The sequence below is a fragment of the Oncorhynchus nerka genome, linkage group LG9a (assembly GCF_034236695.1).
Source record: "Oncorhynchus nerka isolate Pitt River linkage group LG9a, Oner_Uvic_2.0, whole genome shotgun sequence".
NCBI lineage: Eukaryota > Metazoa > Chordata > Actinopteri > Salmoniformes > Salmonidae > Oncorhynchus > Oncorhynchus nerka.
Genome location: NC_088404.1, coordinates 49,988,092 through 50,060,180, shown reverse-complemented (window position 1 = coordinate 50,060,180; position 72,089 = coordinate 49,988,092). Strand labels below are relative to the sequence as shown.

Genomic DNA, 72,089 nt, shown 5'->3' with positions numbered 1-72,089 from the left:
TGCACACCCACACACATCGTGTGTTTTTATTTTATTTTCATTTTGTTATTAGTTATACTTTTTTATATTGAATACTGCACTGTTCGTTAAGGCTTGAAAGTTAAGCATTTCACTGTACTTTTGACAAATACAATACAATAGGTGAAAACAACTTCTGCCACAGGTCAATATGAGAAAAACATCAACCTTCATACAGAACTTATTTGGCCTCTTCAGCCTTTGGTCTTGTTACCATGACAATAAGTTACAACATAATGAAATCATTCTTCAGATTATATTAAATTTTTCAGACAATGTCACTCCTTGTGTATGATATCTAGATTTACTCTGATGAACTATCATCAATCAGTCACTGTCTACTTTAAGTTGTTTCAGATTCTGTCCCTCCTTACATAAGCTAAAGCATGGAGGTACAGAATGCAGCCCTCCCTTCTTCTCTTTCTCTGGCCAGTAACCAAATGGCTGATGAAGGCTAACCCAGCACTTACCAGGAATAGAAAACGGCTTTTGAGAGGCAGACATTGCTTATGTTCCTGTGCTTGGCCTACGTGCTGTTTGATTATTAATGAAGTGATCATGCAAGGCCCCTCCTCTCCTCCTTGCTAACGAGCTAGCATTTCCAAAGCCCCAAGCCAAGACTGTCTCATGCATGACAGCTCCTAATTATTCTGTTGTTTAGCAGTAATGCTTAGTGTCAGGTCAGAGAGAAGACGTATTTCTGACCTATTTTTAGCATTTAATCATAGTGCTGCCTAGCAGTCATGTTATTAATTCACTCATACCTTCAGATAGGTAGATAGCATTACGTTACAGAGACACACACACACACACACACACACACACACACACACACACACACACACACACACACACACACACACACACACACACACACACACACACACACACACACACACACACACACACACACACACACACACACACACACACACACACTACCCTGCCTGGAGTCTCCTCCTGTCTTTTCCCAGGGGAAGTCCACAATGGCAGCAGTTGTCCTGTACCTTTCATCTTTGTTAATTAGAAGGTATGCAGCTTGTAGCACAGTAACAGTTGGCTTCCAGCCACATTGGTTTAGCAGCTTCTACCATGTGATGCAACCCCAGGGATCCATGGGACGTCTGTTGTTCTTCATGTCTGTGTGTTTAACCAACTTTAGCTGTACACCTGGCTCCAGTGCCAGCTGCTAATTTAGACCATCCCTCAATGAGTGAATGGAGAATCTTGAGGTTAGTGTGTGCTGGTGTGTGTGTGATGCTTCAGCTATAAAGCATATCCGCTCTTGCAGACCTATGCAATTGATTTCAGAAGGCCCAGTTAAAGTAATGTTACCAAAAGTATGCATGCAATTGTGTCATCTTCATGGGGGATTTCAAGAGGGCTTTATTCAAGTGTAATTTTGTGAAAATATTCATGTAATGAATAGTTCCAAACCAATGTATCCTATGTATCTGTCAAGGATCCCTCCGGAACTTTCATCACACACACCTGTCCCCTATTCCCACTGATTAGTACTTGTATACGTGTGCCCTTTGGTTTCCGTTGTCTGTTGATTATTTTTACAATGTCCGTTGGTGCGTGTGAGTACCTGTGCTGTGTGTTTTGGGCTTTCGTGCCCTTGTGGATTGTGCAGATGATTACGGGTCTCGTCCCGTGTGTTAATCACCATGCGCGTGTGTTATTTATTAAAGGTACTCCTCGCACTTTTGTTTGGGTTTTAACCCTGTGTTTTTGTTACGTGTTTGTTTGGTCTTCGTCCCCGTGCCCTTACACGGCACGCCGTAATTTGAGGTATAATTTTAAAAAATATTACGCATTCCTGCGCCTGTCTCCCGAATCATTGTTACCAACGTGACGGTATCTTGAAGCACATCAAAGCACTGACGTAAAACTTGACAGTGTTTCCAAACACAAATGTCTAAAACAGATTTTCTGAGAACTAAAACCCACAGTCTTTCCATTACCATAGTAGCATCACATTATTTCTCTAAGGATCGATTCAAATCTCACTAGTTCTGATGATGGCAGTAGCCTTAAAGGAAAAAATCCACCCAAAAAGCTATCTTTTGGTATTTTTTTCATTAGTCCATTGTTGAGATAGTCCCCCTAAAAATTGTTTGTCATCAATCAAGTTTCCAAGATTTGTAACTTTCAAAATACAGAAATACTCCCGTATGATACATTATGTATCATATGATGCAAAATGCATCATACAGGGTGATTTCTGTATTTTGAAAGTGACATATCTTGAAAACTTGAATAAAAGGGGGGAAACAGCAATGCCCAATGAGGAAAGAAGTAGCTTCACAGTGCACACGTGTGAGAATTTTCCAGTGTTTACGGAAACGTTCTTGGTCTATCAATTCTCCACAATTCCATACCACAGGTGCAATGCACACAATCTACCAGTCAATCACCAATCAACTTTGTTAATTCAGGAATTAGTAGCTTTAATTTAAAGCAATATGACATCATTGTACATTATGGAATATCAAGTTATAACTGCTATACCCTACCTACTTGCACTATGTGCACTGAGATCTCTGAACGTGAGGCTTTTATATCAGCCATTCTGGACAGCATCATGTTTTTCTACAGTCTAGTATAATCATCCTCCATATGGCCCCTTTATTACATTAGCAGGCTACTGTATCATAGAGGCCTCTGGTAACCTGCAGTGACCTTGTGAAATTACTCATCTCCACATGCAGCTGTGATTAATGGAAAATCACCATGGCACCCAGCGCACTGCCTGTATCCAAACACTTATAGCAATAGTCACGTGTGTAGCTACAGGATATTTGAGAAAACTGTGGGCTTGACTTGAAAACTGTGTGGTGATTTAATTTACCATGCCGTTTATAATTTTGAGTCTTCCTCATGTACAAGGCAATGAACAGGTTGTATGATTGCAGTTTTACTCTTCCCAGGGCAGATTTGCTCTGGGGGCAGAATTATTTTCATTGTCTTTATGAAAGGTTGGGCCTTGAAAAACTATAACCACTGAAACGTTAAGATAAATAGTTAGCTATACTAATGTTGATGCTCAGAGATGGGCAGTATATCTTTGTTCAGGGACACATTATTCCATTTCTGAAATTGCAGATCGCCAAATTCAAATAAAATACTATAAAAATCAAACTTTCAATAAATCACACATGTAAGATACCAAATTAAAGCTACACTCGGTGTGAATCCAGCCAACATGTCAGACTTCTGTATACTTCCGGCCCGTCCTTGGACACTGTGCTATCTAACCTCCAAACGAGCTTCAATGCCATACAACACTCCTTCCGTGGCCTCCAACTGCTCTTAAACGCTAGTAAAACCAAATGCATGCTTTTCAACCGTTCGCTGCCTATTCCCGCACGCCCGACTAGCATCACCACCCTGGATGGTTCCGACCCAGAATATGTGGACATCTATAAGTACCTAGGTGTCTGGCTAGACTGTAAACTCTCCTTCCAGACTCATATCAAACATCTCCAATCTAAAATCAAATCTAGAATCGGCTTTCTATTCCGCAACAAAGCCTCCTTCACTCATGCCGCCAAACTTACCCTAGTAAAACTGACTATCCTACCGATCCTCAACTTTGGCGATGTCATCTACAAAATAGCTTCCAATACTCTACTCAGCAAACTGGATGCAGTTTATCACAGTGCCATCCGTTTTGTTACTAAATCACCTTATACCACCCACCACTGCGACCTGTATGCTCTAGTCGGCTGGCCCTCACTACATATTCGTCGCCAGACCCACTGGCTCCAGGTCATCTACAAGTCCATGCTAGGTAAAGCTCCGCCTTATCTCAGTTCACTGGTCACGATGGCAACACCCACCCGTAGCACGCGCTCCAGCAGGTGTATCTCACTGATCATCCCTAAAGCCAACACCTCATTTGGCCGCCTTTCGTTCCAGTTCTCTGCTGCCTGTGACTGGAACGATTTGCAAAAATCGCTGAAGTTGGAGACTTTTATCTCCCTCACCAACTTCAAACATCTGCTATCTGAGCAGCTAACCGATCGCTGCAGCTGTACATAGTCTATCGGTAAATAGCCCACCCAATTTGACCTACCTCATCCCCATACTGTTTATATTTATTTACTTTTCTGCTCTTTTGCACACCAATATCTCTACCTGTACATGACCATCTGATCATTTATCACTCCAGTGTTAATCTGCAAAATTGTAATTATTCGCCTACCTCCTCATGCCTTTTGCACACAATGTATATAGACTCTCTTTTTTTCTACTGTGTTATTGACTTGTTAATTGTTTACTCCATGTGTAACTCTGTGTTGTCTGTTCACACTGCTATGCTTTATCTTGGCCAGGTCGCAGTTGTAAATGAGAACTTGTTCTCAACTAGCCTACCTGTTTAAATAAAGGTGAAATAAAATAAAATAAAATCTTTTTTTAAAGACTTCAAAAAGGCTTTTCGGCGAAAGCATAAGATACTATTATCTGATGATAGCATAACAGTAAACAATGAGAGAGTAGCATATTTCAACCCTGCAGTCTCGACACAAAACACAGAAATAAAATATAAATCATGCCTTACCTTTGACGAGCTTCTTTTGTTGGCACGCCAATATGTCCCATAAACATCACAAATGGTCCTTTTGTTCGATTAATTCCGTCTATATATCCAAAATGTCCATTTATTTGGCGCGTTTGATCCAGAAAAACACTGGTTCCAACTCTCAAAAGATACCTGTAAACTTTGCCAAAACATTTCAAACTACTTTTGTAATACAACTTTAGGTATTTTGAAATGTAAATAATCTATAAAATTGAAGACGGGATGATCTTCAATACAGGAAGACAACAAACTCAAGCATGCTTTCTGGTCTTGCGCCTCTATCAAACAGTACACATGACGTGACACTTGTTCACGATGGCCGTACTTCTTCATTACACAAAGGAATAACCTCAACCAATTTCTGAAGACTGGTGACATCCAGTGGAAGCGGTAGGAACTGCAAACACGTCCCTTAGAAATCTGGTTTCCCAATGAAATTCCATTGAATAGACAGTGACCTCAAAAAAAATCGGGGTAAAAAAAAAATATGAATGGTTTGTCCTCTGGGTTTTCCCAGGTACATAAGTTCTGTTATACTCACAGACATGATTCAAACAGTTTTAGAAACTTCAGAGTGGTTTCCATCCAAATATACTAATACTATGCATATCTTATATTCTGGGGAAGAGTAGCAGGCAGTTGAATTTGGGCACGCTATTTATCCAAATGTGAAAAAAATGCTGCCCCCTATCCCGAAGAATTTTAAAAGCTGAAATTATTGTTAATTTAAGTGCATTGTCCGATTTACAATAGGGTTTCCAGCAAAAGCATGCCATGCGATTGTTTGAGGACGGCGCCCCACATCAAAATATTTTTCAACCAGCACAGGCTACGTAAAATCAAAAATAGCAATTAAATATTCACTTACTTTTTGAAAATCTTCCTCTGATTTGCAATCCCAAGGGTCCCAGTTACAACATGCATTGTAATTAAAAAGGTAATTAAACTATAATATTTCATACAGAAATATGTATGTTCAATAGAAACACTAAATTTGCAAGTGCACGTCCTGTTCGTCGCGCACGCACAGACTGATTTCCAACTCTGACTCCCTGTACCAAAACTTCTTCCTTGTTTGGGAAGAAACAAGCCTGTAACCTTGAACAAAGACGGTCTAGTTTCTAAAATGATCAGCCGCCATTGTTGCAACCCCTATTACCAGTCTGTTCAACCTCTCTTTCGTATCGTCCGAGATCCCTAAAGATTGGAAAGCTGCTGCGGTCATCCCCCTCTTCAAAGGGGGTGGCACACTAGACTGAAACTGTTATAGACCTACTGTATATCCATCCTGCCCTGCCTTTCTAAAGTCTTTGAAAGCCAAGTTAATTTACAAATCACTGACTATTTTGAATCCCACCGTACCTTCTTCGCTGTGCAATCCGGTTTCCGAGCTGGTCACGGGTGCACCTCGGCAACGGTCAAGGTACTAAACGATATCATAACAGCCATCGATAAAAGACAGTACTGTGCAGCCACCGTCATCAACATGGCCAAGGCTTTCGACTCTGTCAATCACAACATTCTTATGGGCAGACTCAACAGCCTTGGCTTCTCAATTGACTGCCTCGCCTAGTTCACCAACTACTTCGCAGACAGAGTTCAGTGTGTCAAATAGGCGGGCCTGTTGTCCGGACCTCTGGCAGTCTCTATGGGGGTACCACAGGGTTCAATTCTCGGGCCGACTCTTTTCTCTGTATATATAAACGATGTTGCTCTTGCTGCAGGTGATTCCCTGATCCACCTCTACGCAGACGACACCATTCTGTATACATCTGGTCCTTCTTTGGACACTGTGTTAACTAACCTCCAAACGAGCTTCAATGCCATACAATACTCCTTCCGTGGCCTCCAACTGCTCTTAAACGCTAGTAAAACCAAATGCATGTTTTTCAACCGTCCACTGCCCGCACCCGTCCGCCCGACTAGCATCACTACGCTGGACGGTTCTGACCTAGAATATGTGGACAACTACAAATACCTAGGTGTCTGGCTAGACTGTAAACTCTCCTTCCAGACTCATATCAAACATTTCCAATCCATAATTAAATCTTGAATCGGCTTCCTATTTCGCAACAAAGCCTCCTTCACTCACGCCGACAAACATACCTTCGTAAAACTGACTATCCTACCGATCCTCGACTTCGGCGATGTCATTTACAAAATAGCTTCCATACTCTACTCAGCAAACTGGATGCAGTCTATCACAGTGCCATCTGCTTTGTCACCAAAGCCCCTTATACCACCCACCACTGCTACCTGTATGCTCTAGTCGGCTGGCCCTCACTACATATTTGTCGCCAGGGCCACTGGCTCCAGGTCATCTGTAAGTCTTTGCTTGGTAAAGCTCCGCCTTATCTCAGCTCACTGGTCACCATAACAACACCCACCCGTAGCACGCGCTCCAGCAGGTATATCTCACTGGTCATCCCCAAAGCCACCCTTCCTTCCAGTTCTCTGCTGCCAATGACTGGAACGAATTGCAAAAATCGCTGAAGCTGAAGACATACAGTATATTTCCCTCACTAACTTTAAGCATCAGCTGTCAGATCAGTTAACCGATCGCTGCAGCTGTACATAGCCCATCTGTAAATAGCCCACCCAATCTACCTACCTCATCCCCATATTGTTTTAATTTACTTTTCTGTTCTTTTGCACACCAGTATTTCTACTTACACATCATCATCTGCTCATCTTTCACTCCAGTGTTAATTTGCTAAACTGTAATTACTTCGCTACTATGGCCTATTTATTGCCTTACCTCCTCACACCATTTGCACACACTGTATATATACTTTCTTTTTTTTCTATTATGTTATTGACTGTACACTTGTTTATTCCATGTGTAACTCTGTGTTGTTGTTTGTGTAGCACTGCTTTGCTTTCTTGGCCAAGTCGCAGTTGTAAATGAGAACTTGTTCTCAACTAGCTTACCTGGTTAAATAAAGGTGAAATAAAAAAAATATTTAAAAAATCTGCCATGATTTCATGATTGTGAAATTAATTATTTTGGACACTGCCATGTAAACACGTTATTCTTATAGACATGGTTACTCTACAGTACAAACCTCATGCTAAGCATTTGTGCTAGAGGCGAAGGACACCAGAGGGAGTGGTAGGCCACACAAGCTCACAGAACGGACCACCGAGTGCTGAAATTGTCCGTCCTCGGTTGAAACACACCCTACTGGGTTCCAAACTGCCTCTGGAAGCAAACATCAGCACAATAACTGTTCATCGGGAGCTTCATGAAATGGGTTTCCATGGCTAAGCAGCTGCACACAAGCCTAAGATCACCATGCGCAATGCCAAGCGTTGGCTGGAGTGGTGTAAAGCTCGCTGCCATTCGACTCTGGAGTAGTGCTTGCCTACGGAGCTGTGAGGGGAACGGCACCTCAGTACCTCCAGGCTCTGATCAGGCCCTACACCCAAACAAGGGCACTGCGTTCATCCACCTCTGGCCTGCTCGCCTCCCTACCACTGAGGAAGTACAGTTCCCGCTCAGCCCAGTCAAAACTGTTCGCTGCTCTGGCCCCCCAATGGTGGAACAAACTCCCTCACGACGCCAGGACAGCGGAGTCAATCACCACCTTCCGGAGACACCTGAAACCCCACCTCTTTAAGGAATACCTAGGATAGGATAAAGTAATCCCTCTCACCCCCCCCCCCCCCCTTAAAAGATTTAGATGCACTACTGTTCCACTGGATGTCATAAGGTGAATGCACCAATTTGTAAGTCGCTCTGGATAAGAGCGTCTGCTAAATGACTTAAATGTAAATGTAAATGTAAATGTAGTGGAAATGCGTTCTTTGGAGTGATGAATCACGCTTCACTATCCGACGGACAAAACTGTGTTTGGCGAATGCCAGGAGAATGCTACCTGCCCCAATGCATAGTGCCAACTGTAAAGTTTGGTGGAGGAGGAATAATGGTCTGTGGCTGTTTTTCATGACAGTTTGAGGAATGCCCTTTCCTGTTTCAGCATGACAATGCCCCCATGCACAAAGTGACTCCTTTCAGAAATGGTTTGTCGAAATCAGTGTGGAAGAACTTGACTGGCCTCCACAGAGCCCTGACCTCAACCCCATCGAACACCTTTAGGATGAATTTGAACGCTGACTGCGAGCCAGGCCTAATCACCCAAAATCAGTGCCCGGCCTCACTAATGCTCTTGTGGCTGAATGGAAGCAAGTCCCCGCAGAAATGTTCCAATGTCTAGTGGAAAGCCTTCCTAGAAGAGTGGAGGCTGTTATAGCAGCAAAGGGGGTTCCAACTCCATATTGCAAATTATTTTGAAATTAGATGTTTTGACTAGCAGTTGTCCACATACTTTCGGTCATGTAGTGTAGGTAACCAAGTAGTCTAAACCAATGAGGCTAAACCAATGAGGCTAGTGAGTGCTTGTGCTTGTGTTTGCATCAAAGCTAAAAGTGAAGGAATTTGCAGATATTTAATGAGCAGATTCATTCTCTGTCACAGTGACAGAACTATTATTGCATGAAAGTGATTCATGATGCTAAAGTGGGTCAGTAGACAATCAGTTCACTTCAAGTTAAGTCAGTTCGACTTTACAACTCAATTCAGATCAGTTGAAATCAGTTTATTTTAATTTAGTTGAATTAAATTTAGTCACTGAGTTACAGATTTGGGCCATGGGGAGGGATAATGACAAGCAACTTGATTAACACAAATGGCTAACTAATAAGTGGCACCAAGCCTAAGCACATGAAACCCTTATCTTGCACACAACAGTGTATACAAAGGATATGATCAATCAAAACATGATTCTTAATCGGGTCATAAAAAAATCATCATATTAGGATTTATAATGACACGATTAAGGATCAGATTCAGCTATAACTTACTATTGTTATCACTTTGTCATTAAACACACATTACACAATTAGCCTTGTGTAAAAAGGAATTCTGGCATGTGAGCTTTCACTGATCAGGTGGAGATCTATCAATATCCACTTGTGGTTGTGTTTGTTGAAGACACTTTCCAGCTGTGAATTCATTTCCTTTTGTGCGTGTGTGTGTGTATGCTTGCGTAAGTGAGTGCGAGAGCTTTAGAACCACAGAGGCTCCCCAGCAGATGGACAGAGCAGTCAAGTGGGGGGTTAAGGATGTATGTCACTGGGTCCCTTGATCCCCTTCTGCTATAATACCTAGATCCAGAGGATGATAGAAAAAAGTCCCTCCAACTTCCCCCTCCCCTCACCCAAAACTCCCTGATAGACACACACACATAGACACACGTTTCTCTTTATTGGGACCTATACAGACGTATTTTATGGATGCCTTAGGATGTGAACCCTCTGGAGGGATGTAGCCATACAGTCAGCTGAAGTCTATTGCTGGGAAGGGGCCTATGCTTGCTTTGCTTCTCTTACATTACATTCAGGAAGTAGTGAGATGTGAGCAACTTCAATCCCATCCTTGACCTTTTTGAAGTAAAACATGGCAAAACTGGCTTGTGTAAGACTACTTCATTTGTGGTTCCCAGATAAAAAGCTTTCTAGAGGGAAACAATGAGGATTATAGTTGCCAGGATTAACATGATGATGCTCCAATATGTCCATAAGAAGTTTTGTTTTTGAAGGAGATTAGATTAGAATTTATTTACCTTAATTTCAACAGGGAAGTCATATGGATGAGATTTTTAAGCACAATTTTATCAATGCTCTGTCTCTCAGTAGATGGCTAGCTTTAGGAGAGAGAGGTTTACTGCAGTGGATTAAAGACATTGTATGGTTCTTTCTTGTTTCTCTGTGTGTCCCACCCTGGGTTGGAACTTCATGGCCCCAGCTCTCTGTTTTTGAAGCAGTCTTCTCTTGGATCTGACAGTCATAGAGAAATCAAAGATAAGTTTAATGCAATAAGGGAAATGCAGCAGGCGTGTGTGCTACTTTACATTTTGCTACAGAGAACCCCCCCCGCCCCCACACACACACACAAACATACATAAGTTGACAAAAAGAAAAGTATGCATAAATATGCAACCCCAAACCCCAATCACCCCAAATCAGCATGCCTAAATCCTATCGAGCACCGTCTCTAACTCTTCAGATACAAAATAGATAAATCAGTAGAATTATTTAGCATTCTCACACTCATGAAAAATAACAACCATTGGGGCTTACACTGCTGAGTACAGTAGCTTTAAGGTGCGGTTCTGAGACTACATTATTTCAAACTATTGTATTCCCCAGTGCTTTCCTTTCTCTAACTCAGGGGTTCCCAAATGTTTTCACTCATGCCACTCTTCCAGCATTGGGGAACATCCTGCATGCACCATGGCTATTCCTATGGGCACATGCACTGGTCATGACACAAACTGTTCACAACACTCTTGTTGGAGAGACAATTTTGCAGGTTTAAAGCGTATTTCCTTCAATTCTGCACATTTTGCCATGGGGTGCAGAGAACATTTTGGCAGTTTAAAGCAAATTTTCTTGCAATTCTATACGTTTTGCCATGTCTAATGTGTATGCATGTGATATTTGAGAGACTCAAACATGATGTATGGGCTAAAAAACCTAGCATAGCACCCCGTATTATCGGCATATTCAACAGCGTTTATGTCACGCCCTGACCTTAGAGATCCTTTATTCTCTATTTTGGTTAGGTCGGGGTGTGATTAGGGTGGGCATTCTAGTTTCTTTATTTCTAGGATGGCTTGGTATGGTTACCAATCAGAGGCAGCTGTCTATTGTTGTCTCTGATTGGGGATCATATTTAGGCAGCCTTTTCCCACCTGTTTGTTGGGGGATCTTGTTTTTGTGTAGTGCCTGTGAGCACTGCATTGATGGCACATTTTGGTTGTTCTGTATTGTTTTGGTGAGTTTCATTTATTAAACATGTGGAACTCTACCTACGCTGCGCCTTGGCCCATTTATTCCAACGATCGTGACAGTTTAAGAAATATATTACATTCAACAGTGCTATCTTGTGTTCTAGCCATAAATGTTTTGTGATTATTGGTGTCGTTAAAAAAGGTCAGCAATTAGCACATTTGACATTTCAGTGGAAATACTACTACTATCAGCTTTTTGATAAGCGGTTTCGCAAAAAGAAGAACATCCCATATTATCGGCATACAGGCGGCAGGTAGCCTAGCGGTTAGAGCATGTAGTTCTGCCCCTGAACAAGGCAGTTAACCCACTGTTCCTAGGCCGTCATTGTAAATATGGTCCCCAGTTATTGGCCACCTTACTATTTTGTTCAATTACAAGATCTATCCGCTTCATTTTGTTCATACAAATGGACACCAAACGTGTATCCGAAGTGTTTACTAGATAGTTGACTAGTTAGCTAGCCTTCCAATAAATAAAAAAAATGGCTTGCCGGTCAACTTTTCATTGCATAGCCTGGTGTGCCTTCCTGTAGACTCTTAAAAATGATTCTTCACCAACATCTTAATTTTTCAAAATAAAAGCCTGAAACTATGTCTAGTGACTGTAGACACATTAGGGAAGCCATAGAAAAAGGAATCTGGTTGATATCCCTTTCAATGCATTTTCCCTGGCAATTGGCCAGGTGGGACATTTGCGTCCCGCCTATCCCAGAGAGGATAATCCTCTCTGGGATAGGCGGGATGCAAATGTCCCACCTGGCCAATTGCCAAGGAAAATGCAGAGCGCCAAATTTTTTAAAAATGCTATAAAATTCAAACTTTCATTAAATCACACATGTAAGATACCAAATTAAAGCTACACTCGTTGTGAATCCAGTCAACATGACAGATTTCAAAAAGGCGAAAGCATAAGAAGCTATCTGATTATAGCACAACAGTAAACAAAGAGAGAATAGCATATTTCAACCCTGCAGGCACCACACAAAACACAGAAATAAAATATAAATCATGCCTTACCTTTGACGAGCTTCTTTTGTTGGCACTCCAATATGTCCCATAAACATCAAATTGTCCTTTTGTTAATTAATTCTGTCCATATATGTCCAAAATGTCCATTTATTTGGCGCATTTGATCCAGAAAAAAGCAGCTTCCAATTTGCACAACGTCACTACAAAATATCTCAAAAGTTACCTGTAAACTTTGCCAAAACATTTCAAACTACTTTTGTAATACAACTTTAGGTATTTTTAAACGTTAATAATAGATCAAATTGAAGACGGGTCTATCTGTTTTCAATACAGGAGGATCACAATCTAACTCTACTTTTTAAGTCTTGCGCAACTCTCAAACAGTACACATAACGTTACCCTGTTGCAAGATTGCCGTACTCCTTCATTCCACAAAGGAATAACCTCAACCAAATTCCAAAGACTGATGGCATCCAGTGGAAGCGGTAGGAACTGCAACTCTTTTCCCAATGAGAACTCATTGAATAGACAGTGACCTTAAAAAATAATAATTCTGAATGGTTAGTCCTCTGTGTTTTGCCTGCTACATAAATTCTGTTATACTCACAGACATGATTCAAACAGTTTTAGAAACATTATAGTGTTTTCTACCCAAATCCACTAATAATATGCATATCTTATATTCTTGACATGAGTAGCAGGAAGATGAAATTGGGCACGCTATTTATCCAAAAGTGAAAATTCTGCCCCCTGTCCCAAATAGGTCATTTTAAGCCTGTTTACATCAGTTACTCTCAAAAAAAGATACCCCTGAAGGAGTCAGAAAAACACGCATAAATAAGTCTTCTGTGGTGACAAGTTTCCACAAGCGCTTGCTATGCTACACTTAAAGCTATTGCAGAACTTATTTAAAGATTTAGAGATTTAGAGAACTTATTTATCACACTCCCAGATGAAGGTTTGTAGTGAGGGGTTAATGATTTGTGCAGGAAAAGGGGACGTACAGAGTGTGGTGGTTGGCAAGGAATTTGTATGAAAATCCCTGGAACAGGTGAGCTTACATTCATGTTGTAACCTTTTATCCTTTGTTCTACCAATTTGACAACTTTGTTTAGTCTCACTTTCTCTCATGATTTGAAGTGTGTTTGAAGTTGCTAGTGTTGTGTCTTGGCCAGGGTTAGGGAGTAACATATGTAATCAGTTACATGTAATCTGATTACCCCCAAAAAACTGGACCTGTAAACAGTTACGTTACCAGCTAAAATATTGTAATAGGATTACAGATATACTTCAGAAAAAGTAGATGATTACTTCTTGGAATACTTGTAAATTCAGAAAGGATATTAACCAGGAAAAAATGTGGATGGTTGTCACATGCAATGTGGATTTGGTTGTCACTATGAACTCCATTATAAAACGGGGGTGGATCTTTTGTGCTTGTGTTACAAACAGCTCCTTTAGTTGCCTCTTTTTTTTCTGTCACAAACCCACACCTGTGTGCAGACTATGCGCAGACCAGCTGGCTGTAGTGTTTACGGTCATATTCAATCTCTCCCTATCCCAGTCTGCTGCCCCCACATGCTTCAAGATGTCCATCATTGTTCCTGTACCCAAAAAAGCGAATGTAACTATGTAAATGACTGTCGCTCCATAGGACTCACTTTTATCATCATAAAGTGCTTTGAGAAGCTAGTTAAGGATTACCTCCACCTTACTTGACCCACTGCAATTCACATACCACCCCAATAGATCCATGGATGATGCAATTGCTCTATCCAATCTGGACAAGAGGAATACCTCTGTAAGAATGCTGGGTCTAAACCCCTCCCTGTGCAACTCGGTCCTGGACTTCCTGACGGGCCGCCCCCAGGTGGTGATGGTAGGCAACAACACCTCCACTACGCTGATCCTCAACACAGGGGTCTCACAAGAGTGTGTGCTCAGCCCCCTCCTGACTCACTGTTTACCCACGACTTCGTGGCCACACATGTCTCCAACTCAATCATCAAGTATGTGGACGACACACAGTGGTAGGCCTGATTACCAACAATAACGAGACAGCCTACAGGGAGGAGGTGAGGGCCATGGTGGAATGGTGCCAGGAAAATAACCTCTCCCTCAACATCAACAAAACGAAGGAGCTGATCGTGCAGAGGGAGCACGCAGAGCAGAGGGAGCACGCCCCCATCAATATCGAGAAGGTGAAAAGCTTCAAGTTCCTCGGCGTCCACCCACACAGACAGTATGGTGAAGAAGGTGCAACAGCAATATTGCCTCTTCAACCTCAGGAAACTGAACAAATTTGTCTTGGCCCCTAAGATTCTCACAAACTATTACGGAACCACCATTGAGAGCATCTTGTCGGGATGTATCACCGCCTGGTACGGCAACTGCACCGTCTGCAACCACAGGGCTCTCCAGAGGGTGGTGTGGTCAGCCTAATGCATCACCGGGAGCACACTGCCTGCCCTTCGGGACATCTACTGGGCGGCAGGTAGCCTAGTAGTTAGAGCATTGGGCCAGTAACCAAAAGGTTGCTAGATTGAATCCCTGAGCTGACAAGGTAAAAATCTGTCATTCTGCCCCTGAACAAGGCAGTTAACCCACTGTTCCTAGGCCATCATTGTAAATAAGAATTTGTTCTTAACTGACTTGCCTAGTTAAAGAAAAGCGGTCAGACATTACAGCCTTTTCCACCTTATCAATCTACGTATTGTGAGCGGACCAAATAATTTGGTGTTACTCTAAAGCGGAGAGGTGGAATAAACGAGTCAGGAGTAGGTTTTCCTAATTTAACAACTTTCTGTATTGAGGGATTTCTTTCAATTGAAACACTCCAACACAATCAATGTTGATCTCCCAAGGAAAACATAACTCTTCTTCTTCACACAAAAAAGGAACACAAGACGAGTATCTTTAAACTATAACATAAATCACGGAATTGTCACCGTCTTAATGGTTTGTTCGTGGATAGCTCCCCTCTCGTGGTGGTCATCCCCCAGAGGTAGTTTGTGTGTGTGTGTTTGTTTGTCTTCTTCTTCTTCTTCTTCTTCTTCTTCTTCTTCTTCTTCTTCTTCTTCTTCTTCTTCTTCTTCTTTTTCGCCTTCCGAAAGGTACATCTAACCCCCCCCCCCTCACTGCCGGTTCCCTCCTCTCTCTTGTAGGGGAAAGAGAATATGTCATTAGTATCATCAGCTGTGCTTAATTGCCCCTGATCACCTTGACTCACATGCCTGGCTGGGCTACTATCCGTGAGCCCAGCCTGCCCTCTGGTGATCCTTCCACAGTACACACAATACCCCATAATGACAAAGCGAAAAAAGGTTTTTAGAATGTTTTGCTTATTTATTAAAAATAAAAAACAGAAATACCTTATTTACATAATTATTCAGACCTATTGCTAAGAGACTCAAAATTGAGCTCAGGTACATCCTGTTTCCATTGATCATCCTTGAGATGTTTCTACAACCTGTGGTAAATTCCATTGATTGGACATGAAAAAAAAAAATTTGAAAAAAAAAAATATATATATTTTTTGTTGTTTTTGTCAAATGCACCGAAAACAACAGGTGTAAACCTTACAGTGAAATGGTTACTTACAAGCCCTTAACCAACAATGCAGTATTAAGAAAAATAACTGTTAAAGAAAGTATTTACTAAAACAAACTGAAGTTTAAAAAAAAGATTTAAAAAGAAGGAAAATAGCAAATAATTAAAGAGCAACATTAAAATAACAGTAGCAAGGCTATATACAGGTGGTACCGGTACAGAGTCAATGTGCGGGGGCACAGGTTAGTCGAGGTAATTGAGGTAATATGTACATGTAGTTAGAGGTAAAGGGACTATGCATAGATAGGAATTGTCCATAGAGCTCAGAGACAGGATTGTTTCGAGGCTTAGAACTGGCGAAGGGAACTAAAAAATGTCTGCAGCATTGAAGGTCCAAAAGAACACAGTGACCTCCATCATTCTTAAAAGGAAGAAGTTTGGAACCACCAAGACCTGTCCAAGAGCTGGCCGGCCCGGCCAAACTGAACAATCGGGGGAGAAGGGCCTTGATCAGGGAGGTGACCAAGAACCCGATGGTCAGCCTTGCAGAGCTCCAGATTTCCTCTGTGGATATGGGAGAACCTTCCAGAAGGACAACCATCTCTGCAGCACTCCACCCTTCAGGCCTTTATGGTAAAGTAGCCAGACGGAAGCCACTCCTCAGTAAAAGGCACGTGACAGCCCGCTTGGAGTTTTCTAAAAGGCACCTAAAGGACTCTCAGACCATGAGAAACAAGATTCTCTGGTCTGATGAAACCAAGGTTGAACTCTTTGGCCTGAATGCCAAGCCTCACATCTGGAAGACACCTGGCACCATCCCAACGGTGAAGCATGGGCCCGAGTGGGCTCCCGAGTAGCACAGAGGTCTAAGGCACTGCATCTCTAGTGCTAGAGGCATCACTACAGACACACTGGTTCAAATCCATGCTCTATCACAACCGGCTGTGATTGGGAGTCCCATAGAGCAGCGCACAGTTGTCCCGGTTTGGTCGGTGTAGGCCGTCATTGTAAATAAGAATTTGTTCTTAATTAACTGACTTAGCTAGTTAAATAAAGGTTCAAATACAAAAATGGTGGTGGGAGCATCATGCTCTGGGGATGTTTTTCAGTGACTGGGAGACTAGTTGTGATCGAGGGAAAGATGAACGGGGCAAAGTACAGGGATCCTTTATGATAACCTGCTCCAGAACTCTCAAGACCTTCGACTGGGGGCGAAGGTTCACCTTCCAACAGGACAACGTCCACACAGCCAAGACAACGCAGGAGTGGCTTCGGGACAAGTCTCTGAATGTCATTGAGTGGCCCCGCCAGAGCCCGGACTTGAACCCGATCAAACATCTTTGGAAAGACCTGAAAATAGCTGTACAGCGACGCTCTCCATCCAACCTGACAGAGCTTGAGAGGATCTGCAGAGAAGAATGGGAGAAACTCCCCAAATATAGGTGTGCCAAGCTTGTAGTGTCATATCCAAGAACACCCAAGACTGTAATTGCTGCCAAAGCAGCTTCAAGGAAGATCAAAAGGACTGAATACTTATGTAAATGTCATATTTGAGCTTTTTTTTATATGTACTGTGCATTTGCAAAAATGTCTAAAAACCAGTTTTTTCTTTGTCATTGTGTGGTATTGTGTGTAGATGAGGGAAAAAACGATTTAATACATTTTAGAATAAGGCTGTAACGCAACAAAATGTGGAAAAACTCAAGGGGTCTGATTACTTTCTGAATGCACTGTCTACAGGTATTCTGTATTCTAGTGAAGGCCATCCTATTCAACTATTGCTGTACATACAGTATACTATTCTATCACTTATTCTTCAGATATACCACATATTCTATCCACATACTGTCCATAATGTCAATGCATCCCATCACATACACAAATCTGTATATACATACAGTACCAGTCAAAAGTTTGGACACACCTACTCATTCAAGGGTTTTTCTTTATTTTTACTATTTTCTACATTGTAGAATAATAGTTAAAACATCACAACTATGAAATGAACACATATGGAATCAAGTAGTAACCTTAAAAAGTGTAAATTATATTTTAGATTCTTCAAAGTAGCCACCCTTTGCCTTGATGACAGCTTTGTACACTCTTGGATTAAATAGACTTCTTACTTGGGTTCAGAACTGAACTAAAGCATGGCCTTTTCTTTTCTAAAGGCTAGAGACTTTGCTGGCTGTCTTAAACAAAAACATTTCATTTGTGTTTCAGAGCCTTACATTTGAGTTGGTTTGATTTTGTATGCCATCAGTTTTATTATTGACACGTTCTCCTTTCATGGCAGCGTGCTTACCGACCATTCGAACTACCAATGCACAAAAACCTTTTCCCCCACTGCTATTGCTCCTTGCGGAACAGCTTGTTGGGTCGTGGCCATAGACATATAATCCATAGAAGGGTTTTGGAACCTCTAACCCTGGCAATTTGACTGTTAAACTCATGGGTACAATGGCTGCCAGTCTTGACTTGAATGTTGTTGGTTGCGGCTGTCAGTTTGCCTTTCACAAATTTCCAAATACACTTGTGGAGAAATGTACAGTTTGGAAAGCAAATGCTGTCCTTACTAGATGTATAATAGGTATTTTAACATCACTTTTTTTTACACACAAAAAAAAAACATTTGATGAATAAAATATTTTATTAGTCGACTTTCTCCAATAAAGGGATGACGACACAATCTTTGTGAGAGGGAGGGTATCTGAATTCATTGGTACTCAACACTTCATTCAGGATAAAATGGAGTTGGCCATGAGTTAGCCTGCCCCAGAGCAGTTCAGTCCTGAAGGATTCGTTGACATAGAAATGTTCCTGGCTAAAAGTTGAGACACTTTCATGGTACCGGTTATCCTAAGTTGAACTCAGAGTTGACCAAAGTTACATCGCTAACTTGTCAAATGTGGTTCGCAATATAGGGCTCAGGACGAAGCCCTCTCTTTTGCCGTCTCCTCTGTCCCATCGCTTCAGCAATGTGCTTCCAGTTCACCCCTTACAAGTTGATCGCTGCGTCTGTGAACACACACACATACACATAACACTATCTACAAACAGTTCATCATATTTAGTAAGGTGGTATATTGGTGAATTTCTATAAATGTTTGTCTTTTAACCTAAATCGCAGATGAGACAAACATTTTTACCTGCCCCTTTAAGGGCGGGAGGTTAATGGTGTTTTGTTTGTGCCTGTGAGATTGAGAGAGTTTGACTAGTAGCCACTTCATCTTCACTTCCCTAGCAGTTGAAACTCAAACATTGAAAAACCACCTAGCTTGTGAACAAAACAATGTAAATAGCAACAAAACACAAGGACAAACTCTAAGTAGACTTTAGTTTGAAGTAAATTAGACCAACTGTTATGCCTGTGTACAGCACTTCTAAAAATGCATCTTTCACTCAGCATTTCACGTCTGCACAGCCCCAAGACAGGTTTTCCGCATGAGGTGGGATAGGCTATAGGATTCTTAGTTCTGACTTGTCATGTGATTAATTTACCAGCTACAAAACAAAACAGCAGAAATACTTTGAAAACAGCTACTGCAGGATATATTTTGCTGTAAATTAGATCATACTTTGCTATTGTTATGTACAAATGCGAGTGAAATGCGAGCTCTGTGGAGCCCTAACCACCCGTCCTTCCCCAGATCTGTGCCTCGACACAATCCTGTCAAGGAAGTCTACTGACAATTCCTTCGACCTGAATGCTTGGCTTTTGCTCTGACATGCACTGTCAACTGTGGGAGCTTATATAGACCGGTGTGTGCCTTTCTAAATCATGTCCAATCATTTGAATTTACCATAGGTGGACTTCAGTCAAGTTGTGGAAACATCTCAAGGATGATCAATGGAAACAGGATGCAACTCAGCTAATTTTCGAGTCTCAAAGCAAAGGGTCTGAATACTTATGTAAATGTTTTATTTTATTTAACCTTTATTTAACTAGGCAAGTCAGTTAAGAACAAATTCTTATTTACAATGACGGCCTACTCTAGCCAAACCCTAACACAGACGATGCTGGACAAATCGGTATTTCTGTTTTTTTTTGTTAATACATTTACAAAAACTTCTGGGTGCCGTTGGTTTTTTCTTATTAAACTGCTCCGGTTATGACCCTCTCCTGCTCCTGACTTCCCTGCAGCCAGTCACGCACCTCTTACAGACTGGTGTGTGTATGTAGCAACATGACCAAAATAACTAACAACCAGATTTTTGTCCGGACTATTTCTTCTGGTGGAAGAATTGAATTGTATAAATGTACTTATCAAAATAAGGTTTTGATGAAAATATGTAATTTATTGTTTTAATATGTTGGTAACCGTTTTACAAAAGCAAGGCACGCGAGGCAGTTACGTATTCAGAAAATCCATCATGGGGGAAGTTAGGTACTGTGGTAAATGTATTATTTTATAGAACATAAACTAGGTATGCAACTGTAAGATTGTTTTTACAGTTGGTCTAGTGTCTGTATCTTAAACGGTTAAAGAGCTCTACCATTTTGAAAACCAACCACTTTAGGATGCCATTGACAGTCATGTTGTTTTATAAGATTTGAAATATTTATAATGCACAGTAATAATGTTTGGAGGCAGGACTTGTGCTATCAATTCAGAAAAATACGTTTTAAGTGAAATATTAGCTTTTGTCTGAATCTGAAAAAGACAGGAAATTCAAAAGCTAATTTGACCTATGCACAAAGAAGGCTTTTCAGCATAAGCAGCTTGACTACTGCTAGAGTACTGCAGCTTTATTGATCTACTGTTCTTCAACAACAGATGTACTCACATTGGATGGATTGGTTAGGATTAAAACCTTTCAAACAGCTTAATACTGTATATACTCTTAGAGTAGGTTTAACCCAATAATGTACTTGGTAATGTACATGTGTTTTTTCAGGAAAAACACACATGCCACAATTGACCATCTGGGAATATATTTAATGTTCCTAATCTTGATATACTGTACTGTATATACCCATTGGTTCTTACAGGGGCAATCTGCAGTTCAAATAACAACAAAGCCTCACCCTGGCACTGTTTTGGTAAAAGGCTGAATAATGGGAGGGTGGAGAAATGTAACCACTCTCAAAATGACAATTGTAACCATATTCAGAGGCTAATCGATGGCAATCGATGGCAATTTGCAGTTTTGTCACACAAAACAAATTGCCATCGATTAAATGCAGTTGTGTTCTCCGTTGCTTATGCCTGCCCATACCATAATCCCACCACCCCCATAGGGCACTCTGTTCCCAACGTTGACATCAGAAAACCACTCGCCCACACGACACAATACACGTGAGGCTAGTTGGACATACTGCCAAATTCTCTAAAACAATGTTGGAGGCGGCTTATGGTAGAGAAATTAACATTAAATTCTCTAGCAACAGCTACACAGTGAACATCTGTGGCATTGTGTTGTGTGTCAAAACTGCTAATTTTAGAGTGCCCTTTTATTGTCCCAGCCCAAGGTGCACCTGTTAATGATCATACTCTTTAATCAGCTTCTTAATATGCCACAACTGTCAGGTGTATGGTCACTAACAGGGAAGTAAACAAATTTGTGCACAAAATTGGAGATAAATGCGTTTTTTGTGTGTATCGAACATTGATGGGATCTTTTATTTCAGCTCATGAAACATAGGACCAATACTTTACAGTGTACATTGTTTATAAACAATCAAGTAGAACAAGCATATATTCTGATAGGGTATGACATTTGGACTAAACTCATGAGGCATTTACTATGGAAGTTATTTTATTCAAGAATCAATGGGTGTGTCAATTAAAAAGTCAAAATGTAAGCAATCACAGATTGACCTTTTAAATAATATAATTTATAAATGTCTCAAGATCATTGAGCAACTCTCTTACCCTAACATAACCCACAATATAAGGTTGCATTACATTGTTTATAACAGGAACATACTAGTAAGACAAAAAATGTCACCCGATCGCTGCCCGCACCCACCTGCCCGATTAGCATCACCACTCTGGACAGTTTTGACTTAGAATATGTGGACAACTACATATACCTAGGTGTATCCTTCCAGACTCATATTAAGCATCTCCAATCCAAATTGAAATCCTGAATCGGCTTCCTATTTCGCAACAAAGCCTCCTTCACGCTGCCAAACATACCCTCGTAAAACTGACTATCCTACCGATCATCGACTTCTGCAATGTAATTTACAAAATAGCCTCCAACACTCTACTCAGCAAACTGGATGCAGTCTTATCACAGTGTCGTTTTTTCACCAAAGCCCCATATACCAACCACCACTGCGACCTGTATGCTCTAGTCAGCGGGCCCTAGCTACATATTCGTCGGCAGGCCCACTGGCTCCAGGTCATCTATAAGTATTTGCTAGCTAAAGCTTTGCCTTATCTCAGCTCACTGGTCACCATAACAACACCCACCCGTAGCACTCACTCCAGCTGTCACGTTCTGACCTTTATTTCCTTTGTTTTGTATTTATTTAGTATGGTCAGGGCGTGAGTTGGGTGGGCAGTCTATGTTTGTTTTTCTATGTTTTGGGGTATTTCTATGTTTCGGCCTAGTATGGTTCTCAATCAGAGGCAGGTGTCATTAGTTGTCTCTGATTGAGAATCATACTTAGGTAGCCTGGGTTGCACTGTTTGTTTGTGGGTGATTGTCTATGTTGATGGCTTGTTTCAGCGCAGCTCGCATTAGCTTCACGGTTGTTATTTTGTTTACTGTTTTTGTATAGTGTTTCAGTGTTCAGTTCTTTCTTTTATTAAACATTCAACATATCACGCCGCATTTTGGTCCTCCGATCCTTCTCGCCTCTCCTCTTCAGATGAAGAGGAGGACGACCGTGACACCAGCAGGTATATCTCACTGGTCATCCCCAAAGCCAACATCTCCTTTGGCCGCCTTTCCTTCCAGTTCTCTGCTGCCAAAAACAATAAAATTGCTGAAGTTGGAGACTTATATCTCACTCACTAACTTTAAGCATCAGCTATCTGAGCAGCTTATCGATCGCTGCATCTGTAAATAGCCCATCCAATCTACCTGCCTCATCCCCATATTGTTTTTATTTACTTTTTTTGTTGCTCTTTTGCACACCAGTATTTCTACTTGCACATCATCATCTGCACATCTATCACTCCAGTGTTAATTTCCTAAATTGTAATTACTTCGCTACTATGGCCTATTTATTGCCTTACCTCTTTACGCCATTTGCACACACTGTATACAGATTTTCTATTGTGTTATTGACTGTACGTTGGTTTATCCCACGTGTAACTCTGTGTTGTTGTTTTTTGTCGCACTGCTTTGCTTTATCTTGGCCAGGTCGCCGTTGTAAATGAGAGCTTGTTCTCAACTGGCCTACCTGGTCAAATAAAGGTGGAAAAAAATAATAATAATAAATAGCTATGCTATTTAACATGCTGAAAAGATGTCAACTACCTTCTCCATTTCCCGTCTAAGTAGGCTTATTTATTAGGCTAGGTCAAATGTAAGGTTACAACCAGTTAAATGTAGCTAAATTTAATCGAAAATATAGTCTAAGTAGTCCTAAAAAGTAATTATTTATCATGAGAGGGCCATAGTTTTCTGGTAAAAATGATTATAAATTGATGAGGTGCAGTTTTGAGGACACAAACTCAAGTGCACAGCACAAATATGATGTAAATATGAAATATTTTATATTATGTATTTCCTATTAAACAAAACTGTATGAATAAGTCTTGAAATGACTTTATATGCTTTCTACATGTAGTATAAGATTTCACGTTCCTTATAATTGTAAAAAATATATTTTGGTGATTTAGTGAACATTTTAAGAAAATGTGCATATTTTCTAAAGTGCTCTCTTGATCAGAATGTCTGCCCCCATCACTGAGCTCGTTAGGACTCGCCTTTCATCTCATATTAATGTTGTCCGTCTATGACAAACAAAGTATTTTCTGTTTAAAATGTATGAATTATTTTAGAGGAATGGCTATGAATCGCTCTCTGACTGTGCAGCAGTGATGAAACCACTCATGCTGCGCTATAACGTAAGGTTTGCAGGCATGTGCTTTGTCAGTGGCTGTGATGTAGGGTTCAGCCAGGAGCTGATGGGCAGTCAAAAGAGCGAATGAAATGGTAGGAGGGACATCCAAGCTTTAAGGAGTTTCAGATTTCACATCCGACCTCACACAGGCTAAAAACATGCACTTGTTTAAAAATCTACGGTGCCCACCAATGTCAGTTGGAACCAGTACCAGTACCACGCAGGTCCCCTAAACAAGGGACTTTACATCTAAGAGGACTAGGAAGAATTTTGGCTGGAGATTGAGCCTAGTCCTGGACTAAAAAGCAAGATCAATCTGTGTCTTGGAAAACAATACCAAGTACCTGAATAGGTTATGTGGTAGGCTGTTTGAGATAAGGTTTGAATCCTAATCAACCCATCCAATGTGAGTACATCTGTTGTTGAAGTACAGTAGATTAATAAAGCTACAGTACTCTAGTAGTAGTCAAGCTGCTTATGCTGAAAAGCCTTCTTAGTGCATAAGTCAAATTAGCTTTTGAATTAATAGACGTGTCACTACCTTTGAACGTTGTTATCGAACAGTTTTCTTTTAAATTGTGTTGCTTTATGCCTTGAACATGATGTGTTGTTATTATTATGTCCTGTTTCTATTAATCTAAACTCAAGAATTGTTCTTGAGATGATTTGTAATGCTTTCCATATTTTCAAGGCCAACCTCCTCCCAGAGGTGGGTGGCGATTTCAATTTGAACTTTCTATCTCTTGGTTATACTTATGATAGTGTAACTTTACTAATGCATTTAATGGCCTTTCATTACATTTTTATATCCATCTGATTCTTACTTGATAAACTGTGAGGTTGCCATTGACCAGACCAACTAATCTGACCAACATACAAAGACAAACAGTGACAGGTACATTTTCATCAAATGTTGAGAACTGATTGAACTGATGTAATCTTTCTGCCCTTAACAAAACATTTAATTTTATTGATCTTGTTTGAAGGAACGTGTACCTAGGGACATTTGCATGACTAAATCACATTGTCAACGCTTCTCCGGAAGACACTCCTGATGCCATTGGTCCAAGGACTAGAAGTTGGGTTCAATAAACTGGATTGAAGACTCAAGAACGAACTATCATGTGGTGCTGGACGTTTCTTCCTGCATTGGACTCAGGCTATTTGTGTACTGATATGAACAGCTTCTGTCCAGGGGGGATTTGCAGGCTCAGCCCTTAATGTATGTGCTCTTTGTCATTTCCGGCAGAAATGGCTAAACAAAACACAAAAGACAATGCTTACGGGTTAGTACAGCCTTCCACCCTCTAAGGGACGAAAATGTATCTCTCTCTACAGTATACAGAGGACTGATTACTGGAATGTGTTATAGACTAATTCTGCAGCAGCCATGTTTGGTATCTATCTAAAATGTGTCCTCTGAAGAGAACTCTGAAGCTATCTACAGTATATGGATATATGACTCTGTGGTAACTTGTATTTGTCCAGGGTGAACTCTAAAGGACTATGCAAATGTGATTTATTGTCCTCTCAGGAATTCTGTCTTACAGTATTTACATTGGTCTCATCCCCCACACAAGCCTTTAGATGCTGTGACATGCTGTGGAGATTGGGCTTGGGTGATCAGGTTACCAAGTTCTGCTCTCCTGTGTCTGACTTCCCTGCCACCGATTACGCACCCCTTACAGAATTCCACACCAACTATATGGAGTCAGCAGGAGCAGGTGCCCCTGGAATAGGGGTGGAGGAGCGCATCTGGGAGCATACGGCGATGTTCCACCATCTCAGCGCCGCCATGGACCATGTTGTCCAAACTATGGACCGCTGGGAGAGACATGGAGTTCCTCCAGCGCCTCCACCAGCACAACCAGGGTCTCCACTACTCACTCCCCCTTCACCTGGTCCCAGTGGGATGATGGGACGGCTGCACGCTGCCAGCGTTTCCTGTTACAGCTCGACCTCTACCTGGAAACCGTCCACCCGGCTCCTTCAGGTCATGATAAGGTGTCCACCCTCGTCTCGTGCCTCTCTTGAAAGCCTTGGAGTGGGCCAACGCCGTGTGAGGAAAAGAAGATGCGGCGCTGGACCATTTCGAGGATTTCACCCACCGCTCTACCCTCGAGTGGATGGTCGAAGACTGCCCGGAAGCGGTGAACGTCTCTTTCATCTGAGGCAGGGGATGAGGAGCGCCCAGGAGTTCGCCATGGGTTTTCAGACCCTGGCCACCGGCGCGGGATGGAACGATAGGGTCCTGATTGACCACTATCGCTGCAGTTTGAGCGAAGACTTCCATTGGGAGTTGGCCTGCAGGGACACCACCCTCACTTTCGACCAGCTGGTCGACCTGTCCATTCGGCTGGATAAACCGCTGGCCACCCGCGGACGTCCAGATCGGGTTCTATCGATTCCATCCCCCATGACATGTTTCTAAAGGACTGTAACGGAACTTTGAGTTTTTGTCTGGATGAAATGCTCGCGCTTCATGAAGTTGGATTACTGGGCTGAACACGCTAACAAGTGGCTATTTGGACATAAATTATGGAATTTTATGGAACAAATCAGTAATTTATTGTTGAACTGGGATTCCTGGGAGTGCCTTCTGATGAAGATCATCAGATTCCAAAATGATTTCAAAATGGCTCTGGCTGTTTTGGGTTCTGAGCGCCGTTCTCAGATTATGCTTTTTCGGTAAAGTTTTTTTGAAATCTTCTGCAATCTTCTGCAAAATCGCCGGATGTTTTGGAATCAAAACATTACTGCACGTAAGGCACCAAAGTAAACTGAAATTTTTGAATATAAATATGGACATTATCGTACAAAACAGACATGTATTGTGTAACATGATGTCCGATGAGGGTCATCTGATGAAGATCATCAAAGGTTAGTGATTCATTTTATCTATATTTCTGCTTTTTCTGACTCCAATCTTTGTCTGGAAAAATGTGTTTTTTCGACTTGGCAGTGATCTAACATAATCATATGTTGTGCTTTAGCTATAAAGCATTTTTTAAATCGGACACGATGGGTAGATTAATAAAATGAGTGTCTGTGTGCCTGGAAGGTGATATGAGAAAACAAGTGTATAAGAACACCACCAAATGTCCTTGCTATGTGGCATGACACGCAACCCCCTGGGCACAGATGTCAGTTCAACATCTATTTTTCATTTGTCAACTAATTGGAATTCAATGTGAAATCAACATAAAATGTCACCATGTCATTACAAAAAAATATGAAATTCCCTTGAGTTGATGATTTTTTACAAATCCAATCAGTTCTTCACGTTGATTCAACGTCATCACATTGACTGTTTTGGTTAAAATGACGTGGAATCAATGTTAATTCAATCTGTTGATGCACAGTAGGAAGGAATGATTTGTTCCTAGTATTTTTCCTTCTATATGCTTGGTCAGCATAAGTTGAAAATTTACTGCTGAGTAATTGTAGATACTTAGCCAGTCATTTCATTATATATTAACCAAATATGTTAAAACACATTATTTCTTTAATGTAATCATCGCAGTACCATTACTCAAAGCCCCTAAAAATGTTGGGGTTATTGGCTTAAATCTTACAGGCTCTGCATACTGTCCAAAGGATATCAATACTCACAACAATGTAAAATATTTTTGAATTTTATTTTGACATAAATATGTAATGTCTTACTTTAGTGATTCAGTCCTATAGTGCAGGATTCTCAAAAAATACTGTTAATCTAAAAATGAGAACCTTGATTATTTGCTTCAATCATATACACGTACCCATACTGTGAATGCATTCATCAGATTCGTGATATTTTCTAAAAGTGAACCCCCAGGGAGGCTATACTTGAATAACCATTGGGGTCATGGGACGTGATAACTGGGGTGAGCAGCTACTGCCTGTGTAGCACTGGCAGGTGAACTTGTCTGCTAAGGTGAGTAGGTCAGCAGAGGAGGGTATTCCGATGGCCACGTACTTTCGCTGGGACTTTAGGAGGCGGAAGTTGTCCGGGTTCAGGTGCAGGTAGTCATTGGAGTTGTAGTCCTTTCTGACACAGCGGCCATTGCCCTGGCAAAGGACGTCACTACAGAGTTTGGCGGCAGCGGTCACGTTAGCGATGTATGGGTTGAGGGTGGATGTCAGGTATGTGGATAATGCTTCACATGAAGCCTGAAAGGAGAGAGAGGGGGGTGGGGGGTGAGATATTAATGAACTTGTTCTTGGGATGGAATGTTGGATGAATTATATAGAGGATAGAAAGAAGGGGGCTACAAATGGACATGTCATATCCAAGTGTTGTGCCACCTGACAACATGTGAAAGGTGATATGATAAGCATAAACATTCCGTACTTTCAGTTTTTTACATAAATAGCAAATGTAACAGCGTGCCATCATTGGTCAGCACTACCTTACGGAAAAAACACAGGAATTTCACGTTTCAGCAATTTCATATTTCAACAAGTAGTGATGAAGTCCATCTATCTTCCACGTTGAGCCATGAGAGATTGACATGCATATCATTAATATTAGCTCCCTGTGTACTTTTATGGACCACCCGCGCTGCTCTGTTCTGAGACAATTGTAATTTTCCTAAGTCCCTCTTTGTGGCATCTGACCACATTACTGAACAGTAGTCCAGGTGTGACAAAACTAGGGCCTGTAGGACCTGCCTTGTTGATAGTGTTGTTATTAAGAACGCAGAGCAGCACTTTACTAGGGACAGACTTCTCCCCATCTTAGCTACTGTTGTATCAATATGTTTTGACCATGACAGTTTACAATCCAGGGTTACTACAAGCAGTTTAGCAACCTCAATTTCCACAATATTCATTACACGATTTAGTTGAGGTTTAGGCTTTAGTGTATGATTTGGCCCAAATACAATGCTTTTCATTTTTGAAATATTTAGGACTACCTTATTCCTTGCCACCCATTCTGAAACTAACTGCATATCATTGTTAAGTGTTGTAGTCATTTCAGTTGCTATAGTAGCTGACGTGTATAGTGTTGAGTCATCTGCATACATAGACACACTGGCTTTCCCCAAAACCAGTGGCATGTCGTTAGTAAAGAATGAAAAATGTAAGGGGCCTAAACAGCTGCCCTGGGTAATTCCTGAGTTTACCTGGATTATGTTGGAGAGGCTTCTATTAAAGAACACCCTACGTGTTCTGTTAGACAGGTAACTCTTTATCATCAAAACAGCAGGGGGTGTAAAGCCATAATACATCGTTTTTTCTAGTAGTAGACTATGATCGATAATGTCAAAAGCCGCACTGAAGTCTAACAAAACAACACCCTGCTATCTTTGTATCATCAATGTATCTCAGCCATATCTCAGTCAGTCATTTGTGTAAGTGCTTGTTGAATGTCCTTCCCTATAAGTGTGCTCAAAGTCTTTTGTCAATTTCTGTAAAATAGTATTGTATCTGGTCAAACACAATTTTTTCAAAAAGTTTACTAAGGGTTGGTGACAGGTTGATTGGTCGGCTATTTGAGCCAGTAAAGGGGACTTTACTATTCTTAGTTAGCGGAATTACTTTTGTTTCCCTCCAGGCCTGAAGGCACACACTTTCTAGTTGGCTTAAATTGAAGATATGGCAAATAGGAGTGGCAATATCATCCGCTATTATCCTCAGTAATTTTCCATCCAGGTTGTCAGACCCCGGGCCAGGTCGATTAGAAAGGCCTGCTCGCTGAAGTATTTTAGGGAGCGTTTGATAGTGATGAGGGGTGGTCATTCGACCGTGGACGCAGGCAATGAGGCAGTGATCGCTGAGATCCTGGTTGAAGACAGCAGAGGTTTATTTGGAGGGCAAGTTAGTCAGGATGATATCTATGAGGGTGCCCATGTTTATGGATTTATGGTTGTACCTGGTAGGATCTTTGATAATTTGTGTGAGATTGAGGGCATCTAGCTTAGATTGTAGGATGGCCGGGGTGTTAAGCATATCCCAGTTTAGGTCACCTCACAGTACGAACTCTGAAAATAGATGGGGGGCAATCAATTCACATATGGTGTCCAGGGCACAGCTGGGGGCTGAGGGGGGTCTATAACAAGCGGCAACAGTGAGAGACTTATTTCTGGAAAGGTGAATTTTTAAAAGAAAAGCTCAAACTGTTTGGGCATAGACCTGGATAGTAAGACAGAACTCTGCAGGCTATCTCTGCAGTTTATTGCAACTCTGCCCCCTTTGGCAGTTCAATCTTGACGTAAAATGTTGTAGTTGGGGATGGAAATTTCAAAATTCTTGGTGGCCTTCCTAAGCCAGGATTCAGACAAGGCTAGGACATCAGGGTTATATATGATAGATGTTAAAACTATGTATTCCTACCACTATCATCAAAGGCATTATCTATATTTCCGAGATAGTCAAAATGTAATCTGTTACAAGCAAGTTATGAACCTTGTTTCTTAGGCTACAAATGTTAATGTCGCCTATTTTTAGCACCTTTCTGGGTTGTTTGATTGTTGGCGCATACAAAAATATATTTTGCTGTTTTAATTTTTTAAAATCCATAATTCTGCTTAAGAATGGAAGGTTGGGGATTGGCTGAACATTTCTAAGAGCTGAAGAATCTAGATTACGTTTGTTCAGAAGGGGTTTCACCATAACAGTTTTTAGTGAGGTTTGGAAAGTGCCTGTGAATACGGAGTGATTAACAATACCTTGCAATTAAAAACTGTTTTGAAGAAGGTGGTGGGGATATGATTGAGAAGGCAGGTAGAAGGCTTAAGTTGTGATGTCACTTTCCTGAACATGTCTGAGTAAATCAGGGAAAATAAATCCACAGTGCCTTTACGTGTTAGGCTAAGGCACATATCATCAAACTTCTCATCAAGTCTTGCTTGACTGATACCCAGCCTAATGTTGGTTATCTTACCTCTGAAATATGCCGCAAACTCATCACATTTAGATGTGGAGGAAGGTTCAATTAGGATTGAGGGGGTAGGATTTATCAGGCCATCAATGGTCAAGAAGAGCATCTTTAAATTATTCTGATTAATTGTGATCAAGTAAGAAAAATGAGTCAGTCTGGCATTTCTAATGGCCTTGTTAAATATGCCAAGATGCTCTCTCAGAATATCATAATGGACCTGCGACTTAGACTTTCTCCCCTTCCACTCTGCCTTTTTGCAATTTCTCTTTAATTGATTTAGTTTCCTCACTCATCCAAGGGGCTCTCCATTTGGATGTGGACTTTTTCAACTTTACTGGAGCTATGGTATCAATGGTTACCCTTAATGTGCTATTAAAATCATCAACTAAATCATTACAAGAGGAAGGCAGAATAGGTATTGTTGTTCATGCACTCAATAAAATCTGTAGCAACGTCAGAGGCAAGATAGCGTTTCTTAATAATGTGTTCAGTATTACCCTGTGCTATGGGCAACAAGGTAGTGAAAAACACAGTGGTGACCAGATAAAGCAACATCAACAATAGAGGATATGTCAATAGAAAGCCCCTTGGTAATAATCAGGTCCAGAGTATGGCTACAATTATGGGTGGGCCCAGTAACATGTTGGATAAAGTCCATAGAGCTCAAAATATTCATCAATTTAATGACCTTGGAGTCAGTCTCTTTGTCAACATTAAATTAAAATCGTCCAACACAATGATTTTATCATAGTTCTCTGGGACAATAGACAATAGCTCAGATAAATCAGTAAAGAAAGTTGGTTCAGTGCTTTGGTGGCCTTTACAGGGTTTTGGCCAGCACTGGTGGCTAACATTTAAACAGTATAGGATGATGCTCAAAAGGCCCAAAGTCACCAAACTAAATTTCCTTACAGCCGAGAGCAGTATTAAAAGTAGAGGCTGTCCACCCACCCTTTTTCCCTTTTCTGATAGAGTATCAAAAGCTGTAGTCCAGAGGGGAGGCTTCAATAAGAGCGGCCCTAGAGTCTGTTTCAGTGAGAAACATGCAATCAACTTTGCGCTTAGTATTGATGTCATTCATGAGAAAGGTTTTACTAGTGATTGCTCTAACATTTAAAAGCATATTCAACGGGGCATCTGCCTCGAGGTGACACATGGAATAACATCCAAATTATTAACGTTACAACCATTTTTTCTGACAGTCTCCAATCTAACAGAATGGTAGGAGATGACAGTTTGTATAAACTCACTAGAAGGCGGAGTTAAAGGAAGATAAATTAGGTTACTCACAATACCCGTAGTGACATTTCCATAAGATTTTATATGCTTTCCAAGTCTTTTGTTAGTTATTCTGACAGGGAGAACTGGAGCACTACCAGACCCTGTCCGTCAATCTCAAAAACAGTTTGCGATGATGCTGGAAATAATCCTGAAACATCTCCGCACTTAGTAAAAGTGTGCTGTTATTTTAGTTATAAGTTATTCTGTCCCCTCATCATTGTTTTCATTTACTTATTTCGGCAATTTTGAGGGTTTTCTGCATAGTTGTCAATGTTGGTGGGGCATATTATTCAGTGTTAATGTTACTCCTGAATCACGATGATAAATATAATAGTTTTTCTTCCGTGTATTTTAAGCAAAGATTTACTTTGTAGTCCAAAGTGTAAGAATACAGGTGAAATCAGTTACTTATACATGGTGGCATTGCAGGAAGATCGGAATGGTGTGAACCAAGAGGTTGTGCATTCAAATCCCACGTAAGGACATGTTGAATAACAATTACTGTATAAATAAACATACATGATATAGTCAAATATATATTGTCCTTTGAAAACACTATGCTTAAAAGCACTTGTGTGTATCATAAAGACTCATTTTTGTTTGCAGGACATCGCCTGTGAAATCATGTGTCATATCATCAAATGTCAAGTGTTCCAAAAACATACTGTATAGTTTCACATGATTTCACAGGTGAAAAAAATAATAATAATAAATGCGTTGGTTTACAGGGTCAGCGCTTTGCTCAAGGGCACATCAACAGATTTTTCACCTTGTCGGCTCAGGTATTTGAACCAGCAGCCTTTCGGTTGCTGGCCCAACATTCTAACCCAGGGCTCTTCAACCCTGTTCCTAGAGAGCTACCATCCTGTAGGTTTTCCCTCCGACCCTAATCTAGGCAACTGGTTATAATAATTAGCTGGTTGATAAACTGAATCAGGTTAGTTCTAACTGGGGTTGAAGAGGAAACCTACAAGCGGGTAGCTCTCCAGGAACAAGGTTGGCGAGCCCTGCTCTAACCACTAGCCTACCTGCCGCCATGCCAAGATCATCACATATGAAGTGTTCCAAAAACATGTTTTCACATGATTTCACATGTGCAGAACTGGTATATGACACGTGAAATCATATGATTTCTCTGTGAGGGTACTGCACCACCACTCAACAAAGCTTTTTACATTGAAGTATTCAATGATATTTAAGCAAAACATAGTACAAATTAAATAAGTGTACTTTATATTTCATCACGGGACATAAACTAAGAAATGTGGAGGGGTGTATTTGAGATTACCTTGTCAGTATAGTCGGCACTGGCTCCCCAGAGCACTGACCCGGAAGCCCCCAATGCTGCACTTTCTCCAATACTTCTGATCAGATCCTCCTGGGAATGACAGACACACAGAAACTCCTGCATGAAACTCAACTGAAGTAAAAAAAAAAAAATTTGTAATAGTGTGTGCACTGCATGTCTTAAATGTTCTTGTGAGTTATCAGCATTTAGTGAGCACACGTTTTAATAGCACAAAGCTAAAGATAACATAAAAGTCTATTGAAATTGTGTAGCACTTAATTTTGAAATATTTTAAGTAATTGACATTAATGCCCTCACCGTACTGAGAAACTTATTTAGGTCACGGTAGAGTGGGCATGAGTATACATAGATGGGCACAGTGTAGGGGCGTTTGGGCAGAGCTGCCACCCTCACCGCCTCCTGAACGCGGTTTCGGACAAAAAGTGCCACGTTGGCGCTGTTGTTCAGCGACGCAGGCAGGTAGACTGAAGGGTATAGAGCCGTGCTGGACTCCCAAAGCCACAAAAGCTCGTCGTTCTGGCTCTTGGTCTTGTCGGAGCATTGCCCTGTGTAGTCTGGCTTCTCCCAGCCATAGTTGTAGCAATCGGGGAACAGATAGAACCCCCATTGCTGGCTGGGCCGCTGGCTGATACCTAGCATCATGGTTCCCTCCATGTAGTTGCGGGCTGCAGTCTGAAACTGCTTCTTGGCCTCAGTGGTTGCTTGTGATGGGGACAAAGAGGGGTCCTTCTCTCGAGCGTAGGCGATGGACAGTTGACGGTAAATATTCTTGGACCCCCAGTTTCTGTCCCACAGGGGGCGCCAGTCTTCCCAGTCGATGACGGCCAGACCCGGGGTCGTGTCAGAGGGGATGTAATGATTGATGTCACCGTAGGCCTTAATCAGGTGGGCCGTCAGGTTGCCCTTTTGGGGGATGCCACCATTGAACTGGCGATGGTTGTTGGGGTCAACGTGAGGGTACAGGCCCAGGCGGTCGACGTAGAACAGGGTGAGAAACTGACCGGGAACAGCAGCTGGCGTGGTCACTGCTTTGAAGGACCAGGTGTCCAGTGGGATCTGCAGCCTCTTGCATGCAGGGGTCGGGGTATTCCATATACCCACAAACGGATGACCGTCAAACAGTGGGGGCTCCGTTGTAGGTAGGGGGGAGACGAAACTAAGACACGCCAGAAGGGAGAGGGCAAGGGTGGGGAGTAGCTGGGGAGCGCCCCTTTTCATCTGGGGGAACTGGTCCATCGTGACTCCTCTGTGAGAACAAAAATACATAAATACATGTATGTGGCAACTGGCAGTGGAGGAATGTGACTTCCCAACAATCTCTGTATAGCTACAGTGAGGTACCTTATTTACGTGTCTTTTCAGATATCTTTACATAGCCAGTGATGGCCATAGCAGAGAGAAAGGTGATAGAGCCAATGGTGGCAGTTATTAGAACATTCAGTACACAAGCTGTTGATGACGATGTTCAACTGTTACAAAGTCAGATGACAGACTAATATTACGGATGTTACCAAACAGCCAAAAGGCAGCCTACTAGTCCTTACCTGTGCGTAATACGCGGTTGGAGCACACTGACACAGTAGAGAAATCATATTTTTATACATTTGGGTTAATCTATCCCATTTGATGTCATCTTGTGTCAAGTGCTCATTAAACATGTTCCTGTTTGTTGTACATTATGGTTTATCATTCAAGAGCTTTATCTGTGGTTCCAAGAAGGACTGTTATTGACTATTTAATAGACCGATTAGAGAGCGACAGAGCAGAGCAAGGACATACAATGGTTCATATTTGCAGAATTTCAATCTGGCTGTCAAGGTATACTTGTCTCTGGTATCTGAAAATAACAGGAGATGATATATCACCTGTTATTGTGAAGCTATTGCTCAACCTTTTGACAAACCTCAGGCCTTGACAGAATTCTTGACATATGAAATGGGAGTGGGTAGAACAAAAACCTAGTACTTTAGGCCTAAGTTCCAAAGCCGTCCTGATTGGACAATATACCCTATGCACTTATATCACTTTCTGCAAATCAAACATTTTCCATGACCTGATAGATAAAAAAAAATAGGCATATTAATAATATAATTTTCTTCTCCTCTGGATGGGAGCAAGTTGCGGGCACGTCAGGCTCCGAATCAGATTGCAGGCTTTGGGGTGAGAGAACAGTTAAGTGCTATGATCAAGCAGCCACCACACTTATGTCAACCAGTATAACAGGTCTGGTACATTTCTGTGAAACTATTTATTTTACTGTTATCTGGTCTCCTATCTCTTTTCTGTACTCAGGAAAACACAGATGCCCTTCAAGGAACCTGACCTCTGGAGTGTGCGGAGGATATCAGTGTTTGTCTGCAGTTAACAGCCTAATACACTGTTACATTGCGTGCGTGTAAGAGAGAGAATGTGGCCAAATAGAATCCAAGTGTTAGGGGTCACTTTCAGGGACACTTTAAGGGTAATTTAATGGCTACTAAGGGCTGATTTAAGAGCTACTGTACTAAGGGCCAAGAATCTTTGAGAATCGTCATTGATACATTAGAAAATAGTCAGCCATGGTTCTTGATATAAGCATCCATTTACTGTGATTTAATTAAGTTGCTTCGATTAGGAGGAAAATGAAGAGAAATTAATGTATTCAAAATTATTTACATTTTTTGGTAACACTATATTTTAAGATGCACATTTTAGCTACAAATGTGTGGTTTATAAGCGTGTATACACGTAGCTAATAAGGCCTTTATTATGTCATATAAGCCATAGATAAGGCCTTAATTTGTGTTTTTTCTTATTCCAACATTATAAGTCATGTGTTGCCAATCCTTAACCTCATTGTCAGTCATAATAAAGACATATGAGTATTTAATAAAGAACAAGTTACACAGTAGACAGACTCATAGTATGCGGTCTCAATGTAGACCTAATAAAAGTGTAGTATCTTAACATATGTTCCCTGTGCTAAAGTGCTACCTTACATTCTCTAATATGTTGACATATATTATTGTTTTAAGATGGTCATACCATGAATCATTTAGCTATGTGATTTAACATTGTAGGACCCTTTTAGGTATCCCCCAAAAATATCTACAAAAACGTTTGATAAAATATTGAATTTGACCTTTACTACCGAATCCCATTAAAAACACATTGAGTAACACATGCATAAATGGCAAAGAAGGCAGTCAACATTATTTTATAAGGAATAAGTGTTTGTCCTATATCTAGGAGATATAATAAAGCTTTAACAGGGCACACCTGTTAATTAAAATGCATTCCAGGTGACTACCTCGTGAAGCTGGTTGAGAGAATGCCAAGAGTGTGCAAGCTGTCGTCAAGGCAAAAGGTGGCTACTTTGAAGAATCTCAAATATAAAATATATTTTGATATGTTTAACACTTTTTTTGCTTACTACTTGATTCCATATGTGTTATTTCATAGTGTTGATGTCTTCACTATTATTCTACAATGTAGAAATAGTAAAAAATAAAGAAAAACCCTTGAATGAGTAGGTGTCCAAACTTTTGACTGGTACTGTGTATATATATATTTTTTTTTACACATATTTAACACCTTTTTTGGGGTAGGTACAAAACTACCTCAATACTTCCATTCATTTTTTAAAAACCGTTACAGGTTACTTTCAGACGAGTCCCGTGACACTTGTGGGGGTCGTAGAGCAAAACGGAGAACACCATGTTTGGAATCTCCACTTCCCACATTAGTTTGTAGCCCAAATGCTTCAGGCGCTACAAACAGAAGATGGCACATCAACGATACAGAATTCAGACGAGTCTTGTCGGGCTGGTGGGGGTCATTCGTCGTGTTCGTGTTCATGAGAGTCTCATCTTTCCATAGAGTGGTCATAAGCCATTCAGACTCTACAGCCATTTTCATGAGAAGATAGATTTTCGGGATGACAAACACTGCTGTGTCTCGGCCACCTTCCACCACAGTTGCGGAAGGCGGCCATAGGCGGATGCGATGGATTGAGCCGTAGCTCATGCAACAGATATCTCTCTAGCTTCAAGTAACAGATTTTAATGGGGATTTTTTTTTATGGTACTTAGATTGTCACACCGGTAAATCCATAGACTCTAGGGGTAAGGACTTGACTAATAATGTTCGATAAAGAAAATAATAAAGGCCTTATAAATGTCTAACAAGATATAATAACAACCTTATTAGGAATTTACACATTTACAAACTACAAATTAGTTTCTAATATGTGTCCCTTAATAAAATGAAGTGTACCATTTGTATGCATTTTTTTGCAGTACATTTACATTCAATCAACACTTTTTCACATGTTGCATAGTGCTTGTGTATTTGTTTTACTATCTTGGAATCTTTAAACAAAAAAAATCGCAACTTGGCTGAGATTAGTAAATTACCGTGAGCCACCATCAATCACTTCACTTAATACACTTAGTAATTATATATATATATTTTTATTTAACCCTGAATTAACAAGGCAAGTCAGTTAAGAACAGATTCTTATTTACAATGACGGCCTACCGGGGAATAGTGGGTTAAATGCCTTGTTCAGGAGCAGAACGACAGATTTTTTTACCTTGTCAGCTCAGGGATTCAATCCAGCAACCTTTCGGTTACTGGCTCAATGCTCTAACCACTAGGCTACCTGCCGCCCCAATATACTGTATGAGCCAGCTCCATTGCCTGCCAATCAAGACTGATGTGATTCTGAGATTAAATCATCCACTCATCCATTAAAAAGTAGACATAATGATAAATATATGAAATGTTAATGAAGTTTGAACTACTTACAGTTGAAGTTGGAAATTTACATAAACTAGTTTTAATGACTCCAACCTAAGTATTTCAACCACTCCACAGATTTCTTGTTAACAAACTATAGTTTTGGCAAGTTGGTTAGGACATCTACTTTGTGCATGACAAAAGTAATTTTTCCAACTATGGTTCACAGACAGAATATTTCACTTATAACACACTGTATCCCAATTCCAGTGGGTCAGAAGTTTACATACACTAAGTTGACTGTGCATTTAAACAGCTTAGAAAAGTCCAGAAAACATCATGACTTTAGAAGCTTCTCATTTGAGTCAATTGGAGGTGTACATGTGGATGTATTTCAAGGCCTACCTTGGAACTCAGTGTCTCATTGCTTGACATCATGGCAAAATCAAAAGAAATCAGCCAAGACCTCAGAAATAAATTGTAGACCTCCCCAAGTCTGGTTCATCCTTGGGAGCAATTTCCAATGAAGTGATGAAAGTCCTAGTGATGAAAGTACTTTGGTACGAAAAGTGCAAATAAAACCCAGAACAACAGCAAAGGACCTTGTGAAGATGATGGAGGTGACAGGCACAAAAGTATCTATATCCACAGTAAAATGAGTCCTATATTGACATAACCTGAAAGGCTGCTCAGCAAGGAAGAAGCCACTGCTCCAAAACTGCCATAAAAACAGCCAGACTACGGTTTGCAACTGCACATTGGGACAAAGATCATACTTTTTGGAAAAATGTCCTCTGGTCTGATGAAACAAAAATAGAACTGTTTGGCCATATTGACCATCGTTATGTTTGGAGGAAAAAAGGGGGGAGGCTTGCAAGCCGAAGAACAGCATCCCAACTGTGAAGCACAGGGGTGGCAGCATCATGTTGTGGGGATGCTTTGCTGCAGGAGGGACTGGTGCACTTCACAAAATAGATGGCATCATTAGGGAGGGAAATTGTGGCTATATTGAAGCAACATCTCAAGACATCAGTCAGGAAGTTAAAGCTTGGTTGCAAATGTCTTTCAAATGGACAATGACCCCAAGCATACTTCCAAAGTTGTGGCAAAATGACTTAAGGACAACAAAGTCAAGGTATTGGAGTGGCCATCAAAAAACCCTGACCTCAAACCTATAGAAAATGTATGGGCAGAACTGAAAAAATGTGTGGGAGCACGGAGGCCTACCAATCTGACTCAGTTACACCAGTTCTGTCAGGAGGAAGCAATTTAAATGCAATGCTACCAAATGCTAATTGAGAGTATGTAAACTTCTGACCCACTGGGAATGTGATGAAAGAAATAAAAGCTGAAATAACACATTCTCTCTACTATTATTCTGACATTTCACATTCTTAAAATAAAGTGGTGATCCTAACCGACTTCAAATGTATATGAACCGCTTATCCATACACATTACACATCAACAAAAAGTAAAGCATCCACAAAGAAACTTGCCTTATATTGCTGCTACATCAGTTATAAGACTAGCCCTTGGAAATAACATTTGGAGTACATTGTACAGTGCCATCGTGCATTGGGTAAACAACAACATGAACAAAACTTGCAAGATTTTAAACATTTCTATTATTTCCATTCAAATAAAATATTGTCCATATGTGACATATAATGGTTTTACATTCCAGTTTAGTATGAAAATTGTACATAAATCATTTTACACAGTTTTCAACACACATTTCAAGAGTAACCTGGGTAGAAGACACTGAATTTGATGTTGAAAAAAAAATAGCTTCTAAGTGTCCTAATTAGTATTGACAAAGTACTAAGGAGGAAAGGCAAAGGCTGATGATTAAATACCTTGTCTATTCAATTGCTGGTGACCCACTTTCTATCTGCACTTCAAGCTTCAATGTCAGAGTGATAAGTAAGGTTTGGGATTCTTTTTGAACGGTGAATCGATGAGATGTTCCGTCTGAATATGACTTTGCTTGAACACCAATGTTTGCAGAAAGGTGTGGGAAAGAAACAACTGTCAACCTCCATAGCACCGATGTTGCACAACATTCTTATACGTCACCTATTACACATGTGGAAGGTCTTGTGGCCCAAATGTGATGTGGTTCCTAACATGTTCGATTAAAAAAATACACCAAAGGCTTTTTCAAATTGCGCAGTGTCTAGTAATTTTTCAACTTTATTGTGCCTTTAATAGCCAAATTAGATCATCTATTGAAATTAATTATCATTCAATGATAGGCTTACCATGAAAAAAGAAACTCATTTGAGTTGTGCAAATGTCAAGCTTATTGCTATATGAAACTACACAGTATTAGGGAAGACTGGAGCAAGACTCCCAGACACCTTTTCATTGTCAGTGCTTACAATGGTACCAGTAGTGATAGCGGTGAGGTGACAAGTTAGGAAGTTAGCTCACTTTCAGCAAATAAATGCTGTTGCTGGCAACGCATGCTTAAATGCAAAATGACAAAAGAATCGCCCAGAGTTTATATTGGTCCCATTGTTAGATATAATCAGACTTTACAAATGAAGTGTGTATGAATTATGGATGTGTCATGTAGTCATTATGCAGGTACCCTTCAAGTAAAGCGTTACCCACTATAATACAGGACCCTGTAGGACGACGGCACAGCATTACGTAATAGCAGTTCCCATGGAAGTGACTTCAAGCTCTGTCTCCCCTACCCCAAACAACACAAGACACTTAAAGTGCTATTATCATACCACAGTCACACAAAGGAGACATTCAATAGAAGGAGCAACACCACCAAGCTAAAGCTGTTCCCAGTTTGTGGAGCGGCACTTTCCCTCTGCTCCTTCTCCCCATCCTCCGCCTCTCCCCCCTCCTCCAACTCTCCCCCCTCCTCTTCCTCCTCTTCTGCCACCACCTTGTTCAGGCTATCACACTTCTCCCCGGCGTGTCCCTCATAGCAGTGACAGTGGAATCTCTTGGCCAGTAGTTGGAGCTCACGCAGCGAGTGCTTGCCCGTGACCGCAAAGTCCCCGTCCCCCGAGGGCTGAATGTGGTAGCTGTCTCCGCTCAGGTGGAGGTAGTACGGGGCGTGGAGGTCCCTGCGGACACAGCGGCCGTTGCTCTGGCACAGGAAGTCACTGCAGACCTCTGCGGCCCGTGTCACATTGGTGATGTATTGACCCAGACGGTGTTTGAGGAAGGACTTTACCTTTGTGCAGTTGTGCTGAAGATGGGTGAGAGAGAAAGGGGGGGGGGGGTGCGAGCAAGAAAGAAAGAAAGAGTAAGTATTTTTCTTTAACTAAGAGAAAGTTAAACGACTGAGGGCATTGTGCAATTCATGATAATCCATTGACATATACTTTAGCGAGCACTACCCTACTGTCATAACTATTCTCTATGGGTTGTCAACTAACTTTTTTCTCCCTCTTTATATACATAGCATTAGTATGTAGTTTTGTCCAGATTTTTCAAATACTTTCTACAGCAACTCAAATTTCAAGAGAAGAATGTTTGTAATACACTTAGGAATGCATGACCTTTCTTCTCAAAGCCTCATTTTGAATGGCAGATGTACACAGGCCTTGGAAGTGTTGACAGTGAAAATAAGTCAAAACAAAATTAAATTGATGTGCAGCATATGCTGCATGTTATAATCTCCACCCGGCACAGCCAGAAGAGGACTGGCCACCCCACATATGCTCTCTCTAATTCTCTCTTTCTTTCTCTCTCTCGGAGGACCTGAGCCCTAGGACCATGCCCCAGGACTACCTGACATGATGACTCCTTGCTGTCCCCAGTCCACCTGGCCGTGCTGCTGCTCCAGTTTCAACTGTTCTGCCTTATTATTATTCGACCATGCTGGTCATTTATGAACATTTGAACATCTTGGCCATGTTCTGCTATAATCTCCACCCGGCACAGCCAGAAGAGGACTGGCCACCCCACATAGCCTGGTTCCTCTCTAGGTTTCTTCCTAGGTTTTGGCCTTTCTAGGGAGTTTTTCCTAGCCACCGTGCTTCTACACCTGCATTGCTTGCTGTTTGGGGTTTTAGGCTGGGTTTCTGTACAGCACTTTGAGATATCAGCTGATGTACGAAGGGCTATATAAATAAATTTGATTTGATGCTAAAGGGAGCACTTTATTTTCATAGCTTTAATTAAGGGTTAGGGTTTTTCCTTTGTCAGAGCTGTTAATTGCCTTATCGCCAGTCTCTTTAGCTCTACCCTATTCTAGCTTGTGTGACACTTTGATAGTCAAACTGTAACACTAATTATACATTATACAAAGGGTGGGTCTAATCCTGGATGCTGATTGGTTAAAACCACATTCCAGCTGGTGTCTTATTATATAATAGATCATATACAGTAAAGATATATAATGAGACTCACTTTGGATGAAGTGAGGTTGAGGTCTCCCCAGATCACAAAACCTGCAGCCCCCAAAGCAGCACTCTCACCAATGGTGTGGATCAAGTCTGTCTGCAATACACACAAAGACACGCACACAGGATATTCCACCACATTCTATATTACACCAGATGTTGAACTTCTTTGTACAGCCACAAGATGGTGGTAATGTCTCCTCAAGAGAGGCAGGTTGCCTGCACTCAACTGACTAGACAGTTCACTAAGTAGTGTTGACTGCTGAGAGAGACAGAGAATGGCAAGATAATTTTAAGCAATCATTAAGAAATAAATTATGTCATAACTGATCCTGTATATAAAGGATTACACAGGTTTTATAGTGTGGAATATTAATCAGTGAATTACAACCCTATTTGGATCATGTATCATGAAGTGCAATGTTTTGTTCTAGCCCAAATAAAACACACCTGGTGGCCTTGATGATTAGTTAATTTGTTGAATCAGATGTGTTAATGATGGTCTGGATTAAAAAAAAAACGACACATCCTGTAGCTCTCCAGGACCAGATTGATAACCAACTGGTCACTTGATTTTTAGACCTTTGGGTTACTAAGTGTAGCAGACTTACCGTGGTGAGGAAGGCCATAGCCTCATCCCTGTACCCTAGGCGTGTGTACACAAATGTGGGCAGCTCAAAGTCGTGCGAGGTAAGCCCAGCTATCCTCAGAGACTCCAGCACCCTGAACTGGGAGAAATGGAGGTTGCTGACACTATCTTTTTGACTCTTCCTGATAGCCACTGAGGGGAACAATGCTGTGCTGCTATTCCACAACCAGAGCAGCTCGTCGTTACGCAGGCTCTCTAGCAGGGGGCAGGAGCCTGTGTAGTTGTGCTCATGCAGGTTGTAGTTGTGGCAGTCTGGGTAGAGGTAGAAGCCCCAGAGTCCATTGGGGCGAAGGCGCGTCCCTAGCTGGACTGTCCTCTGCATGAATGCCTGGCCACTCCTCTCAAAGCGTTTTTGTGCCAGCACCTCGATTTGTGATGGAGTCACGTTGACATAGGCCTGTGCGATCATCTCCCGGGACTTGCATCGGTAGATGTCCTTCTTGTGCCAGTTGCGGTTCCACTGAGGCCGCCAATACTCCCAGTCGATGACTGCCAGTCCAGCAAAGTCCTCAGAGGGGATAAAATGGACGATGTCCTTGTACGTCTTGAGGAGGTGGGCCTCCAGGCTGCAGTTCTGGGGGAGGCCTCCATTGATGGGGACGCCCTGGTCCGTGTAAAAAGGGTAGAGGCCCAGCCGATTGGCATAGAAAATGGTGACATTCTGGCCAGTGCGGATGGCCCGTGGGCTGCCACTGATGTGGAAGAGTTGCTCCAGGTTGGTGTGGACATTGTACTTGACAGTGCACAGGTCCAGCGGTGCATTCCAGGCAGCAATGAAGGGCTTGCGACCCACCAGGGGCAGCTTGGCGGGCTTCTGGCCAAAGACGGCATGAAAAAGTAGCAGGAGCCAGAAGCAGGTGAGGGCACAAGCCACAGGCATGACGTGGTGATAGTGGCCACCGCTGACGGGCAACATGATCATCCTGGGGCTTGGTTCAACTGAAGGGGTCGTCAATCATCTTGGAGAGAAAAAGGAAGAAGGGAGAGAGTAAGATAGTGGATGATTCAGACAGAATAAGAAAAGAGAGAGAAAGGGAGGGAGAGAGGGAGTGAATGATATAGAGGGCTGACGAAGAGTGACAGAGAGGGAGGGTGGGGAAGAGATAAAGAGAGAGAGAGGCAGTGAGTGAGAAAGGAAGAGAGAGGACATCACAGATCATAGATTAGGAGTCGTTTGATCATGTAGTGTTTCACAATAATGTTAATCGGCTTAAAGAATATTCGATATTGTACAACAATGACTACAATATAGCCTTTACGACAGTGCAGGATGTTTCCACAGAGGCGAAGAGTTTGCCCCTGTGCTTAAAACTTGTTGAGGATAGGGGGCAGTATTTTCACTTTGGATGAATTGCGTGCCCATAGTGATCTGCATAGTGATCTGCATCCTACTCTGTCCTACTCTGTCCTAGATTGCTAATATATGCATATTATTATTACTATAGAAAACACTCTGAAGTTTCTAAAACTGTTTGAATTATGTCTGTGAGTATAACAGAACTCATAGGGGAGGCAATCTTCCAAACAAGAAGTGAATGTGGGGCAACTTTGACATCATCGCCCCCTCCTTTTCCAACAAGATATCGATCTGGTAGCACTTCCTGTGCCTTCCACTAGATGTCCTCATTCAGTAGAAAGTGGTATGGAGCATTTGCTGTGAACTTTGACCGAATGGGAGGGGAAATAGTCAGTGTCCCGACAGAATGCCATTTTCCTGTGGTGCATTTCTCTGTGGGTGCTACCGTCGTTCCATTTGACTGCAGCTGAAAACGTATGATCCGGTTGGAACGTTATTGGATATATATGATAATAACATCCTGAAGATTGATTCTCTACTTAGTTTGACCAGTTTAATCGACCTGGAATATATCTTTTGGAAGATTTCGTGCGAGTTATCCTGGACCAGCAGTCAGTTTTTGGGCACGTGAGCTGAAAGTGATAGCAAATGCAGCTACTTGGACACTAGTATTGGACATTATGGAACAAAACAATGATTTATTGTGGAACTAGGACTCCTTGTACTACATTCTGATGAAAGATCATCAAAGGTAAGGGAATATTTATGTTATAATTTAGTATTTCTGTTGACTCCAACATGGCAGAGAAATACTTTTACGTCAGAGCGCGGTCTCAGATTATTGCAATGTTAGGCTTTTTCCGTAACATTTAAAAAAAAAATCTGACACAGCGGTTGCATTGAGAACCAGTGTATCTTTAATTATATGTAGAACATGTATCTTTAGTCAAAGTTTATGATGAGTATTTCTGTTATCTGGCGTAGCTTTCTATAATTCCTCCGGATATTTTGGAGGCAGTTCTGAACATGACGTCAATGTAAACCGAGATTTGTGGATATAAATATGCATATTATCGAACAAAACATAAATGTATTGTGTAACATGTCATATGAGTGTCATCTGATGAAGATTTTCAAACGGTAAGTGATTCATTTTATCTCTAATCATGCTTTTGTGACTCTATCTTTGGCTGGGAAAAATGGCTTCTTTTTCCCTTTGATTTGGTGGTGGTCTAACATAAATATATGTTGTGTTTTCGCTGTAAAACATTTTAAAAATCGGACATGATGGGTAGATGAACAAGATGTTTATCTTTCATTTGAGGTATTGGACTTGTTAATGTGTGAAAGTTAAATATTTCTAAAGAATATTTTTGAATTCCCTGAGGGGAGATTAAACTACCAACGGGACATTCAAAATTGTAATATCTTATGCTTCACGGGGTCATTATCAACATACAGCTGGCTGGTTATACGCTGTACAGACAGGATAGAACAGCGGCGTATGGTAAGACACACTATCTACCTAGAGAGTTTTCATCTGCATATTTCATATCTGCTTACATACCACCACAGACTGAGGCTGGCACTAAGACAGCATTGAATGAACTGTATTCCCTCATAAGCAAACAAGAGAACTCTTACGCAGGGAAACTTATATCAGGTTTTACCAAATTTCTATCAGCATGTTAAATGTGCAAGCAGACAAAGGAGATGATTGTGGACTAAGACAAAGGAGATGATTGTGGACTAAAAAAAAGAAAAAGAGGACTGATCATGCCCCAATTCTCATCAATGGGGCTGCAGTTGAGTAGGTTGAGAGCTTCATGTTCCTTGGTGTCCACATCACCAACAAACTAACATGGTCCAAGCACACCAAGAAAGTCGTGAAGAGGGCATGACAAAACCTTTTCCCCCTCAGGAGACTGAAAAGATTTGGCATGAGTCCTCAGATCCTCAAAAGGTTATACAGCTGCACTGTCGAGAGCATCCTGACTGGTTGCATCACTGCCTGGAACGTCAACTGCTTGGCCTTCGACCGCAAGGCACTAGAGAGGGTAGTGCGAACGGCCCAGTACACCACTGGGGCCAAGCTTCCTGCCATCCAAGACCTCTATACCAGGCTGTGTCAGAGGAAGGCCCTAAAAATTGTCAAGGACTCCAGCCACCCTAGTCATAGACTGTTCTCTCTGCTACCGTACGGAAAGCGGTACCGGAGTGTCAAGTCTTGGTCCAAGAGGCTTCTAAACGGCTTCTACCCCCAAGCCATAAGACTCCTGAACATGTAATTAAATGGCTACCCATACTATTTGCACTGCCACTCTATTGTTATCATCTATGCATAGTCACTTTAATAACTCTACCTACATGTACATATTACCTCAACTAACCCTGTGCCCCCGCACGTTGAGTCTGTACTGGTACCCCCCCTGTATATAGTCTCACTTGTTATTTTACTCCTGCTCTTTAATTACATTAGTTACTTTTATTTCTTATTCTTATCCGTATTTTTGAAAACTGCATTGTTGGTTAGGGGCTCGTAAGTAAGCATTTCACTGTAAGGTCAAAACCTGTAGTATTCGGCGCATGTGATTAATACAATTTGATTTATTTGTTATGTCAGTAAGCAATATGAGTGATTAAGTGAGAGTTTCTGTTTTTACTTCATTTATTCGCAATAGACATATTTAATACGCAAACTAGAAATACAGAATTCCTAGTGTAGTCACCATAAATAAATCAGAATGTTGGCTTCCAAGGCCTACAGGTCCAAGGTCATAGGCAGGATGTCAGTTGACATACAGGTATCTGACTAAACCATAGGCTGGGCAGACTGCTCATGTCCTCACCACATCTATGTGTTCCCTGGCCAGAAGGATGCCCACATAGCCATAATCATTCATGCCCAGCCACCAAACGCCTCTTCCTAAAGCTTCATCGCTCATTGTATATAGATGTAGATATAGCCCTTGGTTCTCCCCAGACCTGACTGCCCTTAACCAACACAAAAACATCCTATGGCGTTCTGCATTAGCATCGAACAGCCCCCGTGATATGCAGCTGTTCAGGGAAGCTAGAAACCATTATACACAGGCAGTTAGAAAAGCTAAGGCTAGCTTTTTCAAGCAGAAATGTGCTTCCTGCCCACTGCACTGAAGATAGGAAACACTGTCACCACTGATAAATCCACCATAATTGAGAATTTCAATAAGCATTTTTCTACGGCTGGCCATGCTTTCCACCTGGCTACTCCTACCCCGGTCAACAGCACTGCACCCCCCACAGCAACTCGCCCAAGCCTTCCCCATTTCTCCTTCTCCCAAATCCGTTCAGCTGATGTTCTGAAAGAGCTGCAAAATCTGGACCCCTACAAATCAGCCGGGATAGACAATCTGGACCCTTTCTTTCTAAAATTATCTGCCGAAATTGTTGCCACCCCTATTACTAGCCTGTTCAACCTCTCTTTCGTGTCGTCTGAGATTCCCAAAGATTGGAAAGCAGCTGCGGTCATCCCCCTCTTCAAAGGGGGGGACACTCTTGACCCAAACTGCTACAGACCTATATCTATCCTACCATGCCTTTCTAAGGTCTTCGAAAGCCAAGTCAACAAACAGATTACCGACCATTTTGAATCTCACCATACCTTCTCTCCTATGCAATCTGGTTTCAGAGCTGGTCATGGGTGCACCTCAGCCACGCTTAAGGTCCTAAACGATATCTTAACCGCCATCGATAAGAAACATTACTGTGCAGCCGTATTCATTGATCTGGCCAAGGCTTTCGACTTTGTCAATCACCACATCCTCATCGGCAGACTCGACAGCCTTGGTTTCTCAAATGATTGCCTCGCCTGGTTCACCAACTACTTCTCTGATAGAGTTCAGTGTGTCAAATCGGAGGGTCTGCTGTCCGGACCTCTGGCAGTCTCTATGGGGGTGCCACAGGGTTCAATTCTTGGACCGACTCTCTTCTATGTATACATCAATGAGGTCGCTCTTGCTGCTGGTGAGTCTCTGATCCACCTCTATGCAGACGACACCATTCTGTATACTTCTGGCCCTTCTTTGGACACTGTGTTAACAACCCTCCAGGCAAGCTTCAATGCTATACAACTCTCCTTCCGTGGCCTCCAATTGCTCTCAAATACAAGTAAAACTAAATGCATGCTCTTCAACCGATCGCTACATGCACCTGCCCGCCTGTCCAACATCACTACTCTGGACGGCTCTGACTTAGAATACGTGGACAACTACAAATACTTAGGTGTCTGGTTAGACTGTAAACTCTCCTTCCAGACCTATATCAAACATCTCCAATCCAAAGTTAAATCTAGAATTGGCTTCCTATTTCGCAACAAAGCATCCTTCACTCATGCTGCCAAACATACCCTTGTAAAACTGACCATCCTACCAATCCTCGACTTTGGCGATATCATTTACAAAATAGCCTCCAATACCCTACTCAACAAATTGGATGCAGTCTATCACAGTGCAATCCGTTTTGTCACCAAAGCCCCATATACTACCCACCATTGCGACCTGTACGCTCTCGTTGGCTGGCCCTCGCTTCATACTCGTTGCCAAACCCACTGGCTCCATGTCATCTACAAGACCCTGCTAGGTAAAGTCCCCCCTTATCTCAGCTCGCTGGTCACCATAGCATCTCCCACCTGTAGCACATGCTCCAGCAGGTATATCTCTCTAGTCACCCCCAAAACCAATTCTTTCTTTGGCCGCCTCTCCTTCCAGTTCTCTGCTGCCAATGACTGGAACGAACTACAAAAATCTCTGAAACTGGAAACACTTATCTCCCTCACTAGCTTTAAGCACCAACTGTCAGAGCAGCTCACATATTACTGCACCTGTACATAGCCCACCTATAATTTAGCCCAAACAACTACCTCTTTCCCTACTTTATTTATTTATTTATTTATTTATTTTGCTCCTTTGCACCCCATTATTTTTACTTTGCACATTCTTCCATTTCAAATCTACCATATTGTATTTAATTTGCCACCATGGCCTTTTTTTGCCTTTACCTCCCTTATCTCACCTCATTTGATCACATTGTATATAGACTTGTTTATACTGTATTATTGACTGTATGTTTGTTTTACTCCATGTGTAACTCTGTGTTGTTGTATGTGTCGAACTGCTTTGCTTTATCTTGGCCAGGTCGCAATTGTAAATGAGAACTTGTTCTCAACTTGCCTACCTGGTTAAATAAAGGTGAAATAAATCAATTGTCATCAGATAACTATTTTGAGTTTTCTACTGGTGTTTAACAATAACTGCTCCCAACATTGTACCTGCTGATTTACCTATTTGAGTCAGCCTCAAGCCCACAATAAAGTACCAGTAACACATACAGTATGTTAAAAAGGCAAAATAGAGAGTTAATGGAATTAATTGTAACATTACATGATAACTTCATAAGTGATGTAAAACAATGTGTTACGGTGTACAATTTCTAACCTCCCGCCTATAGATGGATAAGTCAACGCCCAAGCCACAGTTAGTACTAATGTCACCTGCTGAATCCCCCCCCCCCCCCCTGTCAACCCTCTTACTTTGGTCTTGGGTTGGAAAAAAATTCACCCGAATATCCGAAGAATAACCTAGTCCCCATTATCTTTTTTTATAACAATTAATACAAAACGATCACATGCATTATATATAAATAAAACATAATCCAATAGCAAATAGCAGCAGGTGCAATTATCAGCAGTTAATGTACAGTTAGCATTATCATTTGGAGACAAATAGAAGCATATATTTTTTCCCTTTCCCTCTCTTCCTACAAAGCAATGATAGTTGCTGTGTCTCAGGGTGCCCAAACATCTTTTGAAAACTTTTTCAAATAAAGGACAGCAGAGGAGAACATACTTTCAGGAATGTGGGACCACGATTTTGTAAATTCATTGTATATTTTTCTAATGCTAAAGAATTCTGCAACTTGTTTTAACCACGATTGCAAAGTGGGTGGGTTTTTGCTGTTTCAACACATAAGAATACATTTCTTTGCAAAGTATGAAATAGTTATAAGCAACCTTGTCATGTCTGAGTCAAGCTTAATATTTGGCATTTGATTAAGGAGGAAAAGGCTTGCAGATTCTACCAATTTTATATCAAAAATGATCTTCATATGTATGAATAAAACACCAGAAAAGCATTTGCATATTATTTTTGGTCTTACATATCGGGCAATTTGGTGAGGTGTCTGGAAACATACTTACAAAAGTAAAACTTGAAAATGAATTTGTAGTTAGATTCCTTAATATTCAAACAAGTAAATGGGTATCGTATCTTGTTACAGATCTTAAGCCATACCTCATCAAATTCCGTACCTAAATCGTTTCTCCACATCCTTTGAAGAGGGATAATGTACAGTACATCTTATGTACAGTACATCTTATCAATTATTCCTGTGATAGATATATATGTGGTTGTTAATTCTTCAACTTCTGACAACTAAGATCTCAGCTTTCCTTATTTGATCATCATAAGGATAACACTGTGATTTGAAGATACTGTTTTTTTATTTTTAAGTCCTCTTCTGAAGTCTCACCCTAAATGTCTGTTATACTCTGAGACCATACGTTCAGTGTTTCTGTCATCTCTCCCTTTACCTCATATAGTTTTACAGCTAGCTGGGTTTGGGTGTCTAACTTCCACTGTTACTGAGCTCAAGGCATAATGAAACTTCAACTTCAAGTTACAGTAAAACATGCAGGTGTGTTTAACCACAGAAACGTCCTTCCTTCCACCCCTCTCTGTAGGGGCTGGCGCAGGGTACCCCAACTGGCGGCCTTCGGCCCGCGGGTGGTTTTATTTGGCCCCCCCCAAAGTTCTCTGTTGAATTTTGTTGGACATAAAAAAAACTGTAAAAACACAAGGAAATCAGCTCCAAGTGATTTTAATTTGTGAAATCTGGGTGGCAGGTAGCCTAGCGGTTAAGAGCCAGTAACTGATGAAAGGTTCGTTTGAATCCCCGGGCCTACTAGGGGAAAAATCTGTCTGTATCCTTGAGCAAGGCACTTAACACTAATTGCTCCATTAAGTTCTCTGGATAAGAGTGTCTGCTGAATAACTCAAATGGACGTCCTCACGTGAGAGAGACACGTGATCATACAAATGTAAGCAAGGTTTGAAATTGTTATGTTTTAGTCATATTATATCTGTTTGGGCTCCTTGTGGTAAATTTGCGGTCTACAAATGATTTGTAATTATGTTCCGGCCCCCCATCCATCCGCTCAAGAAGAAATCAGCCCGTGGCTAAATCTAGTTGATGATCCCTGGGCTAGGTGTCACGACTTCTACCGAAGTCAGTCCCTCTCCTTGTTCGGGCGGCGTTCGGCGGTCGACGTCACCAGCCTTCTAGCCTTCGCCGATCCACTTTTCATTTTCCATTTGTTTTACACACCTGGTTTCAATTCCCCAATTACATGTTCATTATTTAACCCACTGTTTTCCCCATGGTTTTTGTGCGTGATTGTTTTATGTATGTTCGGTCCCTTATTGTGGGCTCGGTATTACGACATGTTATTGGAATATTTGAGTAAAGTTACTTGTGTTACTCATTTCTGCTGTCCTGTGCCTGACTCCTCTGCACCAGCTACACCCAGACCACTACACTAGGGGTTGATTGGGTGATGGTCGGATCCTTGTATGGGTACACCTAATTTACATTGACATTTAAATCCCCCCATCGACATTAAAGTATGGTGTCTTTTTTACACTGTTATTTGTTTTTCTTTGCCATTACTTCCATGTAGTTTCACTTTCCTCAAGTATTTTGCGGTACATATTTGGTGAGAAAGAGCTGCTTTCAAATACAGCCTTTGCTAAAGTTGAAATTCAGCAGTATATAATGTCTGGCACTTAAAAAAGGGCTTTCCGTTTCAGCTGATGAGGGAAACCACTTTCTCTGAATGATGTTTGAAATCTTGCAGGGGGTTGGGGATCAATGTAGACTACTGATTCAGTCTGCTCAGGGATTGGTGGTGGTGTGTGTGTTGGGGGGGTGTACATCACAGGAGGTTGGTGGCACCTTAATTGGGGAGGACGGATTTGTGGTAATGGCTGGAGCGGAATTTGTGGAATGACCTCAAATACATCAAACATATGGTTTCCATACATTTGATGCCATTCCATTTGCTCCATTCCAGACATTATTATGATGCATCCTCCCCTCAGCAGCCTCCTGTGAACATGCTTCCAGACATACAGACTCCTTCAGACAGACACCACACGTATTGAACTAACAATGTATCTCAACATTATAAGTTCCAGAATCAGAAGGTTGAACTGTGCGAGTGAGTGTGTGCGTGTGTGACGCATGGCGGGGAATAGGGGGATGAAGGACAACAGAGGAGTCCCTTGGTGTTTATGTTATTGAGTGGAAAATGCCTGGCTAAAAGCTGAGGCTCTGGTGTCTAGTGTATAACCAAGAGGGGGAGAGATAAACCACATCCTGTGAAATCAGTCTATTCCTTTTCAGCAAGCCCCATGGGTTAACTTTACTGTATATTACGTACAGTTGATACAAACTGTTTAGAGTACAGTTTGATTTAGACTATACAATGAATGGGTATAATAAATATTAGTTGTTTAAATGTACTGTTCATTATCTGTGTTAATGATCATAAAAATTGACTAACACTTTCCAAGAAGAAGCAACCACAGATTTTGTGTATCGGAAAGAGCATATAAGTTTGGCGGACTTTCAAATTGAATGATTTAACTTCACTTCCCAGAACCTACATCCCTATCTGGTAGCAATTAAGATAAGAGTTTGTTGATGACTGTAGTTTACATAGAATCTTTCTGACCGACATAAACAACTTCTAAAACTAATACGTATGTCTTCTAGCCAATTACATTAGATCTTTTTACAGTTTAAAATACATAAACATGTTACACTCAGCAAAAGATACATATACGAAATACTGTCGAGGATCTAAACACAGTAAAGTCAAAATACTTGTTTCCATTGTGGTCCCCTTTGTTGGCAAGGGCAGCAGGGCAATAACAAGTGACATGGGCAACAATGTCAAAATATTTACATATATAGGGGGGTCTGAAATGATTGACTCCCTTGAAAAAGATGAGCAATAATGACTGTATAAAATAAATCATTGAAATACTGAGATACTGTATATTGTGTTGTCAAACAAATGGGGGGGGATTATATTATTTTAGATGTATACAAATGCTCAGAGAAAGAGATTTTGTTTAAGAAGTAATATTTGTTTTTCTCTCAAGGTATGGGTCCAAATGATTGATTCTTATAAATAAAGTAGTCAGAAATGTAGCATATTCTCCCATATTCCTAGTGTGTAATGACTACAAAAAGCTTGTGACTTGTTGGGTGCATTTACAGTTTGTTTTGGTTGTGTTTCAGATTATTTTGTGCCCAATAGAAATTCATGGTAATTAACGTATTGTGTCATTTTGGAGTCACTTTTATTACAAGAATAGAATATGTTTCTAATCACTTCTACATTAATGTGGATGCTACAGTACCATGTTTATGGATAATCTGGAATGAATCACGATTAAGTATGAGTGAGAATGTTACAGAGGGTCAAAGACCATACCCCCATGCCATGCTAACCTCTCACAATTACAATAACAGGGGAGGTTAGCATGTCTTTCAGACCCCACTGTATATGCAAATAGGCAAACATACACATTTAGCAAGTCACTTACTAGCGCAGGGTGGTTTAGATCATTAACCAAGCCCTGCATGAGTGTTTGAACCTATGACTGGCAGAAACAGTTTTTATCGCAGCCGGGAGTTTGTTATGCTCAGTCACTGTATATAAAAATTAGGTCTGTGTAACGCTCGTCAAAATGGGTAGACCAAGGCGCAGCGTGATTTGGGTTCATCATAATTTATTTTAATGTGAACCAGCAACAAAAACAATAAAGAGAAACGAACGTACAACCTTGTAGGGCTCAAAAGCAACAATACAAAAACAAGATCCCACAAACAATAGGTGGGAAAAGGCTACCTAAATATGATCCACAATCAGAGACAATGATAGACAGCTGCCTCTGATTGGGCACCATACCAGGCCAACATAGAAATACAAAAACTAGACCACACATAGAAATAATAAACTAGAACACCCCCTAGTCACGCCCTGACCTACTCCACCATAGAAAATAAAGGCTTTCTATGGTCAGGACGTGACAGTCTGCCCAGTACAACTCTTAATCTAATGGTGGAATGGCATCAAGTACATCAAACATATGGTTCCCATGGCACATCTACCTAGCCTAATCTTAGAACCAAATAATATTGACTCCGTTTCCCCCAAATTAAGAGACAATTTGTCCGGTTATGCACTAAGCTGGCTTTCTATCAAAGTAATTTTCTGCATACAAAAAAAAAAGCTGACAGCAAGCTGGAACAAGCTGATTTCATATCTTTGCTATATCATCTACGATTCACAGTCGTTGTTTAATCCTCTCTGTATATCTTACGAAATGTTTATATACGGAAGCACGAGTGTTGGAACGTCTATTGGATCACGAACTCTCACTGTAAACTGAAATGTAGACTTAAAGTGATTTGTAGGAGATAACGTGACTGGAGATGTTTATCCCATTTCACCTCATTTAAAACTGCGAGTTTTGAAATAGGTTGGAGCAGCACCCGGCATAACCAGGGGTACTGAGAGGGGGGGGATTGAGAAACGCTGAGCTAATATGCTGTCTTCTTTTTGGTTTGAGGTGGATCATTCCCTGCTGGATGGCTAAAATAGCTGGGTGACCTAAGAGAAACCATGAAGACAGTACTTTTGGTGATTTGATGTGCTCACCACAGCCATTTTGTTTTCCCAAGGACAGAGAAAGGAAACAGAAAATTTAATTGTAAGAGACAGACAGAAATTGATAGCAAGAACAAAGACAAATAGAGAGAAAGATAAAGAGGACAGAGACAGAGAGCGACAGAGAGGGAGAAAGAGAGCGAGAGAGTGAGAGATAGCTAAATGTATTTGTAAGACAGAGCACATGATGAGAGAGAGTGGCAGACAGACACAGAGATTAACGCAACACCTCAGGTTGTGCCAGTACCTTTACCCCCTCGGTGAACTGTTCCCTACAGGAAGCAGCCAAAACATTGTCAACACAATCTGTCAGTCCTGCAGAGTGTCTGGCCCATCTCTCTGCTTGTGTGAGGGCATAACTCATCCCTCGTCACTATTATCCCAGAGAAGCGCTTTATCCACGAGCCAAAATCCCCTCAGGTATTTAGTTACCTAACGCTCTCCTCAGAGACCATTGTTAATACTCCTATCTTCAACCCCATAGGTTGCATTGTTACTGTTTTGTTTTTAATGTGTAAAGAGAAAATGAAAATATCTGCAACCCTGAAATGAAATGGCAATTGAATTCCGCTGTTAAAAATGCTTGTCTCGCCAACCTCGCTCTCACCTCTTACCTCCCTGTTTGAACTTTGAAATGTCCCTTTTCTTGCATTAAGTATGAACATGAACAAAGACGCCAGACATTAAAAGATGTTGTAGGAACGAGAGCCGTCTAAGACAGTGACAGACTTGTAGTGTATGAGTGAACCTTCCAGGTCAGACACACCCCCTGGACTGGTCCGAAAACAGAACTTTTCCCATGCTACAATGGCATCCTTAAGGCCCCCTCTTCCTGCCACTGCAGAGTGGTTTAAAAAAACACCTGCGTTATCTAAACGTCAAGCTGCTGTTCTGCCACTACAACAACTTTTGACCAAAGTTGGAAAGCTGTTTAGTAAAAGCTTAGAGTTTAAAAACATTGAAAAAGTTGCTAAGATATTTGTTGTTCCTTTTAGATTACGTGTTTGTTTTTTTTGTGTGTGTTAGGGCTATGTCAGAATATGACAAATCAGAAAGATCTCTCACCTGTAGATTCCGTATGGCGACCATCACTATCAGCCAATCCAGGGGGAGGCACAGGGATTGTGCCCCTCTCCATCTGTCCCACACTCTGGCATTCCTTTACTCTGTCTGACACACAATCCACCCACCATACTTATATACAGTGAAGGAAGAGAGCGAGGGAGAGGGAGCAGGAGAGGGAAAGCGAGAGTTTCCTGTGACGGAGTAGAAACCACCACCACCAAGCTTGATCTTACACCACAACACAGCGATTAGAGTTGGGAGGGAGGGAGGAGTGGAGCGGAGGAAGAGAGAAGGGGGAAGGGAGGGAGAGCTTTAAATCCCATTGACTGATCTGAATGTGTAAGTCTGATCCTCTCTAGAACTTCTTACAATCATCCACATCAATCAGTATTAGCCGGGTTAACATATGGATGAGTGTGAGTGTGTCTGTGTGTGTCTGCGTATGTGGATGTGTGTGTGTTTGTTTGAGGGTCTCCTGGCCCTCATGTGAACCAGTGTGCTTTCATGTCGCAGAATTAGCCAACCTTTGTTGTGGGACAACCTCTACAGTGAAAGGTACCGTAGAATTCAAATTTAAGTGTCCTGCTATTACATGTTAATAGATAAGGAAAACCTTTGTACGTTGTGATCCTTTGTAAATTAAGGCAACCAATGAGGGACTATGACATAATGTTGTCATCCAATGAGGACAGATAATAGGTTGTAGGCTTGGGAATTCAGAAAGCCAATAGGAGGCCGTATCAGATTTGATGGCTGTAGTTAGATGGATACATTTCAGGAGTAATGAGTGTTTCCGCGTTCATGTGCTATCAGAGTTATCAGTAGCTCCTCGTTCCCAGTGGGACATTTTTATTGAATGACCCTCCAAGTTGGAATTAGAAGTGGGAAACTCTGAGAAAATGTTGCTACCTGAGTTTCCGAGTTGTGACATCTCACCGCTGACCTTTTACCTTGTCCACGAAAAGATGACAACTATGTTGTTTGACAATTACCTTATCAATATGGATAATGTAGCTAGTCTGACCATATCGTACATGTTAAGCAAGCTAGCTAACTTTATTATTAGCAATGTTATCAAGCTAGCTAAAATCTTATTATTTGAAGACTTGTTCCAAATTCAAAAGCACTTGAACACAATCATGTGTAAATGTAACCATACCATTAATTGTCTTAATTTGATCACTCTGTTGCAGGATAACTTTCCTACAATACAGGCAATTTAAAACGTGTAGTGTATTTAAGCCTTCTGAAGATGGTAATTTCTACTTTGAAATTTCAGACTTGAATCACCCCTAAGAAATGTCCATTGATTATAATCCACATAATTAACATGTCCTGATGCTGCAGAATTATTTCCCTGCTTTAGCAAACTGCCTCAAATTAAGATCCGACATCTGTTGCACTACTGCATGTCTACTTTGAACACATTACTCCAAGTAAACTCTTGACAAGCTTATCCACCTGGGTGTTAAGAACAGATATTGAATCTGTATAAACCTGTTGGAATGATATTCCAAATATTCAAGAGGGTGGATTTTTGAGTGTCCGGAGGAATATAAATACCAGTGCCACCTGTCTTGCCTTATGTCAGAGCTGGTGCTCCACATGAGCTGAACATGATCTTCCTGTTCATTGACTATCAAGTCTAATTCAAATCAAAGCCAATTCAAAATACCAGTTTCCGTTTATGCTACTCAACTTTTACATTAGACAGCTACTTTCACCGAACAGATGTAGGATCTTAATTTTATAACCCTGTTGCAGGAGAACTGTAATGAGTATGATGGGAGGCGTGGTTTTACGTGCAGGGCGCAGCAGGTGTTTATTAAGAAAGGACCACAGGAGGCAGGAAGCTGGGTCCAGGGGCAGGCAGAAGGTCATACACAGGGACTCCAAAAGGGTAACAGTACAGGCAGGGGAAAGGCTAATAATGTAGTCCGGGAGATCAGGCAAGAGGTTGACAGGAAATCTGAAGTACAGGCAGGGAATAGGCAAAAAGGCATTGTTAGAGAGGATGGCCAAAAACTACGATACACAGGACTAATGCGAAAATAAACAGAGCTCCGACTAGAATGTGTATCAAAACAATACCTCACAATGACAGGATGCAAAGAACTGAACTCAATGTGCAATTGACAGGTGTGTGAACAAGTGATCAGAATTCAGGAGATTGGGATCTGGAGAGTGAGCTGCGTTCAGGGGATCTGTGTTTGAGAGTGAGTTGGAAGCAGACGTTACAAGAACCTTCCTGTAATGCAGGAAATGTAAAACTTTCAGTGTATTTGAGGTTAAGTCTTCTAAAGTTTGGAATTTCCACTTAGAAATGTGTTTTTATTTTCCCTGACAAAAAAATAGTCCAATAAGAGGTTCACATATCTGCACCAAAACATTAAATGTCCCCCTATCTGATATATTTACTGCAGCCCTCATTCTCCAGATACACCCGTTCTGCCAGTCACATTCTGTTAAAGGTCCCCAAAGCAAACACAACTTTGTTGTCTGTGCCCAATAATGTTTTGTGCTGCTGCCATGTTGTGTTATGTTGTCATGTTATGTGTTGCTTCCATGACATGTTGTCTTAAGTCTCCCTTTATGTAGATTTGTGTGTCTCTTGTCATATATAGGACATTTTTAGTCCCAGCCCCCATCCTCATGGTAGGCCGTCATTGTCAATAAGAATTGGTTCAACTGACTTGCCTTTTATTTAAAGGTTAAATAAAAAAAGGAAAGACAAACATTATAATATTAATAAATCAATAACTTTATTGAAATAACTTTGAGGGGAATCTCATTCAAACCTGAGAACAAAGTGCAAGTTATAGTACATTGAAATGACAAAATATTGGCATTTACAACTTCAATTGCTATTGTACATAGCGTACCAGTCAAAAGTTTGGTAGCTTCATTAAATAGTACTCACAAAACAGTGAAGAGGCGACTCCAGGATGCTGGCCGTCTGGGCAGAGTTGCAAAGGAAAGGCATATCAGACTGGCCAATAAATAGAAAAGATTAAGATTGGCAAAATAACATACACTGGACAGAGGAATTCTGCCTAGAAGGCCAGCATCCCAGAGTTACCTCTTCACTGTTGACAGGTGTTTTACGGGTGCTATTTAATGAAGCTAACAGTTGACGACTTGAGGCGTCTGTTTCCAAACTAGACACTAATGTACTTGTCCTCTTGCTCAGTTGTACACCGGGGCCTCCCACTCCTCTTTCTATTCTGGTTAGAGCCTGTTTGCGCTGTTCTGTGAAGGGAGTAGTACACAGCATTGTACAAGATCTTCAGTTTCCTGGCAATTTCTCACATGGAATTGCCTTCATTTCTCAGAACAAGAATAGACTGACGAGTTTCAGAAGAAAGTCTGTTTCTGGCCATTTTGAGCCTGTAATCGAACCCACAAATGCTGATTCTCCAGATACTCAACTACTCTAAAAAGGCCAGTTTTATATATAACACGCAGCATGACAGCTGCACCACCTCATAGGTACTCACACCACCAACGGACATGGGAACAATAACCGACAAAGACAGAGGGAACAGAGGGCACATATATAACATACTAATCAGGGGAAATGGGAATCAGGTGTGTGTAATCAGACAAGACAGTCCAGGGCTGATGACAATGACGGTGACGTAGACCTCCGAATCTGGTGAACAGAATGAGGATCAGTACCGGGGGGATCCGTGACATATAGGTTCAGAAATGTTGTGAAATAGCACAGTTACAAATCGAAATCAAACTGGATGGACATCAGAAATAGAGGAAGGCCAGGACTAAAAACAAACAAAATATAACTACTATAAAATAGATTTTGTCTGTAAAATGTGTATAGTATGTATAAACTGAAGGTAGAAGCCTAAGGGTTATTGTTTATTAATTTACTCCAATTGTGGGAGGGATGGTGAGGTTTGCAAAGAAAAATAAACTTATATTCTTGAAAAAAGCGTGTATATGTATGTAGCTGTACTTTTTTGCAATGCAAAGATTTGCAATGCAACTAAGTAAACCTCCAATTGGTCCTCACTATTCCACCCGCTAAAACCGCTCCTCATCCCGATTTGGGTTGTCATCCCAATGCCCGGCACACCATCCCATGGCTCCGGAGAGACCGGGACCCATCCTTCGAAAAGAGCACACAGTTCCACCCACAGAACAGAAGCAGATCAACCACCGAATGCATTTCAATCGCCCTCACCTCAATTTCTATTGTATATAACCATTAAAAAAGATGTATATTTAAAAAATCCAGTTTTTCTTATTTTCCAAAATTAACAATTACTATTTGTAGTAATGTAGGCAGATTATGCAAATGATTTTTTATCTCTCACCAGTCTCGGCATTACCAAAATGACATGATGGCAAGCAATTATTATTTTAGCAAACAATTATTGTGATTCATCCTATATTGCCCCTAAAATCTTTTACTTCCTTGCAAAGGTTTTAGGATACACACACCACACACACACACACACACACACACACACACACACACACACACACACACACACACACACACACACACACACACACACACACACACACACACACTCAACCTCTTTCCCCCACAACAACCATAGACTCAGATTTGCAACAGTTGCACCATCCCAGAGCTCAACTCAAGAAAGGTCTTGATTTACAAATGCATATACAGTTGCAGCTGTATGAGGAGGCCTGAAAACAGAGCAAGAAATGGGCATAAATGGGGAGATTTAACCATTGTCACATCCTAGGTGATGGAGGTCAGATATACCCCTTTCCCCTGAAATATCCAAACACGGTCCCCCGTTTTGACCATATTCCCAAGCATCTCCGTGCAGTCAGGCCTTGTGCCACCATGGCCACAATAATATGCCCCTTCTCTGAATGTCTGAGTGTGACCCACCCCCCATGGGTGACTGCAGCTAGTGTTGCCATTACTGCCACTGCCTGGGTGGGGGCACCCCACCGGAATCCCCACCGGCTAGGTACAAGGTCATCAAGGTTCTCATTAGCAGCTTTGAGAATTTCCTTGTATATTATATTCTCCCATAGGAGGGCTCAGGCTTTGCAGGACCAATCCTGCCAGGCAGGCTCCAATAAGGCTACCTTGCCTTATTTTTGGCAAACTGTCTACTTGGCCTGGTATCAAAAGGGTATTTCACAGACTCATTTCTAAGGGGGGCAATGCTTTTGTTAGTCAGTCTCACTTAGATACCATATTAAAAACTGCAATAATTTCTCCCACCCTATGGCAGGATGTGTAGAATTGCAGGAAATTAGCTGTAAAACAGCCCATTTTCCTCTCCATCCCATGGCAAAATGAGTAGAATTCAATAAAAATTAACTCTACAACATTTAAAAAATTATCTCCACTGTGCGGTGGGGGATGGATGTGGGTACATTAGCGGCCCCTCATGATGTTAAGTTTGGCATTGATGTCTTAAAAAACAAGGAATCTTTTAACAGCTAACTTTTTTAACTATGTAACACTAATTCTTAAAATTTACAAAATCTTCTTCAAGCACGAAAAGTCATATTCACTCTTTAGACTAACAATAGTCCCTAAAGAGTTTGAGAAAATAACATTTATTCATTCAAAGATGGCCACACTATACCAGTAGATGCAAATTAGCACATACGCTTCTATCATGAATGACACCAAATTGACATATGTCGCAGGTCACGACTTCAAAGGAGAGCCGTTTGAAGGTAAACTTATTTTTGCTGAAATGCCATTACGGACATGTGAACTTTCATGTGCCTTAATAACAAATTTGTATGCCCTCTGTAAATATGAAAAAATGTGTTAAATTACAGTCCTAGTTGGTTTAGACAGATGGTAAACGTTTCTAATTTTGACATATTGTATTTTGATTTCAAGTTCAAGTGTACTGTTAGCTAGCTAGCTAACTTTAGCTGGCTGGCTCGCTAGCTAACATTACATGTATGATCTTATTATTCGTATCGCAGAACCATTTGCTTGGCTAGTTAAAGCCTAATGTTAGCTCACTAACATTGAACCTGTTTGGTTAGCTACCTGCAGATATACAGTTGAAGTCAGAACACACCTTAGCCAAATACATTTAAACTCAGTTTTTCACAATCCCTGACATTTAATCCGGATAAAAATTCCCTGTTTTAGGCCAGTTAGAACCACCACTTTATTTTAAGAATGTGAAATGTCAGAATAACAGTAGAGAGAATGATTTATTTCAGCTTTTATTTCTTTCATCACATTTCCAGTGGGTCAGAATACTCAGTTAGTATTTGGTAGCATTGCCTTTAAATTGTTCAACTTGGGTCAAACGTTTCAGGTAGCCTTCCACAAGCAATTTTGGCTCATTCTTCCTGACAGAGCTGGTGTCAGGAAGAATTTGAAGGTTCGTAGGCCACCTTGCTCTCACACACTTTTTCAGTTCTGGCCAATATATTCAATATATACACATAATTTCTCTACCTCATGATGCCATCTATTTTGTGAAGTGCACCAGTCCCTCCTGCAGCAAAGCGCCCCCTCAACATGATGCTGCCACCCCGTGCTTAATGGTTGGGACGGTGTTCTTCGGCTTGCAAGCCTTCCACTTTTTCCTCCAAGCATAACGATGGTCATTATGGCCAAAGAGTTCTATTTTTGTTTCATCAGACCAGAGGACATTTCTCCAAAAAGTACGATCTTTGTCCCCATGTGCAGTTGCAAACCGTAGTCTGGCTTTTCTATGGTTGTTTTGGAGCAGTGGCTTCTTCCATGCTGAGAAGCCTTTCAGGTTATGTCGAAATAGGAGTAATTTTACTGTGGATATAGATAATTTTATACCTGTTTCCTCCAGCATCTTCATAAGGTCCATTTGCTGTTGTTCTGGGATTGATTTGCACTTTTCGCACCAAAGTATGTTCATCTCTAGGAGACAGAACACGTCTCCTTCCTGAGCGGTATGATGGTTGCGTGGTCCCATGGTGTTTATACTTGCATGCTATTGCTTGTACAGATGAACATGGTACCTTCAGGCGTTTGAAAATTGCTCCCAAGGATGAACCAGACTTGTGGAGGTCTACAATTAATTTGTGAGGTCTTGGCTGATTTCTTTTGATTTTCCCATGATGTCAAGCAAAGAAGCACTGAGTTTGAAGGTAGGCCTTGAAATACATCCACAGGTACACCTCCAATTGACTCAAATTATGTCAATTAGCCTATCAGAAGCTTCTAAAGCCATGACATAATTTTCAGAAATTTTCCAAGCTGTTTAAAGGCACAGTTAACTTAGTGTATTTCTGACCCACTGGAATTGTGATACAGTGAATTATAAGTGAAATAATCTGTGTGTAAACAATTATTTGAAAAATGACTTGTGTCATGCACAAGGTAGATGTCCTAACCAACTTGCCAAAACTATAGTTTGTTAACAAGACATTTGTCGAGTGGTTGAAAAACTAGTTTTAATGACTCCAACCTAAGTGTAGGTAAACTTCCAACTTCAACTATATGTAGGGTAGTAACATCATTAGCTACTACTGTACATGTCTAAACAAAAGATTTCACTATGCAAGTAACCATTTCGGGTGCGTTTGTAAATTCAGTGTGGCCTTCTACTCCGATTTCAGAGCGCTCTCGTCTGAGTGTGCCAGAGCACAGAATAACTGATGAATTTACAAATGCTCAACACCCCATTAATATGGCCGGTGTCAGTAAACATTGGCAAAAAAATGTAATTCAATTGTTGCCAGCAGCACAGTTACACTCACTAATGCTCTGGATGACATAACAGCCTAACCAGATTTGCTAGGGCGAGTAAAATGGTAAGAATGGGGTGTTCTCTCATTTGTGTCTGGAAGTAGCTAGCAAGTTAGCTTGGGTGTTTGACTGCTGTTGTTATTACAGAAGACTCGGATCAACCCTTAAAGAGATGGGTGGGGCTAAAGCTTAAGAGGGTTTGAATGATGCTGAATGGGTGTAGACAAAGAAGGGCTCTCTGGTAGTAGTACTAAAACATTCAAAGGCCCTTTTCTCAAAAGTGAGTTTACAAGTTTATCAACTTTCAAAGCAGAATTACTTTCCCATTGATCCTCAACTGTTGTGTATGATATTTTTAAAAAACTTTTATCCAATGCAAAAAACCATTAACAATTGCTTCTTTGCATATGTAAAGCTAATGCTCAAAATCCTTTGCAATCATATTCTCACTATGTCAGATTCACTCCAGATTGTATATTTAGACTCATTACATCAGTATTTAATGGTTTTAGAAATAATAGTTGCTGCATTCAAATATGTCCGCACCGTACATACAGATGCAGGTTAGCACATATGCTAAAGCTAAAAATACTTAAACTTCTTCTCATGAACCATAAGTCAAATTGACTCCTGATATAGTATATAGAATACATTAATTAGCCTCTAATAAATTTGAGAATGATTGGCTGCTGCATTCAAAGTCGGCCCCGGTACACCACTAGATGGCACCATATCACACCAGGGCTATCATAGAACCGATTGGGCTGTGAAATTTGGTATGTAACCCTTATGTATATGTCCTTAGAGGATAAGCTGCTGCATTCAAAGATAACCAACCTACAGCTCTAGACTCAACTTTACTTGTGGCATTGAGAGAGAAACATGGTAAGGCTTTAACTGATTGCAAATAAAGGAAGATACAGTGCATTCGGAAAGTATTCAGACCCGTTGACTTTTTCCACATTTTGTTACGTTACAGCCGTATTCTAAAAATGGATTAAATCTGGAGTCATGTGGGACCATCGAAAAAGATGGCAGTACTTTAAAGCACTCCTAATATCTGCATGTAAATACTGAAATTTAACAGCATACACTTTCATTTTTGTCTTAATGTATTCATTTGAAGTACAGTTTAATATAGCAATAATTTACATTTTGAAACATCCCTCTAAAGTGGCGTTATCGGAATGTTGGTTGACGCTCAAAAACGTCTTCCATCCTAACACGCGGTATTCACAGAAGGCCACATCGACTGGCAAGCAAACACGTTAACCCGGAGAAATCGCTAAATCTGAAGAATCTATTTGAGCAAATGGGAAAGATTAACCCGATTTTGTTTGATGTTGCATCCGATGCCTCCACGATAATAACAACAACTACCGAGCTGAAGGAAAAAGTTGATGCGACACAAGACAGGATGGATGGGGCAAAGGGACGGATTTCGACATTGGAAGATGCCGTCTCCAGTCTGAAGAAGGGTCATGTGAATAATGAAAAAAAAAGCTGGACATATTGTGGAATCGTGTCGAAGAACTTGAGAGCAGAAGTGGGAAAGACACGGTGGGATTTGGATTTGACGACAGGCACGAATTCGAAATTGAACGAACCCATCGCAGTTTAACCAGGCCTGACGGGAATGGGCCCCCGAGAATTGTTCTCATCTGCTTCCTAAGCTCTACAGCTTAGGTACTTAGAAAGGGGTGGCGTTCAGCGGGAAGACCGCCAGCTGTCTTTTATCCTGGACTTGTCCAACAAAGTTGCAATGAAGAGGAAGAAGTTTGCAACGGCAAAAAACAACGACACAAGAAGAACTTCAGGCAGACACTGGCGTTCCCAGCGACTCTGCTCTCTACTTGGAAGGGAAAGTAAATCATTTTCAACGACAACCTGGAGGTAGAGCGATTCTTGCTAGAACAAGGTAGATGAAGAAGACGAGACAAGGTAAAAATACAAGTTGAATTGTATGCCGTTTACTATACAAATGAAGGTAGCCTATGTGTTTGCGGGACTCTGGGGAGTGTTGCTAATTTAGCCTTCCAAGCTCCGCCTCACAGACCATTAGGAATTTTGAGTTGAGACTGCAGGTTGTCTTCTGCAGGTTGTCTTCTGCAGCATCAAAGACAGTTCTGTGATGATTGACTCATTGAGAAGCAAAGTTATGTTCCTATTTGCTTTGTTTTGTTTTAGGGTTGGTTTTCTACGTTTAATTACACTGTGTTATTGTAGAGCTGGAACATATATTGTGAAATGTTATTTAATGATGTTCATTAGAGTTGTCACGTGTGTTAAATGGGACACTTCATGCTCATAGGCTATAACTACTCCACGCAAATATGGCTAACGGTTATGTAAAAATAGTATCTTGGAACATAAGTGGTTGTGGTAACCAAGTGAAGAGGAACATTTTTTGGACATATTTAAAATCAAAACAGGTGGATATTATGTTCATACAGGAATCACCTTTAACAGATACAGAGGCACTGAAATTTAGAGGAGGCTGGATTGCAGAGGTTTAATTTAATTCCAAACAAAATGGGTGATTATTCTGATAAGCAAAATACTTCATTTTGTAATGTTGAAGCAACACTCTGATGAGTTTGGCAGGATTATCTGCATTGAGGCTCTTATAAATGGGATTAAGGTAGTGTTATGCAACATATAGGCTCCCAGCAAGGAGGACCCTGATTTCTTTTCATGAGTTCAACGTTACACTGGGAAATATGGAGGGGCAGATCGTCCTTCCTGGAGACTTTAACCAAGTGATGGACAATATTATTGATAGTAGTCAATTTACAGGCAACTCCACGCCAAATTATATACTTCCAATACATATGCTCCCAGAAGATACAGTATGGGCCTTACAGGCATATGGAGATGAATCCATCCTAATGATAGAGAATATGCTTTTTTTCTCCCACTGTCATAAGAGAGTGGTAGAATAATGTGATTGATTGCAGGATTGGGCACATTGCCCTCACAGATCAGGCTATATTAGAGTTATATGTTGATATAAACTCTGATAATGTGAGGAAGGGTAGATTTAGGCTCAACACCATGATATTACAAGATCAGATATTTAGCCAATCACTAGCAGATGATCTCAGATCCTTTTTTGGGGTTCAACCGGTTCAAATGGGGTTCAACCGAAAAGATTTCCACAGATACTCCTTCCATTTCAATATTATCGCTTGCACAGTGCTCCTTGGGATGTTTAAAGCTTGGGAAATCTTTTTATATCCAAATCCGGCTTTAAACTTCTTCACAACAGTATCTCGGTCCTGCCTGGTGTGTTCCTTGTTCTTCATGATGCTCTCTGCGCTTTTAACGGACCTCTGAGACTATCACAGTGCAGGTGCATTTATACGGAGACTTGATTACACACAGGTGGATTGTATTTATCATCGTTAGTCATTTAGGTCAACATTGGATCATTCAGAGATCCTCACTGAACTTCTGGAGAGAGTTTGCTGCACTGAAAGTAAAGGGGCTGAATAATTTTGCACGCCCAATTTTTCAGTTTTTGATTTGTTAAAAAAGTTTGAAATATCCAATAAATGTCATTCCACTTCATGATTGTGTCCCACTTGTTGTTGATTCTTCACAAAAAAATACAGTTTTATATCTTTATGTTTGAAGCCTGAAATGTGGCAAAAGGTCGCAAAGTTCAAGGGGGCCGAATACTTTCGCCAGGCACTGTATGTGTCTTGGAAAGGGATTTGGCAAGGCATTTCACAGATAGCACATTTTCAAACTGCCTGCAAATTGAAATTTCAGTTGCACGAAATGTATAACAAAAATGCAGAATATGCACTGTTTAGAACCAGTTTTTATGAGGGAGGTGAGAAGACAGGCAGGCTACTCGCAAGACAGCGAAAAATGTGGAAGAGTTCTAAAGTAATTCCAGCAATTTAAGAAGAGCAACAAGATGGTGACCTCATCCAAAGAGATGAAGTGTGTTTCAATGTTTTTATGAAGATGTATATACATCCTTCTGTTCAGCGGCCCCATAGATATGAATACTTTTTTTTGTCTGGTATAGAATTACCTAGATTGTCAGATAGCCAGGCAGAGGACCTGGACTGGACTATTACAGAAGAGGAGGTTAGAGCAGCCATTGTATCTATGAAAGCAGGGAAATCACCTGGTCTGGATGGCATTCCTGTATTGACAGTGGTTTACCAGGAGGCATTTAAAAATGGCTCCTTTCTGGACAACTTTAATGAGGCTTTGATATCAATCATTCCTAAAAAGGATAGAGATAGCTCTAATATTCCCAGGTTCTGTACTATCAGCTTCTATAGTGTGGATTGTAAAGATTCTTACTAAGACCCTTGCGATACGCTTCGAGTAGGCACTACCTAATATCATGCATAGTGACCAAGTAGGATTTATTAAGAACAGCACCTCAACTGATAATATGAGGAGGCTCTTACATCTCATGTACAAATTACCTTGACTAACCTGCACCCCCGCAAATGAACTTGGTACCGGTTTAACCCTGTATATAGCCTCGTTATTGCTATTTTATTGGGTTACTTTTTATTACATTTTTTCCTTTAGTTTATTTAGTAAATATTTTCTTAACTCTATTTCTTGAACTGCATTGTTGGTTTAGGGCTTCTAATTAAGCATTTCACGGTAAGGTAAAATGTTGTATTCAGTGCATGTGACAAATAAAGTTTGATTGGATTTTATTTGTAATCTCTGCCAAAGATTCTTCAACAAAGTACTGAGTAAAGGGTCTGAATACTTATGTAAATGTGATATTTCAGTTACTATTATTATTTTTCCCGTTTTTTGCTTTGTCATTATGGGTATTGTCTGTAGATTGATGAGGGAAAAAAGTATTTAATACAAGGCTGGAACATAACAAAATGTGAAAAAGTCAAGAGGACTGAATACTTTATGAATGCACTGTAGTTCCTACATGATAGAGTGCTACAAGATCGGAATGTTGGTTTCGTATCAAACTCTCCGTTCATGCTACCGAGGGACCACCCCAGACCCCACCTTCCTCCATCTCATCCACCCCAATTTCCCAGTGACCCAGCTCACAGACGTCCTTTGCATGCAGTCGGTTTGGAGACAAGCGTCTCCCCAACAAGCGAGAGTCTGGGGGTGGGTTGTGGTTATGAGCATTTCAGAGAAAACCACATTCCCACAGTCAGAGGGGTGGGATGATTATTTTGGCATGGGGTTGAAATACTCGCACCAGACTCGAGATTTACTATACCACCACCTTGGATGAAAGGCTGTTTCTTGACATTAGAGCCAATAGCTCACTCTTTCACTCTCCAACTTCCTCTCTCTCTGTCTCTGGTTCTAAAATGTACATGTCCACTGAACACGCTATTTGAATTGAATTATCATGTTTGTGTGAACATGTGGCATGTGTTATGATTATGTCCAAGGTTTTACTGCAATGGAATTGGGCTCAAGATACCTTGTCTATCTAATACTATAAAAGGAAAAGGGGCATCTGTCGCAGTGTCTTGGTGTCCAACTAGTTATAGTTAGCATCCTGTATCCGGATACATTACTCCAGTAAATCCTATGTTACCTTTCAACGGCCAGCTGGCTGAGGAAAGGTTATGTCGACGCTCTAATCAATTGAGTGAATTTCCCAACCAATATGTCACAATAACAGATTAGCTTTCACCTGTCAGGGCCAAGCCTTAAGAAAATATCCAACATGTTGAGGCTGGGAAACAGTGCTCTGAGTGAGGACACCCAGACCCATCCAGATTCCAGGAGACATTTATCATTAACACTGGATGAGGACCCATACCATAGAGGCTTGGTCAAGGAAAAGACCAGTACTGAACACAGAACCCAGCACTAACCCAGGTTTTGGTTTCACTCACTCACTCACACACTCTCACACACACACACACACACACACACACACACACACACACACACACACACACACACACACACACACACACACACACACACACACACACACACACACACACACACATACAGCAATTCCATCTGCATTTTTGTCATCTTCCAAATGATCAGAATGTTTCTATTAAAGGAATAAACATTCTTCACAAGGCTCCAAAGACTTATTTGCTACACTAAACATTATTTTGAATGTTGTTTGCATATTAGTGGGTGTTGTCCTGCACCCTGAATTACTATCCTAGGCCTTCATATCATACAGATGGTTTTGAATAGTCTGTAATGCTCAGGAAAAGCCAACAAGAAAATTTGACAAACTGGTCGGGGTCGCTTCAAATCAGCTATTTGTATCTGTAAAGCGGTATTTCATCTGCTATTAGAAACTTTGATGACCTCAACCCGATGAAAATTCACTCCCGTAAAACTATGAATCACCTGTTTATAATTTAGTTTCTTCTTTCCTTCATTCACAGCTATTGTGAAGAGCACCTGATTGTTTTTTTAACAGGCTTTGTAAATGCATTTTTTTTTCATTTTTTTATTTATTTCACCTTTATTTAACCAGGTAGGCCAGTTGAGAACAAGTTCTCATTAAGGCAAGTATTCCCAAACTGGGGGGGTACGTGTAATGCCGTCAGGGGGTATGCCAAATAAAAATGTTATTCATGCGTAAAAAAAAAGTTTTATAACATCAAATCACATTAACCATTACTCTCTCGCAGGAAACCTTCACTGTTCCGCAGACATTTAGAAACTAAACATGACAATTTGAAAAATAAGCCACGGGAGTTTTTTGAGAGAGAATAAAGACGACTTTCGAGTAGTAAGACATGTATAAAAACAACAGATACCATTAATAAGAAGGGGATAGAAGCGTCTTATATAGTGAGCTACTGAGAGGTTAGGACAGGAACGCCGCATACTATTGTAGAGGACTTCATTCTTCCTGCTGCCACGGAAATGACTGGGACAATGCTGGGGGAAAAGGCCCCAAAAAACTAGACATGCAATGCCTTCATCAAACAACACTGTTTCACGACGCATCAGTGACATGGCAGGAGATGTTTTGAAACAGTTACTGCTTTGCATACAAACCAGTGAATTATTTGCGTTACAGCTGGATGAGTAAACAGATGTGGCGGGCCTGGCACAGCTCCTGGAATATGTCTGTTACGTTTATGGGGGGTCAATTAAGAAAGACATCCGCTTCTGCAAACCATTGGAAATCAGGACAACAGGAGAGGATATTTTTTAAATACTTTGTGACATCAAATGGACTTTGGCGGTCAAGACGTGTTGGTATCTGTTCTGATTGCGCAAAAGCCATGACAGGGAGAAATAGTGGAGTGGTAACGCGCGTGCAAGCAGTTACTCCTGAATCCACTTGGGTACACTGCAGCATCCACCTAGAGGCTCTTGCTGCCAAGGGAATGCCTGACAGCTTGAAATACGTTTTGGAAACTACAGTAAATCGGTTAACTTTGTTAAAGCAAGGCCACTGACCTCTCGTGTATTTTCTGCATTATGCAATGATATGGGCAGCGACCATCTAACGTCTTTACAACATACAGAAGTGGAGTAAAGTATTGACACGTTTTTTTAAATTGAGAAACGAGCTTAAAGTTTTCTTCATGACCATCATTTTCACTTGTCTGACCGCTTGCATGATGATGAGTTTCTCACACGACTGGCCTATCTGGGTGATGTTTTTTTTTCGCCTGAATGATCTGAATCTAGGATTACAGGGACTCTCCGTAACTATTTTCAATATGCGGGACAAAATTGAGGCTATGATTAAGAAGTTGGAGCTCTTTTCTGTTTGCATTAACAAGGACAACACACGTCTTTCCATCATTGTATGATTTTTTTGTGTGTAAATGAACTCAAGCTTATGGACAATGTCAAATGTGATACAGCAAAGCACCTGAGTGAGTTGGGTGCGCAATTACACAGGCATTTCCCGAAAACAGACGACACAAACAACTGGATTCGTTATCCCTTTCATGCCCTGCCTCCAGTCCACTTACCGATATCTGAACAAGAGAGCCTCATCGAAATTGCAACA

The 72,089-nt window shown here is 41.1% G+C and overlaps 2 protein-coding genes across 2 annotated transcripts; both read right to left on the bottom strand.

Annotated features, from left to right (window-relative positions):
• Positions 1-27,623: 27,623 nt before the first annotated feature.
• On the bottom strand, positions 27,624-35,025 carry LOC115134473 (hyaluronidase-5-like). The gene is made up of 4 exons (XM_029668477.2): positions 35,004-35,025; positions 33,757-34,705; positions 33,439-33,528; positions 27,624-28,156 (listed from the first exon to the last, which is right to left on the bottom strand). The coding sequence occupies exons 2-4, from the start codon at positions 34,693-34,695 to the stop codon at positions 27,827-27,829; spliced, it is 1,359 nt and encodes a 452-aa protein (XP_029524337.1). The 5' UTR covers positions 34,696-34,705; positions 35,004-35,025; the 3' UTR covers positions 27,624-27,826.
• A 2,887-nt stretch (positions 35,026-37,912) lies between these two features.
• LOC115134796 (hyaluronidase-4-like) lies at positions 37,913-56,586 on the bottom strand. The gene is made up of 4 exons (XM_029668992.2): positions 56,401-56,586; positions 43,164-44,160; positions 42,560-42,649; positions 37,913-41,393 (listed from the first exon to the last, which is right to left on the bottom strand). Exons 2-4 carry the CDS (start codon positions 44,121-44,123, stop codon positions 40,926-40,928), a joined length of 1,518 nt encoding a protein of 505 aa, XP_029524852.1. The 5' UTR covers positions 44,124-44,160; positions 56,401-56,586; the 3' UTR covers positions 37,913-40,925.
• Positions 56,587-72,089: the final 15,503 nt, after the last annotated feature.

Excerpts from the sequence above, each read along its gene's own strand:
- LOC115134473 (XM_029668477.2), bottom strand. The coding sequence starts at position 34,695 with ATGGACCAGTTCCCCCAGATGAAAAGGGGCGCTCCCCAGCTACTCCCC. Across the intron at positions 33,529-33,756 it reads TAAATAAGTTTCTCAGTACG|GAGGATCTGATCAGAAGTAT; the intron begins GTGAGGGCATTA and ends TGTCATTCCCAG. Across the intron at positions 28,157-33,438 it reads GTGCCGACTATACTGACAAG|GCTTCATGTGAAGCATTATC; the intron begins GTAATCTCAAAT and ends CTCTCCTTTCAG.
- LOC115134796 (XM_029668992.2), bottom strand. The coding sequence starts at position 44,123 with ATGATCATGTTGCCCGTCAGCGGTGGCCACTATCACCACGTCATGCCT. Across the intron at positions 42,650-43,163 it reads CTATGGCCTTCCTCACCACG|ACAGACTTGATCCACACCAT; the intron begins GTAAGTCTGCTA and ends TGTGTATTGCAG. Across the intron at positions 41,394-42,559 it reads TCAACCTCACTTCATCCAAA|CACAACTGCACAAAGGTAAA; the intron begins GTGAGTCTCATT and ends ACCCATCTTCAG.